This window comes from Saccostrea echinata, unplaced genomic scaffold (assembly GCF_033153115.1).
Source record: "Saccostrea echinata isolate AGI-Se365-2 ecotype Australia unplaced genomic scaffold, CSIRO_AGI_Sech_v1 ptg000025l, whole genome shotgun sequence".
Lineage (NCBI taxonomy): Eukaryota > Metazoa > Mollusca > Bivalvia > Ostreida > Ostreidae > Saccostrea > Saccostrea echinata.
This window is the reverse complement of record NW_026889774.1, coordinates 9,403,398-9,465,000: the sequence shown is the minus strand read 5'-3', so window position 1 is coordinate 9,465,000 and position 61,603 is coordinate 9,403,398. Positions and strand designations below refer to the sequence as shown.

General features: G+C 34.7%; 1 protein-coding gene across 8 annotated transcripts; it reads right to left on the bottom strand.

Annotated features, from left to right (window-relative positions):
- Positions 1-2,478: 2,478 nt before the first annotated feature.
- Positions 2,479-56,719, bottom strand: LOC133191957 (roundabout homolog 1-like). Of its 8 annotated transcripts, none has more exons than XM_061327736.1 (26): positions 56,488-56,718; positions 53,584-53,787; positions 41,458-41,569; positions 22,522-22,845; positions 20,683-20,961; positions 20,215-20,481; positions 18,948-19,087; positions 16,679-16,838; positions 16,320-16,538; positions 16,079-16,168; positions 15,800-15,987; positions 15,529-15,700; positions 15,254-15,378; positions 14,904-15,055; positions 12,793-13,012; positions 12,302-12,467; positions 9,660-9,818; positions 9,208-9,306; positions 8,787-9,092; positions 7,152-7,980; positions 6,637-6,815; positions 5,393-5,587; positions 4,951-5,079; positions 4,627-4,701; positions 4,329-4,496; positions 2,479-4,170 (listed from the first exon to the last, which is right to left on the bottom strand). In XM_061327736.1, the coding sequence occupies exons 3-26, from the start codon at positions 41,513-41,515 to the stop codon at positions 4,151-4,153; spliced, it is 4,719 nt and encodes a 1,572-aa protein (XP_061183720.1). In that variant the 5' UTR covers positions 41,516-41,569; positions 53,584-53,787; positions 56,488-56,718; the 3' UTR covers positions 2,479-4,150. The 8 variants fall into 8 exon arrangements, with proteins under 8 accessions (XP_061183720.1, XP_061183722.1, XP_061183723.1 ...); XM_061327738.1 differs by having other exon boundaries at positions 2,479-4,167; XM_061327739.1 differs by having other exon boundaries at positions 16,320-16,514; positions 56,488-56,717.
- Between the last annotated feature and the right edge of the window lie 4,884 nt (positions 56,720-61,603).

Sequence of the window (61,603 nt, the reverse complement as noted above, 5' to 3'; positions counted from 1 at the left end):
TGAAAAGATGATAAATATATCATCCAGAGTGTGTAATGGCCTTGACTTAAATTCGAGGCCACTTAGAATATGATGTTTTGGATGAATAGTCTGAAAGAATACGTGACTGTGATTTTTTTTTATGTCGGTGACATAAAGATGGTGTTTGCTCTTAACCAGCTGCAGAATGTGTCATGGCTTGACGCAAAGTTATTTGGACAAGTTCAAGTTCACTGACAGGGGAATTTTACATTCCTTTACTGTCTTTCTACTGTTGAAACATTGAAAGTTGATGCCCCTTACAGGATTGTTTATAACCTTAAAATGTTGCATGACCTTGACTCAAGGTCGCTCTGTCCTGTCCGGAGCTCCGACGGAAGACCTATTCGTTGCATTGCAACGAGCTCGGCTCTAGTTTAGAATACTTATCAGGCCCGTAGGAAGCAATTTCAGTTGGGACAGTTGGCACAGCCACATACATTTTCCAGGTTTGGGCGGCCTCCGTTTTTGTTTTCAGTTGGAGGGGCACTATCAACTACCAAAAATTCCTTGACAAGCAAAAAAAAAAAGAAGGTCATCAGACGTTTTTATTAAGGGGGCACAAGCATATAGTAGCTATGTTTTCTACTATAGCATTCTATATATTGGCAAAATTATTGGGGGGGGCACGTCCCCCGTGCCCCCTCCCGGTTCCTACGGCCATGATTATTGCAGTTCGTCATGTTTTATAAACTTTATAAATTGTATCTTGATGAGAAACCTAAATTTTAAAAAAGGAAAAGAATTAAAAGTAATTACTGGGTTTGATTTCGGCGAATCGTCAGTGCAGAAATAACATATGTCTCTAGTCAATATAAATGGACATATACATAAAAAAAAAATTATAATAACCCTTTCGCATTCATAACAATTAAATAAGCCTGCAAATTAAAATAGCAATTATAATTGTGATTAACTGGAGGACAGTCGGATAGCAATTGCCTCCACCGACCACTACGTAGACGATCAAACTATACATTCTCGATTATCTTTCTTTGGGTGTATTGGTTCTGGGCCCAATTTAATAATTCAATTCACTTTATTGACAATTACCATGTCGGCATACAGTCATGGACAACAATAACATAAAACAAATTAACAAGATTAATACATGCATAATATATGTATATTATACACATGCATTTTTCGCAAAACATCAAACTTTGTGTAAGATCTCTGATGCCGAACTGAAGAACATGTATACATTGTATTGAGGGGGTTCAACCACGATGTCAGCAAATAGAATATATTGGTAGAAGACCCTGGTTCCTCGTAAGGGCCTATAATATAAGTTTTGGACATGTACATGTAAGTCGATCCTCCAATCTGTTGGGCCTTCCACTTTGGAATAAACTGATATTCTCAGCAAATTAATGTCAATGATTCCTGTTTAATTGACCATTAATGTGTGTGTGTGTGTGTGTTTTTTTTATTTCCCTTTTTATTTTGCATATTATTACATTCAAGGAATATGTATTGTAATCTAAAGGTGGTAAAGTTAGTCAATTGTTATACTTTATTATGGCAAACTGTTTATGAAACTGTATTACGTGTTGCAATTAAAACGAAAAATTTAGAACTTTTGAGATATGTGAACAAGAAAAAAACTCTTGCCATATGCATTCTGACAAAAAAAAAAAAAAACATTAAAAAACAAACAAACAAACAAACAAACAAAAGTATCACCCCCGGACTGTCACTTCCTTATGTCTCCGTCCTTGTGACCTTGACCTAACATACAGATAAAGACGGGGGAAGTAGACCCCTCCCTCTTTTCAGCGATTGTATTAAAAATGATGAAGTCTGGCTTCCTTTAGAATGCCTTACTGTAACTGCCCCCTCCTTCTAAATTGCATAAAGAATGTTATTTCTTTGCTTCGTTTGAATGTCAGAGCTTTTAAGGAGGAATTTTCTTCACACAAATTCCTGAATTCAGTTACTTCTGACCTCTCTGACCTTCGACTCTTCATTTAGCATATCTTTCATAATAATGTGCATTTGGACTTCATAACCTCACCTTACACATTGACAAAAAATCGAGAGGTGTACATTAGAGAGGAGAAAGGGGGTTGGGTGGGAATGTCTTGTTCATATATAATTTTGACAAAGAATTTTGTCAGTAAAATTCTTAAATTCTACTAAAATACATATACAGTGAAAACTGTCTACTCTGACACCTATGCAATCCGTTTCACTGTGAATTCCAACCTTTAAAATTTCATTCCTATTTTCCATGTACATCACACTGTTTAATCTGACTGTCTAATCTGACACAAATTTCATCTCCCAGTGCATGTCAGATTAGGCAGGTTTAACTGTATGAGGATTTATTTTTCAAGTTAAACTCTCCAAGACTCAATAGAAAACTTTCTCGTTTGGGGCAGAGGATGGGTGGGGTGGGGGATGGGGGGGTCAATCATACAACTGCATTTATTTATCAATAAAATAACAGGTACATCATTTCAAGTTTTATGATTTATTGCATGAAAAACATTCATGATTTAAGGTATTTACATACTTCATAGGATTTCACAAAATATCACATTACTTTCACCTTCCTGTGCTTTGATTTTTTATATGCATCAAATGTGATATATAAACACTGTGATGTATAATGGGTGTGATTATGTTGATTAAGTACATTCATTAGATTACTGCTTCAAAATTTCAACAAAAGTCTTAAAGAAAAAAATAGATTTTTTTTGTTCTTAAAATCTTGTTTTTTCCCTTACAAGAACAGTTTTTTTATTGCACAGGAAAAAAAGAAAGACAACTTTTACATCTGCCAATCGTGTCACAGAAAAAAGTAAACATGATACTATGTCATGACACAGACAACATATAAACATTATGCTGATCCATACAAGACTAGAATATTAATTAAGATTAGGAAGCAGCTATTGGGATTTCTTATCCATTCCTGATCTTCAGGATTTAACTATTAAACCATCTACTTTTTGAACTTCTACCTAAAACCACCAGTTAACAATAACAAATTAACAGAATGTTTCTCAGTATATAAAACGAAATCATCAGAACCAAAATATAATTTAAAAAAAAAAATTACATTGCAGCATACTTTTCATAGAAGCATCTTAAAAGTAACAAAGGCTAATGAACAAAATATCACAAAAAATAATTATGCTAAAATAAGATGTTTTAAAACTCACATTCTTGCAACCCACTAATCACAGCTTAATGAACAATTCTTGTGCACACATCATTCATACATTTTAACACAATAAATACACTTTTTTGACATACAATTTCTATACATCAGCTGATTTCACATCTATCAGCATTTATCTGAATGCTGAAATGAGAGTGACATGCAACAAGTGGTAAAACTTATAAGTCAAAGCAAAATTACAATGCAGGTTTATTGCAAAACAGAGTTTTAGCCCTGCATGTTTATACTTTTATTTTTGTAACAGAGTAATTTTTTGCATTAAACTACTGTAGTTCCAATTCTTAACATTCTGAAAAAGTACATTAGTTTCATTTTGAAGCAGACGACATCCTAGCTGAGTCCACAATACAGAACATTGTTATGCCTTCCGTCACGAACGGTGAACATGGACAAACATGTAATACAGCCATTTGAACACATCGTCAACAGTGGAAGATAACAAATATACATGTATATTGCCAGTTTATAGGTCAATAATGGATTTCCTAATGAACACCATCACAATATTTGGATATGGATCTGCTTCAGCAGAAGTCTTGAATTTGACAGAGTATATTGCTTTTGAAACAAGCACCGAGTTGATTAAAATCTGTGCAGTCATCCTTCTAAAACATCCATACATCTGTAGTCCAAAAATCCAAACAGCACAGGACATTTGATTGTCATCAGATTTCTACATTGGACATCTTCTACAAATCTGAGTCAATTGGAATCTGTTAAGTAGTCAGACAAATAGGCCACTCCATTTTTTTTTTTGAATTTCTTGTGGACCAAGTGGTTCATAGGTTGGCATACAATGCATAATGAAGCTACAGTTTAGCATATGGCACTAAAAGCACTCTTTTACATAACAACAGCCAACAGGACTACAATGGATGAGCAGGCTTTCTTTGGAATAGGGAAATTGATGGCACAAAGAGATGAAAGGACCTTTTCTCTGTCTCAAACCTTCAGTGTTCCTGCTGAAATGAAATAAAATTCAATTTCAAAAAAATTCTTCAGCAGTTTTCAGACAAAATCATGAATACTTCAATAGGGCCAGATTAATATATGTATAAGCAACTGATACAGAAAATGCAAGCAGTGCTCTATGTTGTCGATTGTGAGGAAGAGAACTTACGTAGTCCCTCTTTAGAAGTGGGCTCTACGTTTATTCCACTATCTTGCCCCTCATCTTTAGAATCTTCAGATTTATTTATAGAGAGCTGAGGTTGGAATTTAGGTCGGCATGCTTTTTGTGGGACAGCGTTTGGGAAGTTAGGTTTGTTGTATGAAGGTATATTACCATCTATAAGTGAAGAGGATTTGTATTATAAAGTGCTGGGTATGTCTACATTGATTAATGATGTTTTCTAATAGTGTTTCTTTTTTCTGTAAGATAAGTTTCCTCTAGTTGGTACAGAGTAGATTGAACTCACCATGTTGAGAATATTTGGACTGACTCTGGGAGGCAGTAGATCCAGAAGGAGAGTCTCTCTTGTTGGGCCACTTTCCTGGAAAATCAAATCAGGTTTACATCCATAATTGTCCTAATTCTATATCAAGTTTCAAATAATTCAGATTCAACAACAGAACAAATACAATAAAACACGCCTATAGCGAAGTGCCAGGGAAGGGCGATTTTGCTTCATTATAAACATAATTTGTTATTTCTGTCTGGTTTACAATCTATATATTATAAACGTCTTCGCTACAAGCATGTTTTACTGTACTCCGTTTCTGAACATCCAATGATGGCATACCTTGGTCCATGAGTTGTTTCTTTCGTTGTGACTTCGGATATGGTTTGCGTACAACTTCGCTGAAGTTACTATCAGTGCTGTATGGGCTGGTGGGGCGGGGTCGATAGTGTCGCCTCTGCTTCTTCACAACTACAGAGATTATAAATAATGATTAGTTGTCTAGTACACACATCTTTTATTGTATAGCTTGGTTACAGTACTCTTTATTGCAGCCATTCATATAATAGCACAGTTTTCACTGTTGAACACTATCTCTCAATACAGCAGCACTAACTCACTAATTGATATGTACATTGTACTTAAAATCTATCATTCGACCATACTCAAATCCAAGATTAACATCTACAATTTTGTATGTAACATGCCAGCTATCTGACCTAATGAAATGAGTGCTAACTTAATGATGGCAACAGTATAGGAAGTTGCAACGAATATTTCACACCTTGCTTGTCTGCATTTGGATCGGACACAGTGGAACCCACCACTGTTAAACCAGACATCTCTGCCGCTTTGGCAAGAGTGCTGGCAAAGTCAGCCTCATTTAGGAATGCTTCATCACTGTCGCTATGACAACTGGAATGATCACTACTGTCCTCTGTGTTGCACTGATCTGTGTAACTGGGCCAAGTCTCTATGCCTAAGGGGAAAAATATAGTGCAAATTGTAACCTCAAATTTCTGACAAAGCTCTCAGTTCAGGAAAATCTGGCAGAAAAAATCTGTTCAAAATGCACTAATCACTGCAAAGATTGCTAGTATTTTCAGAGATTCTGTGTTAGAAAGCAAGGCTTTGAAAGCAACTCCTAGATGTTTTTTTTTTCAGAAAAGAACTAGTTAAGATGCTCAAGAGGAAGCAGAAGTATTAGATAATAGAATATTGTATGTACTTAAGAATGAGACTAGCTAGCAATAAAGAGTACCTATATCCAGTCTGAATACTATATATTCTATGCATTATAGTCATAAGCAACTTTTCCACCAGGTGATCATATTTTCTAAGTTATACATCTAAATAATAAATCCGTATAATACTACTGTGGACTAATTATTCATATCATGCACCACTATCCTTTGTGCAGCTGCAGCAAGCATTATATCATGACACTAATATTTTCAAATTCAAAATGAGGCTCTCTTGGTGGCAGCAGTAACATGTCCAGTTCTGTGTTGGGCAGAAAAATAAGCTTACACAACAAGCCTTCATAGCTACATAGCTATAGCTAAGTCAGTAAAAAGTAGCTATAGCTATATCAATCATGTGTGACAGTTTGGTATATGCTAAGCTAAGCATGCATTATGTGCTCAATACAAGACAGGAACAATATTTTGTAATTTTAATTCTGAACTGATGACTTCTTTCACACCTGTTTCCTTTAAGAAAAATTTTAAATCGATGTTTTAAATTCTGAAAAAAACATTCCTGTCATCATTGAAGCTACGCATATTCCAGCATACATGATGTTTTCTGCTCTGGCAAGCAAAAATCACCGACACACACACATGGGCCTTGCTGTTTGCACCATCCTGACAATGCTAATGCATGAGCTTTGAATTTACAGTTTTCTTACATATTTATGATGAAACAATAAAATCAATTTTTGTACCAAAAGAGATAGCTCCATAAAGCATTATCTTTTAGCAGATGATGCAAACCACGTACTTTATCACACCAAAATCTGCCCAATACCTGACATGTTACCGCCCTCGTCCTGACCCTCATTTTCTCCCTCCTTTCTGGGAGAGTTCTCATCCTCAGTCTCCAATTCAGTGGACTCACCAGCATAATCTGGACCATTGTCTGAGACAGGCGAGTCAGCGTTTCTATGGTAACCATCCACTCCTATGTTCATGTGGTGGCCATCCATTCTGGTAATTAGAAAAGAATTCAATTATCTGTAAATATTGGTTAAAATATTAAAAACTAAAAAGGAAAACTGAAAATAATTACTTCCTTCCTCATGTTAAATCAGACCTGAGCATACTGTGAAATCACTAATTTTCGAGGGGGATTTTTGTTGTATTCAAGGTATGAAGAGACTGATGAATTCAGAAATGTAAAACTTCATATACGCAACTACTCAATAATTCTTCATCCACGAAATCAAATCCTCATGAACCCACAGTTTTTCTCTAACCACAAAAATCTGACCCCACGAAATGTGATTTTACAGTATTTAAACTTTGTTCTTTTTGGACACTTACTTATTATTATGGTACACAGGAGAGCAGGGCTCTGCCATATTTGACTGACAAGGATGTTCCACACATTGCCCTCCATCTCCATGAACATTATAAAGTCCTGTGTAGCTGGGAGGCATGTTGTATGAACTAGATGGCCCTTGCTCCGATTCATGTAAGAACTGATAATCATTTTCACAGTGTGGCACAATCTTATAGTTCTGAAGTTGTGGCATGGGGCCCCCTTGCTCCTGATCACTGTGACAAGTTCGACACTTGAAGTCTGTGGGAGTGCCCCTTGAAGCATTCATACAAGCTATTGTCCGCTGACCCCAAGTGTCATGCCCCCTTGGGCAGTTATTCCACTCTTGCCCTCTGGGGGACTGAGTTCTTTGAACCATATTATACTGATTTGGTGGGTAATGCACATTTTCAAAGTACTTAGGGGAACAACACCTCACACACCCTGTATCAGAATAAGGGGGCATGTTCCATCCTGACACAGGGGTACCATTGTGGGGGACAGGACAGGAGCAGGAGGAAATTTTAGACATAGGCGACATGGGGCTCCGTGCTCCCATTTCACGATTCAGACAATTGATCTCTGCATACTGCTGGGATGTAGAGGAATTTCCAGATGAATGCTGAGACATGTTCATTTCACTTGGGGGTGGTGGATGTTCAGGAGGAGGTGGGAGAAATTCTGCCCAGTTAACCATGGCCTGCTTTGGTTGGGTGATTTGTTTAAGTGGCTTTTTTCCTTTCTTCAGCAGAAATCCATTTTCATCTGTTGTGTGACTCCCACTGTCACTAGTTGGACTCTGCATAGCATCTGCATGATCCACGGGAACTCCTAAAGGAAAATGAACACAAAAAATTTGAAAAGCTGGTTCCGTTTTTGGAAGTTGTCCAAATAAGTGTGACATCTTTCATTACATTGTTTTACTTTTCTCAACAGCATATCTGCGCTGATAACAAAAGAATTTTATTGCTACTGTTATTTACAAGATCCAGATGTAAAGTTAATTTTTCAGACCAATCAGAGCAACTGTTACATAATTGATCTAATTCTTTCATCAAATAAAAACAGTATGGATAGGGTGATAACACTTTACACCAATTCTGACAGTGAGAAACACATTTTCTTAAAACAAAATACCACGACCTGTAATTAATGGATCCAGACAACAAATCTACTTAGCTGCTATAACTTATTACAAGCACTCATCATCGCTTCTGTTACAATAATGCAAGAAATTCTATTTTTTGCAGTGTAGCAAATGGAAAACCTTTTGTGTTAGACAATTCAGCTTTCAGAGTTTGGAAACAAATAGGCCAAAAACATTTCCTGAAGACTGCACACTGATGTGCTAAAAATCAAGTTGAGCACAGAATCCATTGTCTGCTTTTTTTTCCTTCAAGGTTTCAAAATAAATAGCCCAAAAAAGATTTCTAGATTCATTGCCAAAGTATATTGTTTCAGCTATCATGCAACCAAGAATGCAAAAACTGATGAGAATTGAGCATATTGTACCAAAAAACAAAAAAAAAAAAAAGATGAAATGCATGAAGGTTCTTTGTAATGTAACAACTTAGGAAGAATAATTGGCCAAAAATGCAATACATATAATTATGTAGTCAGACCAAGTAGATTCTCACCTGTGTTAGAATGACTAGTGTTGGAGTCACCGCTACACTCATGCTTACAACACCCCGAGTCTCCAGACCCACTCTGTTGACTGTGTTGAGTGATGGGGCGGAACATGTGATCTTGCATGGAATGTCCGCCCACTGCATTTCCGGCATTGATCAGGGTGGTGGTGGCATAAGGAGCCACGGGGTCCTTCTTCTGATAAAATGTCTTCATCTGGGGCACATTGTACACACTAGGTCCCTGGCCCTGCTGCATTTCCATGTCCTTTTGTTCCAACAGCTGAGCAAACTCAGGTGCCATTTGAGTCATACCTAGCAAAATAAAAAGGAAAATGCATGTTATTGTTTATTATTAAACCATATTCTCTCCAAGAGAAGCTGTTTTGCGTGGCAGAATTACAGGAATATAAACAATTTGTTTGTTTACCTCCTGCTCGATTCTGCGCATCTTTTTGGCTGTATCCATATTTAGCATAATAATTAAAGCTGTTTCTATTGCTGTCATCAGATTTTGCATAGTTGGGAACTATAATACAAAAGAAAGCAATTTTATAAAACATGCAAAGTTCCAAAAGGTGGGGCTGGGAAGGGAGATAACTTTGTCACATAACAAATTATTTAGTAATACATGTATTAAGGTACAAAATACTAACAAAAAGCAATCAAACTTTAAAGTTTATATCATAAAATGTAAATGCAGGTATACACAATTTTGAAAAAGCTCAGTGCAATAATAACTATCAAGATATATGGAATTTCTTCAGTTACTAGATATACATATTCTTTCTAGAGATACAGATATACGACTCTTTATAACATATTCAGATACAAAGTTAATTATAGAAATTGATCTTTATAAAATAATATAAACAGCCTTACCACTATACATTTCCTGCATTTTCTGTTTCTTCATGGCTTTCCTTTTTCTACACAGCCACACCACAAAGATGCACAGAGCAAACCACAGTGTGACCCCAATAATACTGATCAGAAGTCCAATGAACCAGGGCTGCTTCATCAGACTCTCCTTCTCTGGCCCTACAATCAAAAATCCTTTTTTAAAAACTAAATCTTATTTTTTCTCTCCCTCTTTTATTCTTTGTTGAACTCCCCCTAACATGGTTTTCTTTTTTAAATATAGAATATTTTTTTCGAACAGAGTAAAAAGGTGTCAGAATAGACAGATTCTGGATGGTTCATGTTGTACTTTATACACAAGCGGTGTGTGTCGTATTACTCATCACCTTATTTGACATTAGTCACAAGCTTACATCTTGATATAATCAAGCACAGAGGCAAGGAAAAAAAAATACATGGATTAATCTGTCAATACAAAGACAGACTATTATCAGTCTAAAAAATCAACTTTTTATTATAGCAGCAAGGAAAGTTGGCTCCCTCTAGCTTGATTAATGTCACACTTGCTTTCTAATTAGACAGATCAAATCACAAATTGAGAATTACCATAACATATTTATCATTCTGTAATCGAAATATTGAGTTATTAGGAGAGGTTCTACCAATAAGCTCAAAGAGTCCCCCAGTGCCAAAGTTTGTCACCGTCAGAAACTGGCTTCAACATGAGCAGCATGAGATACAATCAGGTCGCTAAATTCAACTACCCCCATGTGTCTCATGCAACTGCTATTGTCTTGCAGATGACTGCCTCTCAACAAAGGACAAGTTAAATTTTCATTTTGAAAGCTCTCCAAAGCATCTAAAATCTCCCACATTTCTAAATAGATTGTCCTTAATTGTGGTTATGATACAAGAAGATTCAATTTTGCCTGACTGCCATCTTCTATTGCTTCATTGCAATGATAACTGTTTATCAATAAATGGCCAGAGAATGAGAAAACAATAAGAAAGAATTTATCTATGTTGCACTTGACAGATCACAGTGTCACTCTTCAGTTAGTGGAGGTGAAAACATCGTTTCATATCTTTCTCAATATTATTTGCTACATTGAACTTCTCCTTACAATGCCTTTTGAAAATTGCTGAGACTGTTAAGTCTTTCCAGCATTTAACGGCAGACCAATGAAATTTCGCAATAAATAAATTTTCATTAAGCTCTGATAGAGTTATAAAAGTAATCAATCTATTGTATGGAAAACTCATTAATTTGAGCGATGCATCAGGGGAAATAAAATGCTTCATTTCAACTTGAATAGAGGCAAAAAACTTCAAAAGCCAATTCATGTGACAATGTTTTAGTTAAATGTTTAGACTGTTAAGCTTTGATTGGATTCCTTTTTTTAACATAAGGATTCAAGAAACAAAACTGTTGTGTGAAGAACATTTTTTCACATTGTTAGGAACCTTTCTACCATATGGGAATTTCTCTTTACGATGCAGTTACTTAATGGACAAAATGCATTTTATTTCTACATATAACACTGATGAAAGGGATAGGAAATAAATGTTTCTCTAAAAATGTTGGCTTAATCACTAATGAAATTACTGCCACGAAAAGCTAATTTCCGCCATTAAAAAGACTGTGTTTAATTCTGTCCGATTGCTTGAACTAGCAAGATTATGAGGTCCTAAAATGCAATTTTATCAGTCCCAATGAGTCACTTGAGCCAAGAGCAAGAACGTCTTTCTCTCACAATATGGAGGACAAGTGCTCAAAGTGACAGGCAACCTTGCCCAATCACCTACTAAGATCCAATGCTTCAAATTTTTTTGTCACTTGGAAATGAACAATTTTTCTTGGTGTGCCCCTCAGCTGGGCTCATAAAAACTCATTTTTATTATTTGAAAGGAACCAGTCTACCTCTCAACTGAGAGGGTTCATGGATCAGGTGACAGTCCCCCTTAAGACTAGCAGATTAAGACTCAATTTGCAATAGTTATCTAATTCCAGCCATCAATCACACACCATAACCATTTAGGTCTTCATATTTCAAAAGAACAATGGCATTGCTCTTCTCAGTCTCAATTTATGCCTCAGATGCCTTCAAATTTTTCCACGATTGGAGGAAATATATAGCATGACATTAATAAAGCAATGCATTTAATTTTCTTTTGCAATTGGAAATATTCTGGGAATGCAGTGCATTTTAATGAGTGATTGCATCACATCAGTTGTAGAAATTGTCATTTGAGACATTAGTTGAAGTGTTTTATAGTATCCATTACATAAAAAGAGGACATTTCATGTGTATTGCAGGCAACATTTTGCACGAAATTATTCCTTTGTGCAATACTGGCCTTTCAAACTTAATTTCCACTCAGGTTGGATCAGCACTATTTGCACCAGTTTAAGTAAATAGAAAAATTTAGACCTAACATCAATGAACAGTGTTTTAAAGTCAACTTCAAATGAAAATTCATAAGCAATCTTGATGCCAATGACTTATCAAACCAAATAATTCTACCCTATATCCTTCGCTTCACTGATTGAATCAAAAGTTTTAGTCTGAAGAATCTAATTTTACACTCTATATAGTGAAATTTTAAGTCAACAAAATAAAAATATCCTTTTCAAGCTCAGAAATGATGTTGGCAATATTTACCGATGACATATTCCTTGCTCCAGGAGCCCACTCCACTGATGGTCCTAGCAGCTATCTTGACCGTGTACGTCTGGTCAGCTTTCAGGTTCTCTAAGACATAGCTGGTGTGATTGGCTGGTATACTTCTGCTGCAGTTGTGCTTGTTCTCTTTACTCAGGCAGGATATCTACATCAAATTTGAATTCATTTTGTACTGGATATGCCTTCTTTTTTTTCTTTTCTTTTAATTTTTTAATTTACATAAAAAAAGCAAGTTAATGTTTTGGTTGGTGGAAGAAATTGAAGAAAATACTGTAAATCACCTTCACTTGTGTGCCAGAAATATCACCCAGTTTTGCAACATTATTTTTAATACTTGTGAATATTTCTTGTCGTAAACCAATATGCAGAATATTTCCTGGGTCAATCATGGATGGATTTCATTCTGACATATCACAAATATGAGTTGTCGCAAATAGTTGATAGTTAGTTTACAGTATTATTGCATTTACCTCATATGACTTGATGTTGGAATGTGTGACATCATTTGGAGGAAGCCACTGTAGTGAGATGCTAGTGTCAGTGGTTTTATGGATGACCACGTGGGAGGGAGCGGTGATATGTTGAGGAGGGAATTTGATGCCTCTCCTGGGTTCTGTGGGCTGGACTTTCATGGGCTGGCTACACTGAGTGGCTATGTCCTGGCTGTAGGCCTTGATACAAATACTATACCTAGACAATAATAAAGTTCAACATTGTATTCCTATATATAGTGGCGCCTCGTTTATCTGGATGCCTCTGTCCCCAATGAAAACGTCCGGATAAATGAATTGTCCGGATAAGAGAATCGCTTCTAAAAAAAAAAAAAACACCTCCAAACATGTGTATATGCACATACTGGTAACAAATGTAAAGGCAAAGGAAAAAACTTTGATATTTTGGTTTAATGATTTTATTTTTTAGCTTTAAAAGAAGTACTTAAGTAAAGAAAAAATATATTAAAATGTAATTTATACAATAAAAAAAATGATAGGCAATTTTACGCTGCGACCTCCTTTTTAATGCAGGGAATTTTATTCACCTTCTCTTTGGCATGTGAATTCATGTGCTGAGCAAATTTTGATCTATTATGTTGTTTTATTTCGCCATATTTTATAATTATTGAAGCTCATATGATATGAAGAACTGTTCGGCATCATCACTGAAAATGTTCAAATATAAACTAACCCCGTATATACCCGTATATTCTTTACACAGGTCTACTATAGTAACTGTACACTGCAAGCTAACTCAAACACGCGCAATCAGTGAAAGTATTGTAAATATTCAACGTAAATACGAGCAATCTTAATGATTATCAAATCTTTTTCCTAAAGACTCTAAGTTTGAATTTCGATCACAAAAAATACCTTGAAAAACGTAATCAACTTCTAAATGTATAACGCCAGTTTTATATTTCTTTTCTAAAGTGATGTACGTTTATAAACGGTAGTGCATTAAATAGAAAGATATTTCTTCAACTATGTACCTTTTCTAGCTGTCTAATGGGGAGAAAAGCATTTCAAATATATTTACGTTTTTAGAAATGGAAAATGATATTTTAAGCTAACGCAATCAACTTGATCAAGACCATTACGAAATTGCTCATAACTTTTTTGTTCATTTTATTTACAACATTACTCTCCAAAATTCTCACGAATTTACCGATGTATATACAATTAGCAACATGAATTTGAATGGATTATTATTTGATTAATGCACAGAGTAAGTGAAATTCCTCGAGCTTCATGATAGACGTGTGATTAAATTGGGGTAAACACACACTAATTATAGACGCTATTGTTTATAGGTCACAGGTAACCGCCTTCAAACTGACTGCATGACCAATGTTTTTACAACAATTAACACTACTGCAAGATGAGTGTGAAAAAGCTTTTCTTGAAAAATTACCGTCCGGATAAACGAGTCACTTTTTAACGAACTATTACGTTTTGTAGTAGAAATCGACCGTCCGGATGCGGGACGCGAATCTCTGGATTAATGAGACAGAATAACGTGGAAAAAATCGGTTCCCCAAAAATATCGTCCGGAAGGTGAAGTGTCCGGATAAACGGCATCCGGATAAACGCGGCACCACTGTATTTCAGTGGTCTTAACACTACAAACTGTATCTAATGGTGATATAACATTTTTTATTAATAATTAAGCCTACAATTGACATTGTATGGTTCATAAGTAAAGTAGGTTTTCAATCATCATTAAAAGCTTTTACCAGATCACTTTGGAGAAATTTGAGAACCCAGCTCATGGAATTGTATGCATATACAGTCAATAATTACAAGTACCAATGGTGGATTTCTAAATTTTCTGTAACCCATGAGAATTTCTCCTGCCAACAGGCATAGCACTACAGCATTTTTATTATGATGACTACCATATAAAGAATGCAAAAAACAAAAACACATCAAAACTTGATTACCGGTACTTATTATGTCCAATTTTCTTGATCAATTCAGCGTATGAAAATTCATGACACAAAGAAAGAGTGACATGATCTTAACAAATAATTTTGATTGCTCTTCATTATACAAATTAATTGTCTACAGATGCACATTTGTCTTACCACTGGTGACTTTGTAGGTTCTGTATGGTGTAGGATAGTGATGTACGACTGACCGTCACCGAGTTCATCCTGCCCATTTTACCCGTTTTGAGGTCCCGTATTTCTCTGTACTCAATCACAAATTTGTCAATGATAGCCATCATCTTGTGAACCTACAATGTTACAATCATGTCATGAAAAATCAGTTTTACAGAAGAGTTTCAAATTCTCTTAAAAAATAGAAAATTTTCAATTTATACATACAATATAAGCCTATCATTCACCTTTAATAAAAAAAAAAAATTATAGTTTGACCTCCTTCATTGCCATTCATCCACATTTCCACCACTATAATTTGAAAGTGGACTTACCTTCCACCTGACTTCAACAGCAGCTGGCAGTGGTTCCACTGCAGTGAGTTCCACCACAATGCCCTGCAATCTATTCTGAATCTGTTTCCTGGTCAACTGGGTATTTCGAGAATTGTCCGTTACAGCTGAAAAATAGTAACAATTTCATTAACAAGCATTAACTATAACACATTGTGCTTAATTACAGAATACTCCTATCAAATGACAGAAGACCCTGGGTATTTACTTGTGTACATAAAAAAGTTAAAGTCTCCTACACGTTGCTCTCTACTTACTCCGTGTGCTAATGGGATCCGACAGTTCACTTGGTACCCCGACACCATGAGAATTTCTTGCTCGCACCAGGAATACATAGGTTGTATCTGGTTTCAGATTGGTCACAGTGTAAGTTGTTGGTTGGACAGATGTTGTTGTAGGTGGAACGGAATCGGATGCCACAACCCAGCCCTGGAAAAATAAAACAAGTATTCACATGATCACACCATTATAATCCCTGTACAGATTACAAACCACAAACTGATTCAATCTGAAGACTCTAAATCTTACCTCTGATGTTTCATGACTGAAGTATTCTACAATGTATGCATAAACAGGTGAGTCTCCATGGTTATTGTTGGGTTGCCATGACAGTTTAATGGAATTGGTCAGGACCTCTACAACAGTTGGTTTGGATGGTGGACCAGGAAAAGTTTTCACATCCTGGGTACGATGGAATGTCACATTCTTGTTAGACTCTGTAAAAGAGCATGAATATCTATATCTCTCTGTTTTATTACCAGTGTATAGAATTTTACTACGATGAATGTGATCTGTATTTTTTCTTACTTTTGACCAGTAATGTAGCTGACTGTGATGTTTCTCCGGTCTCACTAGATGCCTTACAAGTGTAATTCCCGGAGTCTGACTCTTGAAGATCTGTTAAAAAAACATTTTCCTTTCCACCATCAAATCAATAAAGTTTAAATGTCATATACATTTTATACAGTTTTGTAAAATAACAAGAATATGCTTTTCAATTCTACCTGGCTTTTTTCTTTAAATTAAACCCGTTTTTATTTTAGATTACCTGATATCTGAAGAGTCCCAGAGCTAAGAGAAATGATTCTGGAATTAGCAGTGATTGGTCTGCCATCCTTTAGCCACCATATTTTGGGCTTTGGATCCCCATATGCCTCACAATGGAGGAAACCCACCTCCCCTGTGGGCAAATTCTGGCTCTGGGGGCCAATCCTAATGATAGGGGGTGGCCTTGTGTCATTTACTGAAAACAGAAGTGGGTCAGATTCTGAAAACAGAAGTTCACAAGTACAGAGAAAACCATTTATTACAACATATTCAAATTAGAATCTTATTTTCCTTGGTTTTATTAGCCACATATCCTACAATTCTAGTTATTTCCATTTTTTGCTTGTATTTATCCATTACCTTTGACTTCAAGCCTTGCTGAGGCTTTGGCTGAGCCCAGGCCATTGATGGCCTCACACTCATATTGACCAGTGTCCCCGAGTTGTACTCGCTCGATTCTCAAAGTCCCGTCTGAAGCCACTGAAAATCTTCCTGATGCAGTGTTTTGAAATAACAGAGTCTAGAAATTGAAAAAAAAAACACTCTTCAATTTTTCTGCATATAAATAATTCATTCTATATTCCCTATTCTCATATAAAAGTTTTTCTTAATTCCCTATCCTCGCATAGGGATTACATACAGTCACTACATTCTAAGTAGTGCCTTTATTTCAATTACTGGATCACGGTTTTCCGATAATGAAAAGCCTATTAAACCTTTTACTAAATGCTAAAACATGCAATAAATATCAAGTAAATTACATCAAAAATTAATTGCGAAAGATTTTAGGTGTAAGATTTCTCAATTCTGACTCCGTAGACCCTTTTTTCACGACTTCAAATGAATAACAACAACCCAGGATGAGTGAGTCACTAATATGGCCATCTATAAAATAGAAAATCAATTTCACGAACAGTTTTTATCATGATATTGCGAGTGATCCCTTCTGCCACTACAGAAAACAAAACTGTTGTTTGTGGTCCCTAATCAGACATGACTATAGCTCTTACTGCCAAGAAGAGGCTGACCTCCGTACAAGAGGTCAACTAATCACAACCTGCGGAACAAGTGTGGACCCATTTTTCATAGACACAAAATAAGATGCCATTAATCAAATTTTTCATGATCCAATTTTATTCCAGTGCAATCATAGAAATCCATAAGTCTCAGAATACAAACATGATTTTAGAGAATAAATAACTTAAAATTTGCATAAAACCTTAAATTCTTAATGCACTGCTGTTCTCCTCAGTGCAAAAGTTGTGGATTGAAAATCATTTGTAAAAATCACATTATCTACCACAATTGAATTCCAATTCTTTATTCAATACAGAATAGCATTCATGAATGATTAAGTGTGCCAGAAATACACTTATGCAATGCCTCTATTAACAACCCTGTAAAAGGATCAGTTCAGTGTTCAAATAACAAACCTGAAAAAGTTAATGACAAAATTATGAACTATGGGGAGGTATACTATTCTTTTCATATGAAATATTTAATCTCCTTTTTAACTCAGCTCCAATTGCCTGTGCTTATAGGATTGCTGTCTAATGGATTGATGGCCTTCCACTGCGGAGGGCCAGAATTCCTAAGCACAGAACAATATCATAATCTCTTGTCTTCAGAAAGAGCTGGACTAGGAAGAAAAGCATAAATCTAATGCAATTTATCAATCATGTCAATGCACTTAATGGTTCCTGGCTGGAATATGAATTTTTTATTGCCTGGGTCAAAAAGACAGTGATGAAATGGCAGGGAAGTGAATTTTGTATGACTTCGATAAGAAACTTAAGAATTAGTAGGCAATTTTTTTTTTCTACCTGGAATAAATACCCATTTACAAACCTTCACACAATAAGAACAAGTACATCTAACAACCTGTTGTTTAACTTGGGGGGATTTTCAACATCAGTTTGGTAGAATTCAGCTTACATTTGTATTCCGTCCGTAACATTAAGACCTATACATTAATGATTGCAAGAGAATGCCCATCACGTTAGGAGTAAATCCACTTGATGCACGAGCACCGACTGTAGAAAAGCCTTCATGATGTAGCTTTTTCATTGATCAGCAAAATTGATGGAAGGCTTTCTGATTCTCTTGAGCCATTGACTTAAGGTTAAATCCTAAACTGTCAAGGCCATGGAAATTAAACTACTACTGTTCTATAATAGCAAATTGTTCAAAGAGATTCAGAAAAAAAAAACACCATAAAGACTCAAGCCCGAATTACTTTGAATGTGGTGGATGAAGGTTGCAACCTAGCTGAATCATATATCAGTGTCAATGTTGACAACAATGGTACCATTTTCCTTGTAATGATGTTTTTCCATGTTCTCAAAACCACCATAAAATTCATACCCACTTATTGCATTAGCATGATGCTTGACTCCTAAGTTCTCTGTCCTCAATATGACCGCCTATACAATCCAACAAATACCTCATACTTCAGACTACATGGTATAAAACTGAGAAATTAATGCAAATTTGATCTATCCACTCAAAAGCCAGACGATAATGAATAAATATGTGTTTTAAGTGTAAGAGGCACTCCGCAATCATTGCGCATTATATGAAACATAACGGGACTATAGTTTGAAGCGATGCTGGACGGATATATAGTTACCTTCTCTCCAGAGGGCTTGTTTGATGTTTTGCTCCATATAATGGTGGGTTGTGGGATACCAGTGACGGAACAGTGCATAGTGACAGTGCGCCGCACGCCCACCACCTGGTCATGGGGTCTCACGTCAAATGATGGCATATCTATAAAAAAAAGAGAAATATTCATTACAATTTAAAATCTTACCTCCTTAAGTACATGGTAGTAAATCATTTCAAAACAGGCACACATATTACATAAACATTTTGAAATGATTACTAGATCACATCAAAATTTTTATATGGATCAAACATGTTACCTGATAGATCATGTCTTTAGCTATCAAGGCTTCATGTTATCATGTATGAATGGGGTCAGGGCCAATGAACTGAATTTAAGTTCCAAAATAACATTTTTAAATTCTTGGATATGACAATCATATATAAAACAATATCAAGTCTAAATCAACAGTCTGATTTATTGCATAAAAAATACTAAATAAATATCCCATTTCATACCCATGGTTTAGGTAATATAATTCATATGATTTGGGTCAAAAACTGTGAAAATATATGTTTACTGTCTTTAAATACTGATTAAAATTGATTAAAAGTGCTCCAAATGTCTAGAACATGAAATACAATGCTCAGTCAAACTTCTTATCAATTCCTTCATTCATCTTTAGCAAAGTATTAACTTCTGCAAGTCTCTCTTCTAAACACAATCGCAATAGATAATCTTGCATTTTGAGGAAAATGCTGACATCATAAACTTTTACATAACCATTGACCAGATAAAAACAGATATTGCCTAGACAAATCACAAAAGTGTAACACTCGGTTTCACAAATCCACCACAGGAGCATTCCAAAAATAAAAACAAAGATTTGCTTCTCATGGAAGTCCCCCATTATATCTACACATTATTTTTCATGTACAGCAAAGAAAAATGATTGATGTCACTCAGTGCTGTAACATTTGAACCAGATTCTTCAGGAAGAGTTTGACAAAATCCAGGCATTTTTGATTCCATTACATTTTTCATTTGACAGATGTTGATTCTAGATTTTGTATTTTATCAGGAAGATATATTCGAACTTAAAACCCCCATCTTCAATGAATATTTTTTGAAAAAGGCCAGGAGGTAATTTTCATAAAAATTTATGTCTTTGGAAAGACCCTTGAAATATGTAACAATTCTGTATCTTATGACAAAGTACAATGAAAACATGTTCGTTCTAATAAATCTATCTACTTAAAGTTTTGTTTTGCTTTTCACTCGTATAACTTACACTGGACAGTAAGTCTAGCGACTGCCTCCGCTGTTCCAACTGAATTAGATGCCATACACACATACAGTCCAGCATCTTCTGCCTCAGCTTTTTCTATTCTAAGGGTGTTGTCATTGAGCACCCTGACCCTCCCAAACTTCAGAGCCCCATTTTCCTTCCTCCATTCCACTGATATGGGCTGATCCCCCACCACCTCACAGGGAAAATGCACCGCCTTGCCTTCCATGGTGATCTGGTCCACTGGTGCTTTCCGGAAACTAGGTTTCTCTGTGAATAAAATTGAATATAATACTGTTCCTGTCGAGAAATACATGTATGCTTTCTCATGCGTAGCCATTAATTTTGGTAATAATTCAACCTTTACACAATTTCAAGCCACGTACCATAAAAACTACAATACTATTTATTCAAAACTCTACTTGCAATTCGTACTTCAATTGATTAACTGAATAGCAAACAATATGTTACCCAGAACAGTAAGTCTGGCTGGGGCACTTTCTTTCTCTCCTGCAGTATTTGTGGCGATACATTTGTAATTATCTGCATCATTTAATGTGACTTGGGAAATGATCAGGTCCCCATTTTCCAAAATTTTTATCCTGTTGCTGTCTGTCAGAAACTTTCTTCCCTTCATCCACAGGACTTTGGGTTCTGGCTCTCCTCGCGGGGGACGGCAGCTAAATATAGCCTTGTCACCGATGGACACACTCTTATTGGATGGTGATTGGAGAAAATCGTCTCTCAGAACTACAACAGAATATTATCGTAAGAGATTCCAGCATAACTTTAGCAGGATAATGTTTTGTTGTTTTTTTTTTAACCAGTAACCTCACTATTTTATATTTACAGTGTTTAAAAGAAGCACTTTGCAAAATTACTGAAGGCACTTTTGGGACATTGCTATGTAAAGTGGGGTTCATTTGAGAGCAGATGATCGATTCTTTCCCATGTCTACCTTTCAGATCATACAACAGACATTAAGCTGCTAAATGTTGGAATTTCACGAGACAAGAAAATCACAAGCATCTCAAATTTTTAACACAAAAAGTATTCTAAAGCAGCATCTTGATACCCCTCTGTTGTCTAAGATATCAATATGAAACAATTATTGAAAATGATCTTTATAGATGTGCACCTGTTGTGTCAACGATAAGATATTCAAATTATTTTACATGCAGCTGGGAAAATAAATCTGCAGCACATCGAGAAAAATGATAAACAACTTAAGTCAGAGATTTGCATATCATCGTTCTCTTGCAAAGCCCTTTGGATGCAGTGGTTTGAATTTATTGAGAATTTTTATTACCTCAATCTTTTGTACAAAGGGGAACTACAAAACATTTTGACACTCCATAAAATTACAAACTTTTCCCATCAAAAACTTATAAAACTTCATGCCCTAGTCTCAATTTCCATAACAAGCAGCCAAACTTTAGAATTCTTCTCACCCCCGTAAAGGTATAATTTCCAATAAATTGGACAATGAAACGATATCATTATGCAACTCCTGGCTACAAGAGACAACATCAATGTTATCTATCATTCTATCTACATAACTGACTGCATGTTCCCTTGTCCTCTTTCATCCCGCACTGCACACTCTAACAAATCCCATCTATTTTTCGCCTATTTATGGAAATACCATTAAATTGCTCTCAAACCATTTAAATTCATTTAAATAGAAAAAAAAAGTGAAAAGGGGTGTCTTTAAAGAGATACAGAATATTTATTTGACAAAGCTTGTGGATATGAATTTTCAAATTTAATATACCAAAATGTGTACATTCGGCCCTTTTTTACTCTGGGTGAAAAAAATTATCAATCCTCAAATACCTTCAATGCATGTACAAATAAAACAATGATAAAGTAATTTCTTTTTATTTCTTTTTGCAGCTTAGCCTGGGAGATTTCGGCCTTTACCATCTGCATGCGTATCAGCATAAAAGAAAACAAGGTGCTTTGAAGCCATTACAAAAACAAGTTTTATCACTAAAAGCCAGTAGCCATTTATTTTTAACTGGATAAGTGGGTCATGAATCTCCATCATGCATTTACAAATGTCACTTTTTACTGCTAATCCGCTAATTTTGCTCACATCAATTTGAAACTTTTCTAAATATATAGGCAACTCCCAAACATGTTGCAGATAGATAGCAATTAACAACATAATATTTGCCAAGGCTTTTTTTTTCCCCCAAAAATTTCAAAACTGGAGTATCATTATTTTTCAAAATACTCATCACGTTTTCTCTGTCAAAGTGAAAAAAGTGCATTTTATTGCGCCTCATATTTTTCAACTTTCCTTACCCGCAATTTTCAGGGTGGCATTTCTGGAGATGGCACTTCCCAGCCTGTTGGTAGCATTGCAGTAGTACACGCCCGCATCTGACTTGTCTTTCTGGTGAATGACTCTCAAAAAGAAAAGCTTGCCTCCCTCAATCAGCATCTTTTGTGAGTAGGGGTCTTCATCAATAGTTGCCACCTTTTCCCCATTGTGGTACCAAGTTATAGTGGGTGGGGGGTTGCCGTCCGCTTGACAATTCAAGGTGGCGGGGTTGTCTTTAGCTAAGTAACCATTTTGAGGGTGTTCCGATATTCGTGGGTAGGAGTTCTGGTCATTTGGCGAGGCACCTAGAAGAGACAATATAATCAGAGTCTAAATTGTTAAATATGCATTGCATACAGTATCATTTCCCTTGATTTAAAGTTCTATCCTATTACGTTTTAAAGAACACACTTTTTAAAGCCAGATTCAGATCATAAATACAAATAATCTCTAGTATTTGGTACATTTTTTGAGGTAAATCGATATGAAAGCATGGTTATTTAGCCATACTTAGGCGCTGAGATTTATACAATTTTTCCTTGGCACCTAGAGCAACTCTCACCCAGTGCACATCAAGCTTTTGCATTAAGACACATAATGAAGAACTCAACACAATCAGGATCAATTCTGTGCATTAGCAATCTTGCAGAAATTACTGGGATTAGAACCTTGTCAATGCGGCACCTACGAGTCTCACCATAGTAGTGATAAAATGCCTGGGAGGAGAGCAAAAATTTACATGCACTCCAGCTTCAAATGAATGGCTATTATTTTTTTTATCCCAAGCACTAAATTGATTTGTCCATGAGCAAAACCTAATCTTCCTCTGAAAACGAAATCTATGGAATCCATTTGTAGGTTTTCTCTGAACTTGTGGCATGGCATCACCATATTTCAGCCATTTAAATGAGATAGGAGGAACACTAATATGGATCTATGGTATAATTACAAGCCCTGTGGTCATGTTGCTGGACTTTAAAACAATTTTCTTCCTCCAACCGACCACAATACAACCCCTCCCTGACCCATTAATACACAAACCCCATCTATCTTGATGGACTTGTTGTCAAAGTGACAAATTTGGTTTGGAAAGCTTTAGACTAGGATCAAAAGCTGTAATTCTGGGCAGTAGAACAATATTTACTATCTGTAACATCTGGTATGATTGGTGCCAGCAGAACTAAATAAAACTTTATGATCAATTAAAATCATGAACTCACTGCTGTAAAGATTGTGTGTCATATCAAGGGTGCTTATTACAGTGTTAATAAATTAACCATAGGAAGAAAATGGCTGGGTCTGGTTCATGTCTGCCCAATCTTTCTGACACATATCACACTGAAGTCCCCCCAAATACAGTACCCTCTGTATCTGCTTGTGAAACCAGTCTTAACATGTTACTACTCTTTTCACGAAGATTACCTTATTACAAGAAAACCCCATAAATCATAAACTAGGCAGAAGTGCAAGATTTTCTGTTTTTCTCTTTGATGCTAGATCTGCTCCATCTTTAGGTAAATACCCAATAGCAAAATTCAATATTGTCAAATGCAATTCACCTTTTTCGACCTCTTTTAACTCTATCCTGATTAATTATTGATTGAATACAGAGTAATCTGCATTAGAAAGCCATGACCAGTTGTTCTGAATGTGAATCACCTGTCAGTGTGAAGGGCCAATCTAAAAGGAAACTGCATGACATAATGGACAATACCCATTAGGCTCTTATCATGGGACAAATCCTTTGAAAATGGACTCGCTGGGGCCACTTGGGAGCACAACAACATCTGATGACCTCTTGTTCCATCATTTGGTCACTTTGACTGTTTTAACAAGGGACACTCGAGAACCAGAGCAAATTCTCTAGTTTTCTTCATACTTCTTCCACAAACAATCAATACCTATTGAAATATTCCTATAATTTCCTCATTACTAGGGGATGTCCAACAAGACAAAGATCAATAAAAGCGAACTATTGATACAATATTCTGTTTTTCCCTGGCAAGCTAGTCCAACCCAAACAGGTTTATGCTCTTAAAGATGAGACAAGATGGCCATCACAATGGTTCCAGAAAATGTTTATTTATGGCATTGCTGAGTGGCAAAGATAAGAGAAAGTTTGTTTTATAGATTCTGCTTGTGTGCACACATCAGATGGACTCTTAGATTGGTCCTGGACTTGTGAATGCTGTCTCTGCTTGGTAGGAAGACAGATGGATTAATTGCTGAGGCCAAATAAGATTCTCTTTACAATTTGCATATTCTTTAGAAATTATCTCCATTTCATTACTAGGTAATTAAGACCCCTCCTTTGAAGTGGGATTACAACATGTCAACCAAAATTTTAATTTTATTTCTTTTGTCATTTGTCATATCAAATCATCAATTCATTACACACATACAAATGTACAGATATTTAGAAAACCAAGTAATGTATTGCTAAAGAAGACTCATGGCAGTAAAATGGATGCAAACCTGCTATTACAGATGACTAGGACAGAGTAAATATGTTTTTCTAACAGACACTTGGCTGCATGGAGAAATTTATGCATTTACATTCATTGACACAGCAGTTTTTATCTGATTCAGCTTGACCAATGTTTATAATTATGTATATGTACATAGACTGATTGTTTATGTAGAAGGTCTGCAGGTTATTTGGGCAGAGCAAGCCCTGTCCTATATCAATATTTATTTTCATAGACCATAGCTCAGGAGTTATAGCTCTACCCTTGTTGTATATAATTGATGGCTATCTGTTCTACTAAATCTGGGGCAATTTTACAAAGGAAATGCTTTTATATTCATCAAAGGATATTACAGATTTCCTCAATTTGCAGCTCAGTTAAGCAGCAGACCAGGTACAATAGGGTATCAATGTCCACACAATGGGAAGATGGCTATCAGCTAAAGGTTATCACCTTGGCTAAAGCTTATCTCTCATTATACTACCATTAGCTGGACACTATAGATACCCTTTTCAACCTCTTATTTTTATGACTTCTAAACAAGAATATTAAAAGAACATAAACAACCAAATTACACTAGAGGAAAACACTTGTGTGCAAAGCAGAAGGCAACTAGATCATTGCCAACTCTGGTATACATCAACCAAAGGTCACCTGGGTCCTGACACCAAGATTCCTTGCTTGTTGCCAGTCACCTCAGGTGATGATGAACAGGCATAAACAAACAATTAGAGCCCATCCAATTTTTATATGAAATGCAAAGGTGCCAAACATCACTTTTGAGGACCATCTCTTTCTGGCCAATTTCTTGCCCTCCTGGTGTGGCGGACAGTCTGTCTGCCCCTACAGCTATCCAGGGGGGAAGTGACAAAGACTTCCTAGCTGATTATCATGTCTCCAAAGTGTGTATATAGGTTTACATCTAAATATTTATGAGATGGTTATCATTCCTGAAGTGGCTGGATGTAAAAGATAGGAATTGTTTGCAAATGCTATTTAGTCAACACTGCAGGAATACTACCACAAAGTTAAAACATGATGGAACTGCTGTGAACTAGAACAAAGATCTAGATGGAAAAAAATAAACCTCTTTATCACTAATACCCAAGTTGTTATGCTCTTTGCTTTTATCAGTCACATCTTTATCTCATAATGAACAAGATCTTTTGCCAGTAATACCCAAGTTTGTGTCTTTGTATGCTATCAAATCACACCATGTAATAAATCATAATTTTTCTCTTGGTCAAATTCCCCCAGGAAGCCAATATGCCAGTGGTCAGGTTATAGGAGGTTTGCTGACAAACTTGTCTGGGGTTATCATTGGGCACAGACTGTAGTTACAGACCTAATGAATCATATATCTGTCAGCCAAGTCAGGAAGTCCCCCCATTCCTTAGAGGTGTATTGTCCATATCAAATTTTGACAAATTTGAGTGTGAAGAAAATTATCTCTGGACATTCAGTCCAATTAGTCCTGACAAGTTCTGTGCAGAGCCAGCCTCATATATCAATAACTGATGGGTCATTAGGCCCTGTTGGTTTCAATTAACCATGCAGAGTCCAATTTTTCATACATGTAAATTATCATTCATGTCATCATCTTGAAATTAAGGATCCAAGGTTCTATGCATTATCTATAAAAAGTTTTATTCAAACAGTTTTCAAAAAAAGGTTACCAACTGCAATCTTCGGTACCTTCTTGTTTCATTCAGGAAGATATCCCCTCTTCCTCATTGCATCTGACAGTAATCAAATTAAAAATCCTTTTAGCAACAAAATTTTCACACATTAAATTGCTGGAAACTGATTAGCTTCTGTTAACTTTTTTGTGTTTTCTTTCTAAGAAAAAAAAATTGCAATGTTGAAGAAAATTGAATTCAGGAGTCGCCAGTGTTTGGCAACAAGCTAGGTGTTATCTGACTAGAAATGTGGTAATTGCTCCCCAGAATGATGTATTGAGTATTGATGGCTCTCAATACTGGTGATGGAGGAGAGAGATTACAGTCCCAATATTGAGATGTAACAATCGGCTGGGTTTCCAACCAAGATGTCTGCTGCAGGAAGACAAATATTAATGAGCCATCCCAGTGTGCACTGCATCCAAAGTCTCAACATCTTCATGGGTAGAAATTGTTCTTTCAAAATTAAATGGAAACTCTGCATAATGAGGAGAATGGACTTCTTAAAAGCCAATAAAATGTGGTTTGTTTTGTTTCATTTTGGTTTTTTATTTTCTAAATGGCATGTTTGTAATCATGTCGTTTATGGCACTTAAGTTCTCAATCAATGCTGAAACCAGAAATGAGACTCCAAGAGAAAAATACTTATTTTTTGTCAGGCTTCATTTGTATGCTATGAAGCAATGCAGGACAAAATCCAAAATCGCTACAGCACTGATGAAACCCTATAAGCTTTCACAATTACTTCTAATATGGCTGAAAGATTGGCAAGAAGATTACTTGGAAATTCCAATCGGAGAATGCCAATACCCAGAAAACATTGCTGACCACATAAGTATGGAGTTTTGCCTCACAAGATAATTATCCTGTCATTTCATCACACATCTGTATTTGTTGAAGTCTTGTATTAGTCTTCTTAATCAGGCTGTTTTGCCTTAATAAAGGCAATTACAGTCTCGTATTTTACCCACACCGAGAAGGCATTTAGGACTCATGACAAATATGAGGAATGTAAAAGCTAATGTAGTGTAATGATAAAAAAATTTCATTCATTTCTCTCTCCTTTGACAACAACCAACTGCTGGTTTGCGAGTCAATCTGGCAACAGAAATATGGCTAAACTATTGTATGCCTTATGGTGCATTGGAAAGAATTTAGAACATATATCTACTATTTTTATCTGACCTGATGTGCAAAGTCTTCTGATACTGTTTACACAGAAAGAAATCTGTGGGCCATTATCATCAGTACTATATGCTAGAAGCATAGCACATCTTCTTATGTCAGCTAATATTTCTGTTGTATAGTTGCTCCACTTCCAACAAAGCAAACCTCTTATTATTTTCCCAGTTCAAAGGAAAACATTTTAGGAGAGAGAAAACATTGTTAACAGAAAGCAAAAGTATTCATGGCATTCTTAAACTAGTTCATATGCAATTTGCTTGAGGGGATTTGAAATTAAGCCTAATTCCTAGATGCTGCAATGAACTGATAATGTTAGAAATCCATTAAACTGTAAATTAAATGGCTTTTTTTCACGAGTTTTGTTTTTGTGAGTTATAAGTAGAAACCAAGAGAAAAAAAAGACTACAAATAATGAAAATAATCCAACTGTCAAGGACCTAATCACATCAATGCAATTTGTTTCCGACACCTCAACCTGATAGACATTCTGTAATTTAACAGCAAAAAGCTGAGAAAACTTGATGTTTTTACATAATGGCTATTAAAAAGCAATTCAAAAGCTTTTTAAAATTGTTTCATGTATTTTTCATGCTACAAAAATTGAAGAATTGCACCTTTGCGTCTAAAAATCTTCCTTTGATTAATCAGCCACATATTTTTACACTTTCAGGATAGCAAACAACAAATTAGCAGCACATTCAAACAGGGAAGATTTCCAAGCCGATTATTTATTCAATACAAATTTTACAAGTGGCTTTTGGCTCTTTCTCTTGTTTTAAGCAACATTCTACAGAGAGGAATTACCCTGTTTCAAATTAAAATCAATCGGCTTGGAAACATCAAGCGTTTCGCACGGATTAAAAGCAGACATATACTGAAACAAAGTTGAAACTTAATGTTTTGCCATGTATCACAAAACAACACATTGACTTCAGGGGCATGCAACTTGGGGGAAGGAACATATCCCAGAAAACAACCAAAAAGCAGTAATCTTCAATTAATTCTCAGAATTCAAATAAATTTGAAAGATCAGTATATAAAGGGAACCATATGTATGAACAATTGTTTCCTTCTGGTGAGCAAGGGAAAATTCTGCCTATCAATGTGAGAAATTATTGGACCAATGTGTTAAAAATGGGCACTTTATTCTGCCTTAATGGTGAAGGTGGAGACCCACCATCTGTATGGGATATAGGATTGCATAGAATTAACTAAAAATTCCCAACATGATCAATAGGTCTCGTAGGATAGCTCACCACTGCATATAAAATCATTCTCAAATGCTCAGTGCACCTTTGACGTTCAAGCAAAAAAAAAAAAAAAAATACCTATGGTACCTCTTAACTTTTACAACATTTTAATCAACTTCAAAATAAAAAATTGCCATAATATGCAAACTGTTGACACATTAGAATGTGCATTTAAATGCATGCACCTGTTTTTTTTTAATCTGCACTGCATTAAACAGCCATTGGTTTCTGCCAAATTTCAGAAATATATAAGAAATACTTTGAAAGCACTGAAAAACAGAAAGTAACAGATGTTTCTGCAATGCAACCTTTATTTTACTGTTCTCAGACATTTAGCACCCATTCTGGAATACCATCTGAAACTATTTTAGATTTATGGCTTATGCAACTCGATTTCTCCAGTATAAAAATCATGGGGATATCTATACAAAATCCTCCAATGATGCTATAAAAACATTGGAGAAAATGATTTTATCAATGGCTGGTGTCAATGGCTTTTGCAAATAATCTATCTAAATCAGTCTGTCAGATGCGCAAGAGGCAGTCAGCACGTAGTTCCATGGTGAAAAGGAGGGGGATACATTAATAAGTAATGGTGGGGATTGAATGATATGTGATATTCTCACCTCCCTCTACAATTTGTACTGGGGAAAGATTTGGAATTTCTACTGAAAAAATGCACCCTTTCTATTGTTTCATTAGAAAAGATTACCAATATAAAAGCTTAAAGCAGAACCATTCTTCAAATACGTTGACAACCAGAAGATAGAAACAGTCAACAAATTGAGCACTGCAGTTTTTTTACGATGGCACTGGATGACTTTTCATTTCCACACTCCATACTGTCCAAGCAATAAAGTCCCTGGTTTTAATTCCCAGTTAATCAATGGAACATTTAGCCTGTCATAGATAGAGTGATCTATGCTCCAGATACTGGTGGAAAAAATTGGCAATTTTCAAACTAAGCAAATCCTTAATTTTGTTCACTTTATGGCCCTTTTTATGATATAACCCATATCACTTATAATTAAGAGAATTTCTTGATATGACAAAGGGACCATTAGCATTAACAATATTTCTCTTGATAGAGCTAATTAATCAAAACTGTATTTTATCTGTGGATCATTTGAATAATGCAGAGGGATGAACATAAAAGCTCTACAGAAAATCTTCATTTAGAATCTGAGATGTAACATGAACTCCAGTTGATGAAACAGAACACTGTCTACTACTTTCAAATCTTATTCTCCCATAAAACATTTTTTTTCTATGCCTTTATGAATATTTCATGACTTCCTAACTTTCTGCCTCACCGATACTTCTCCATCTCATGTTACTGACAGCTTAAAGGCAGGCCAAAGGTTTACGACAAGATCTCTTTTAATTTTCATTAAACTTTCCATTATTATGTTTAAAACAGCACTGCTATTTTATTAAGGGTTGGTTATGTCATTTATGTGAAAATGTTACACCCTATACAGTAATTTATTGTCCAACCCATTTTGTGGATATAACAATAATACTACAAGTCATAATATGGTCAAATCTTTCTGAACATTGAAACTGAGTGTTTAAAATTTGTAATCTCTGCTATTTTAAGAAAATATTTACAAAAGCTTTTTAGATTATTTCTTTCCCACATCAAACAAATACCTTTAAAGACCTGTTCAGCATCGTGAAACCACCCAATCTTAAATACTGTACACACAATTCCCTTCTGATCTATGGCTATAGGAATGTCAAAAAGGTTGGCTAGTTCACCTGGACAATAGCAAATGAGCCATTCAAAATGATCTTCTTAACATTATACCTCTAAGAGCACACAACAGGCCAATTTGCTTTCCTGAAACCCAGACACATTCTAAACATGAAAATGTGTTCATTGTGTAACATATTTGCTACAAAGTGTTCCCCTGGCTGCCTGTAGAGTTTTCTAATGGCTTGATCCTAAGCACCAGTTATGTACCAATTGATTTTTAATTCGACCAAATTGTTGCAGAATTTCTCAAAATTTGCTTGAGCAGCTTTGTAGCTCACATATTGATCCAGGATTAGATCCTTAACTTCGTCATGTTTGTAGAAGCTTCTGAGGAGAAATTGTGTGTGCTATGCATTTCTCATTTCTTCTGCAAAAAATGAAGAGTGTGAAGAAATTTAATATATTGACCTTTACAGCTGTTAATATTCATGGTAAGAAATATCCCTTCCTCATGCAGAGCCCCCTTTGTTCCTGTGAGCAGTAAATTAGCTGCTGTTTGATCAGCCATACTTGTACTGAAGATGCCACTCAAAGCCTTGGATCTCCATGCAGGAGGAAAACTAAAGCACAAACACTTTGGTGCACAAGATGACTTTGATTCTCAGCAAACCTAATTATGATATTTTTCTAGTTGGGGAGTGAAGAGTCATTAAAACTACAATGTTTCAGTTTTTCTTCCAGCAAGGCACCCATCTTTTCACATTTTCAAAAGCTTTGGCAATACTCAACATGCACTCTCATTCTAACACACTGGCAGGGACAGCTGCAATGAGTACAATCAGAATGAGGATGGGGAGTTTTCCACATTTGTCACTTTTCTGGCAGTTTTCTGAAGAATTTTTCAGAAGGTGATACTATTCTTTTTCACAATGCTGATATTCTTTTGGCATGGAAATATAACAATAACAACTTCAGAATAGAGGGAAGCCATTTTTGCATAACTCTTAGAATTCAAGAATCCATCAATTCTAAGAAAATTACTTACACAATAAATATTTGCTGATTTTTTGTTTGCATGCTACAGCAAAAGATAAAGACTTCAGAAGATATTGAGAAATAATTTATTTATCTTTCTCAAATAAATCGGTTACTTACTGCATTAGGAACTGGAGCACACATTGCCCTAATGTTGAGCAATAATGATGATATATTTGCCTTCTTATTGAATTAAAACCCAATTGCAAAAATATCATATTGCAATCTTGAAATGGAGCATTAAACATAATCCATCATTATGACCTTTGATGTAAGGCATGGTTTGCACATAGGTGGAATTACCCAGGAGAAATATGAAAAGTTGCACACATCATAAAGAAAATATACCTACCACATGCCTTAACTTCGTTATGAAATCAAACGAAATTTGCATGTTCAAACATCATTATGGCTATAGCAATATCCTAATGATGGCTCATAACCAAATCTTGCCATCAATGCTTGAGCAACTTTAATTTCTTTCCACAATAAACCAGGTTCCTGTTTTCTTTGTTGAACTAATCCTGCCTTTAAAAATCTCTGAGGTACAAAATCATATATCATCTAAGCAAATCACAACACAATGTTAATTATAACATATGGATATTTGTGTTACATTCCAGCAATTTTTCACCCAATAACTGACCCTGTTTTTCTTTCTCTTTTATCACTGGTTCATCTTGTACAATATCTGAACATTATTTTCCATGTATCTTTTTTCTCCCCCTCCCCTATATTGGAATTTTTGACAGATTTATAACAACGATATCTTCGGTTTCACGAGATTTATGAAACTACACAATAATCTCGTAAAACAACACGCAGGACAAAATATTGTCGTTATATGTTTCAAATTTCTCCCTTGTTTGCATTAAAACTGATTTTAATCTCTTTTTTCAAGCAGAAAGTCAACTCATGAATTTTTCATTGCTTTAAATCAGAAGAGGAGCCGGGATACAATGCCACATGGGAGTAAACAGAGTTCATGGTGGCGTACTTGGGGTGTCGTAAGTCCTGCTCCCCATACATGTGCTTTGATCACACACTTTATGGATACCTAATAACATGGAATTTAAGCACCATACTAGAAGTATTAAACACATAGGGAAAGATTATGTCTTATTAAAGCATAGCTTAAATCAACCAGTGCAAACAAAACCCCATAAGAGTTTTACCTCTGGGTGGCCAAATGACCCGACACCCACAGCGCCATGATACCTAGCAGACAATTACTTCAGTTCTTTGTGATTATTTCACTTAGTTTAACAGTCATTAGGTAAACTGTCTATGCATGTAGAAGTTACATTATAATCCTAGTCTTATTACAGTTTTGTTTGCATACTTTCAAGCTGGTACCATATAGTCTCTGCTCGAGATATCAAAATATTGTTTGAACCTAAATAATTGTGATCTGTATCAAAAACAAATACATTGTACAAGGTAGACCTTCACCTAAAATGTATGCACATCCCATTAACCAAATACACAGGTTTCTGTAGCTGGAAAAGAAAGATTTAGATGCTGACCTTTATTATGTATTAAGTGTCATGCAAGATGAAAAGACCCTCCAATAACTAATGCCCCTTCTAACTTCAAAAGCTCTGCATGACCAAAGCTGATAGAAAGATGTTGCCCCTTCTATCATGAATCACGCTTCCTGCACGACATAAAAGCGCAAAACAGACAATAGAAAATGAAACTGCATATTATTGTAAGGATGACAACATTTTTATGACAATAAAAATATTTCTTAATGTCAAAAAATCTAATGGATCTGGATAACAAGATATGAATGTACTACATGCATCATTTTAATGTCTTCTTTCATCCTTTAATGTCTGATGGAAACTTGAGATGAATCTGAGTAAAAAGTCCACCTTTGCATCCTTACAAATGAAAGGGATGACTTTGGTGTCGATGTATTTTGTAAACAGTGGAAAAAACCATTTTGGAGACGGACTTTCAGTGGGATTTAGGTAGTTATTATCACTTTTTTTCAGCAGGTTAAATTTGAATTTTTATAGATTAAAAGCAAATCACAGTTGGAAAGGAGACATGATCTAATGAAGATGTCGGAGCTGAATGGCCCAGTTACATCATGATTACACGCCTGGTAACATAATATCCTCCGATATTTCCTCTGGTCAGTGGAAGAGGGTCTGCCTGGCTACCCATAACAATAAAGATAGCCATCATTTGTCACCTCTGTGGTCATCGAATGGTGGGTAAATGATGGGTAAATTGTCAGGTGTGTGATTTAAGATTTTGTGGCTGGAGAGGGTTGAAAGATAATTTCACAGTAAAATGTTTTTAAACTTTTAAAGCAAATAATCCTTTTATTGTCTACTTATCACAGAGGAGAGATAAAGACGCTCGTAGACATTTTGCCTAAATAACCTATATCTTCCAACAAAGACTTTTTTTTAAACTTCTAATTATTCTTTAACCTTTTTTGTAAACACATTTCTCATTACATTTTATATGAACTACAATTAAAAATGAAAAAAAAAATCCTTAAATTAGAGACTTAACATTACAAAATTTGAGTTTTCACATAATTAACCTCACATTAGAAACACACCTGTGCTTATGATATCCGTTATACATATATTTTACAAAACAAAACAAAACAAACCACGCATTTAAAGAATAATATTTCCGTTTTAAATTTATCAGGCTAATGCCGACGGAAAGGGTGTAACTACCATCATTAAAACAATTTACATATTTTATTTAAAAAACCCCCAGAAATTTCTTCACTCTTTTATTGAATCGTCTGAGGGTCAAACAAGTCTTGTTCACTATCAATGATTAACTCGTAACTCCTCACCAATTTTTTTTCTACCTGAATGTGATACAAATCATTTTGCGCTCCGTTTTTTCACTTCACTATCTACCCTCCAGGCCTGAATTGCTAATTTTTTTACCTGCACAATGTTGCGTCACAATTACATTTTTATTGCCCTGCTGGTGCCAGCTACATCACTTTTGCTGCTGGCCAAACAAGGGAATTAATGGACTGAGCTAATAACGATTTTTATCAACTAAAGTATTTTTTTCCCCCTCTTCATAACTGAGGAATCTTTAGGAACTATATTGGGCATAACTTTATGTTTCATTTCCTCTTTTGTCCAACAAACAAGGCAGCAAACATCAGACATCAATTGACATTAAAAATAATTATTTGATAAAATACCTCCGGAGCTGGAATCAAAAGAGTTCCGCCACATTATACCATCACTGAAGTCTACAGATCTGTCAAGGAATTGCACTTTTAAACAAGCGAACAAAACATTAAGCAATACAAAAATATGTTTATGTGTCTTTCCTGCAATTTTACTGAGAAGTATACAATCCTATCTGACCATCTTTTGTTATGAAAGAAAAAAAAAATTCAACCCAACAAGGTTTGACAAATACATATTCATGCTGGAAATCCTCTCTTTGGGTATATTGAGAAGGAATTTCGGCACCAGAAATCAATCAAATTGTTTGCTCACATAATCTACTGAGTACTTAGAGTAGAGAAAGTCGGAAATTTTCTAGTGACAAATTACTTCCACCCTGTGACATTGGAGGTAGACCTTTGTGTCTGCAAGTTTAAAGAAACCATGCTGAGATAACTACAGTTTGAAAAGAAATCCGTCTTCTCGTGATGGAAAGGGATTATATCACACCATTGTAAATATTTCAGATTATGTTCAAAATTCTCTGCATGACAGTATCTACGACTGCATATGTTCTCAAAACAACCCCAACAATCGAAGCATAGCCCACGAGTTTATTAGATATTCTATTGACCGAAACAATTTCCCCCGTTTTATCTTTACATAAATTACCCCCTTCTTCGTCAGTTACCCATAAACCTTATTGACTTTTCAATTACCAAATCAAGAGGAGAAATACTGACATAAAACTTCATACTGCAACATCAAAGGGCAGGAAAAATGCTAAGCTATACCCTTTATTTAACTATTCCTCATCAAGTAACACTAATATTTACAATAATCAGAATGTGTATACTGGATTTGTCTAAAAGAAAACCATCTGTTACGCACTGGGAGTTTGCAGACCACTGTCTTTTCCGAGAAGGTTCACAAAAAGGGGGATGAAGAAAGACTTAGTTGACATGTAACAGTTGTGAGTTTGGGATGAAAATGAGCCTGTATTATACCTAAGTCACAAGTCTTATATTTTTTATATACCTCTGCTGTTTTATTCAAATATAAAGGTTCGAAAGAATAAACATGCTGCATCTTGGTGCCCCCTTGGTGCAGTGGTCATTCCAGACACATTTGTGGGTGTTAATAATTAGTCAATATCACTGGTTATCACACATATGCTAGAAAATCTTTCATCCCTGATCACTATGGGGTTATTGCATCTCACTGTTGGACCATTATCTGGAACTAAGTTGTATTAATTACACAGAACCTGATCGTTTTTTTTAGTCCCCTGCTTGTACTCTTTAGAAACTGGAAACTTAGCACTCTTCACTACAGATGAAGAATTTCTACAGCCATTGATAGACATGAGGAAGCTAGTTTACAGCGACTGCAATTCAGACAGATTCTCTTGAAATCTGATGTTTCATTCTATCACTGATCAAATCTTGGGGGTGCACTCTTAACTGCACTAAAGCCAAGCAGTTAATGACAATTCAAAATCAGAACATTTCTTTTTACGATCCAGCTGAACAAAAATCATTTTTGTTATTTGAGAACCAAAAATGTTTTGTTTGGGACTTAATTGGGAAATTTTGTTTTTTTGCTGACAAGGAGATTATGTAATGCATGATTCATAACTAATCAGAAATTAAAGAAGCTTTAGATGGAATCGAGAATAGCAGGGGCTCAGTGGAACACATTAAAAAGTCGTAATAACTACCAAGTATATTTAATGCACTGACAAGACTTGTGCACAGCACACTTCATATCACACCTGCAAGGTGTCATTTCAAAAATCACAGTTTCAAAATAATGCGATCTTTTTCCTCATCAATAATCAAGATTGCAAACAAGTATAGGCCGTAGTATACCATGACATGATAACTAGGGGAAAATAGTGATCATGCCAGCAAATCGTCACAGTTTAAACAGACGTCAAAGACACCTTGCTTCAACAGATATCAATAACACACAGGTTCTTTAAGCTGAATGACACAAATCGAAACCCATCCACCATCAAAACCATCCTTGATATGAAAACCCTGTGTACATTTTAATAAGTACACTTGAATGATCTCAAGATCTAAAAATCTTGTTCAATTTTTTTAAATTTGCCAACTTTTAGTTGAAAGGCAGTGGTGTTTGTCCAGTAATCTCGGTATGCAGGACTTTGTTGATTTGAAGCGACTATAAATCTTGATTTTTTGGTTTGTTAGTTGTGTGAAAAACTTGTTCAAATACCTGACCCTTGGAACAATAAATAAACCCTAATTCTTTTTCTGCTGGGATAATTCCTATTTCATAGCAATATTTCCATATCTCCATCTCTGAGAAACATAACAATTTGAAGATAATCTTAACAGCTAATTGCTTGTAATCAAGGCCATTCAAAGGTCAACACGACACCCCTAGCTGAATTAAAATGTGAAACACAATAATCCATAAATCTTTCAGGGGTCCCATACAAGATTCAGGGGGTCTCCTTTACTGACTATTGAAATTTGTCACTGAGAAATTATTATTCTCTAGTTCAGGCAAAGCAAAGAATTATGTAATCTAAACAAAGTAGCATTTCATACTAAGATTTGGTTGATAGAATATCTGTCTTATAATCTAAACCTTTCATCAAGATAATGAGTTGTTGTAATGCAAAATCTGACTTATCACTCGCAAAATCTCCAACGGATATGAGGACATGTGCCTTGTCAACATTACAAAAGACTCAACCTTCCATTTAAATTTTTTTTCAAATTAGCTTTTTGTACCCTTGAAAGCTAGAAGATTGTATTTTCTTATGCACTATAATTCATTATTCTCTTTAAGAGATTAGTGGACAGGCATAGTCTATATCTGTTCACTTCTCCAAAGAGAATACATAATTCATATACTACTTAATACATATGCTACAGCAAAATTAATTCTCCACTTTCAGTAGATCTCATACAGTATTACGGGTTATTATATGGCATCTAACTTAGGTCATCCTAAGTGTGAGATTATCGCTTTTGCTGAACAAAAAAACAAATCTAATGCTATCACTTTACTCTTTGTATTCCGTAATGTTGACAGAAAGATTAAGTTTATGGGGAAATATATATAAAAAAATAACCCCAGATTAATCTACCCAAATATTTTCCTGTAATTGATAGCTGCAACTAACACCCCATACAGCTAAAATGCTCTCTGCAAAAAAAAATGCATGAAGAAAGAAATCACACAAGAAAAGACGATTAAAAAAATTGGTTTGACGAGTTTCTTTCAGATGCACAGGTAAAAGCTTGGGTTTCTCATGACCTTTTCTTCCTATCTCCTGATTACAGCATATCCATAAAGAATGCCTCTCTAGATAATTGAAAATTATTTATTGTGCAAGCACAAAAAAAAATTATCAATCACTTTTCAAATGGCTAGAATAGCTATTATAGTTTTCAGTGTCACCGTGTGCTCTATAGAACTGCACCTACTAAATTATTAAACATGAATAGTTGAAAATGTCATTTTGAGAAAATTATGGTTTTTAATTGGCATATCCCATTGCAATAGATCCGAGACCACACCAGAAACAGTTGGCTATGCATATATATATTTTTTTTAATGTAAAGACATGGGAAATATTATAGAGTACAAGCTTTTCTGTCAAGGGAACAATAAAATTTCACATCAAAGTTGTTATAAATTCCAAGGAAAGTAACTTTTAATTTTATAAATCATTCTCTTGCACCTGTTCACAACTGCATGGACATTAAACAAGTCACCCATAATAAACTATGAAATGTGATCCTACCCAAAATGATTCAATTCACTTGTCTTTATTTATGTATCCTAAAAAAAGGTTTTAAAAATTTCAACAATTGTGCGACACAAATTAAATTTTAGGCCATTTGGAACACAAGTCCATAAACAATACATCTATATGGGGGTCCCTGACTTGGGTCTTTTGTAATGTGACAGAAAATTTTATGGGTGTTCATTCTATGTATACTTATTGTCAATTAACTTCCAAAACCTAGCTTCTGATTTGAGACATCTAATTGCTGGGTATGATAACCCCTGCAAAGGAATCGATTTTCAACTTGAAAGAAATTCTTGGGGCTGTGAAAAAGCTTACAACGTTATGTGTCAATGCAAACATTGGTTGGGTCATGCTCTTAACTCCAAGATATAAAGTTCCTAAATACCTTCCAAATGTCTTTTGATGGTTTGGGAAATGATCTGCCATTGTTTAATGGGGGTTATATTATCAAGAAAGGGCACATGTGCTTGACATATATATTTTGCTGACTTTAAAATAAAAAAAAAAATCACTTACGTTTTTATGACAAGCATACAGTTTCTTCTTGAAAGTTTTTAGGTCTGCCATGATATCAGAATTAAATTGGAACAAAGCAATATGGGTCAAAAAGAAAAAGGTTAATGTGTATCAACAAATTAATACAGCATGGTTTTTCCCTGCAAAAATATTCTTTTACTTCCCCTGTTAGAAAAAAAACTTATCACATACTGTCAGCTCAAAAAATGAAAAGTTTGAGATTCAACATGTACAAGTCAAAGAATTTAAGGAAATACGGCCTCTGAAAGAATCGAAGGAAACCAGAGACCTTTCTAGACAACATATGATAAAAGGAGAACATTTTTGGAGAAATCGATGAATTTTTTTTGCGAAAGTTTTCGCACTTCCTGATCCTAATGCACTATCAGCAGAAATTAAATCTATGTCGTGCATTTCTTACACTTTGTAAGTTATTCACTGCTGATCCCCAATTTCAAAATGAAGTACAATCATCAATATTTGAAGCAAGCAAGACCATTTCTACTAGAGTATTGAAAAGGTTCTAAACCTACAATTTTTTTGTGTTTAGCTATTAATTAATACAGATCTCATCTATTTGTAATTTTAGAGAGCATATCATCTTCTAAGATAGACAGGAAGTAGCATTGAATTATTCAAGAAAGAACTGAATTGAAACAGAAGTCATCTAAGGTAATCAAAATTTATTTTTGATTAATTTTTAAGATGAGTGGGTGTTAATTCTGTGAACACTTGAGTTTTTGAATTATCAATGGCAGAATATATCTGCAGTGGTCTATCAGTAATTCAGAGCAGCAATTAATAACCTTAAGTGCCTATCTGTAATTTCTAACCAGTCAGATTTTTCCCATGGTCCCTTCTTTCAACAGATTTTCCGTGCACAATTGAGCTATATCTCTTTTCTTCTACAATTGCTTATCAGACCCTTTAGACCCCTTAATTTCCTCAGATCAAGATGAACATGTAATGATAAACCTGCTATCTTACATGTAAATTGCTGAACACTTTAGTCCCATTTAAAATCTTTATTATCCCATGTAATGTATAACCTAACTTTTGACAGTCATTTATATAAGCTAAGAATTTATACCAATCCCTTAGTTCTTTCGTCAAATAAAAGGTTATTAAAATCACTATCAGCATTTTATTCTATGATTAAGTTTTCATTTTTAATAGCTCCAATCCTCTCTTTAAAAACATACAATTTTCCCCCCACAAATATCAATGAAGATCCCTAAACGTGACTTAACCACTGTGGAAGGTAGAAGAAGAAAAAAAACAAACTCCACCAACAAACGTTTAATTCAAACGTTATCAGATATCCATCCCAACTTCCGTGAAGGATACTTGAAATCGCTTTGAACTTTAAAATAACACAGTTTTTTCATTTAACTATCTAACAATAATTAAGTGACATGAATCTATCAAGAAATCTGTTCTTATAACCTGAATTGTTTGAAACTAGTGAACTCATGGCTCAAAAATATACAGTGTAATACACCCATTTCACTGATTTGCACCTAATTTTTTTTTAAAAATCCTGATCAAAAAAGCTGAAAATGTAAACAAAACACCAATATGTTGTCATTTTAACCTGCCACACCACTAAAAATTTCTCAAACAATGGATTTAGGGCTTATGTTTCTGATAATAGCACAATATCAGTTACAATTTGTAATGAGTCGTCTTTGTCATCATTGTATTAAAGGAAATGAGAGAGGTCTGAAATCTTGTCCCTCATCAATATAAACTGTCAGCTCAAGTCGATGGTACCCACTGCAATTCTAGTCCTTTTACAATGAACATATTCATCATTTTTATAAAAAACATAATCATGATCAATGAATACTTCATATCCCTTCAACATGGAAATGCGGGATTAGAAAAAATTTCATCACAGTTACAAAGGAAATTGACATTCAAAGCCATTTTTTGAAGAGCTCTTTGAAATCCTCGATGAACAGATGAACAAAGCTGATTGGCATTTCAGTCCAGCCAATTTTCAAACTCGTAACAGCTAAAACGCACTTAATATTTCTTCAGACAAGAGTGTGAAGTTGCTATTAATTGCATAACTCAGTGCAGATCAAAAGAGTACACTCAGTGATAAAGGGGAATAACTCACCTTGACAAATGGTCTGGACGGTGATGAAGACGATCAGTAAAGTCGTGCAGCTCGCCATCGTCAAGTTAGTCAGCTTCTGTCATGCCGTCCTCACTTCAACTTTCTACATGATCTAGGGAATAAAACACGAAAAAATGACAGTTATTTACAAATTACCTTTAAACGACAGATATGCAAATTAGGATGAAGAAAGCATTATCGCACAGGAGAGGATATTGCTTTATGTCAATAGATCTATTGTTAAAGGAATTTAGCATCCACAATTAATATTCAAAATTGAGTGCATTTTTCCTATCATTCCAACCTGAAACAGAATCATAATACCTAGAGATATACAATATTTATACCCCTGAATTATTAATCAATACAGCAATGATATGGATGGTCTTGAATATGAATGTAATCTTAATTGTTCCCATACCCCTAATAGATTTTTAATGTTCTGTAAAATCTCAACTTACAGCATAAAATCACAAAATTTCTATGATCTATTCATCCAGAATTCATTTAGTCAGACCATAAACTGAAAGCGACAACATTATACACCTCATGTAAATTTTTTAAAAGTATTTATGCAATCGAGAAAAGTGGTCTTTTTATCAGATGGAGGCACCATACCTTTCAGTTAAATGAACCAAATGAACTGGAAAACTTCAAGCAAAAAAAATGCTAGAGTTTATTATATACCAAAGTATATAGCAAAAGGCTTTATCATAAAGGACCATCTATGATTTTTGTCTGCAAGTTCAAAAGTGTGATGAAATTCAATTAAAATATGTTTATACCTGTCATAAAGGTATGAATATTTGTGAAAAACATTCTAACTACATGATCTGTTTAAGAGTCATTTACCACCGAGTTGGCAAAAGGTAATATACACACCGAGATGACGCCGCAATATATATACCACTTCCCGAATATAAATAGAAAATTTTCAGAAATATCTACGACATGCACTCTATGACACTTTTGCTAATCATCCTGGTAAAAATGAATTACAGTATGTACATTACTGAAAAATCTCAATGTAGATGATGTAAACGAACATCATGTTTATCTTGCAAGACACCATCTTTTATTACAATATAGGTGCCATGGAAACTGAAATTTCACATTTACTTCAAAGACAAGTTGATGCTGGATCTATTCCTGCAAAGGATGTGAAACCCTGTGTTTTGGGTGGTCGTAGAGTTGTTTTCAAGATGAACATCTCAGAAAAGTGCTTCTGCTATCAACTGGAAAAATATTTTCCAAGCAGAAAGATTTATTGTTCCTCATTTTACTGCTGTTGCAATATCATTCTTCCACCCAAAAACAGTTCCAGTCAAATTCTGATAGGCATCAATGTCTGCTCATTATGGGTGCCCACAATTCCCAGAAATTTCTCTGTCATATTAAACAGGTGCAGGATAAATATTCAATGAAACTTAATGCATTCTGCACAGGTGCCTTGAACAATCTTTCAAATCCTGTTCCACAGTTCCTCAAGTTTTAGTATGAGATCCACCCCAAGTTTTTCCCAGGCATTTATGTGCGCACAACTAAAAACTGAACTAGAATTTCTTCACATTATAAGTGACCTAATGCAGTCTGTAAATTCCATGTATTTAAAAAAAAAAACAAACAACTTGTGAATCTAACCAAATGATAGATCAGCATTTGCATAACATGAATCTTATTTTATAAATATAACATCATTCCATTCCCCAAAGAAATAAAAAACACACTTCCACAAAAGTCACGCTCTACATTAATCTGGGTGGAGCAGCACACTACGTCTTCAGCAGAATCATTAGAGATTTTTCTGGTGATGAAGACAAAGAAGTAAGTGTAGAGTAGAAAAACGTATTGTGCAACTACAATGATTAAGTGCCTTGGGAAATTACTATTCAGCACATTACATGCAACACTGGGATCTGACATCTACTTCAACACCTTTTTTGGAGCCTTCATGTATTTTCACAATGTAAATGACCACATTAATCTTGTCAGGCATAATAATTACCAATGGAGAGTAAAAAAAATCCTTATCTGGGGGTCAAAATTTGACGGAAGGCAGAATACAACATTATCGTAGAGACCTATTATGTGGGGTCTTGTGAGAAATAATTTAACTTGACTGGTAGCGCCTCTACCTGCCAAAGTCTATGCTCTGAAGATACAGAATTCAATATTTTTTTTGCTCCCGGTTGATAACTCTTAGATTAAAGATACTCTGCAACAATGATTTACCCAATATTTATTCTGCTTGACAAATTCTTTCTGCAAGTGTCAAAATTCATTGGTTTCTCAGAAGATCCACTGCTAATATTTAGATTTACATTACTGAGCCATATGCCAATCAATAGAACTGCAGAAAAATGGCAATGTTGCCCAAACATCAGAATAAACAAGTGATCCTGTACAGATCTTTACAAAAGATGCCAATACACATTTTTGGTTCTAAATACAAGACTAAATACCTTTGTATACACATAGTACCAGCTAGTACTTCTATAATTAAGAGCTTATTCTCTTGGCTTAATTAGCCTTCATCCATCACTGCACAAAATAAATCAATGAGCCTTCATTGCATCTATCCACACTATGACAGCAATGTCCATCCAGATCGACAACCATTCCAATCACCCTTACTTATACTAAAACCTCTTCTTTTTAAAATACATTTTCATGCACTGCATTTACAAATTGTGAATTGTTTGAATTGCAGCCCCGTGAACTTATTTACTAGAATAAATTCAAATCACTTACATTTCCATTTTGCCTTCCATGACATATTACCTTCATGCCCGGGATGTCCCTTGACAAATATACTTCAAACTTCCTACATATATGTATATAAAACTTACTGGCCCCTGTTGTACAACAAATTAAGGGATTATTCCAGCAAGAAAATGGTTTTCTTCCAATTAAATGACATTTTCATTTCAGAGGAAGTGATTTTATTTATCATGTGCGTGTCTGACAGAGAGACTTCAGTGATTAGCGGTCTTAATGCTTCTAAGATAATTGCAGCCTATCTTAGCCAGGGGTATTTGGAGTGAAAAATGACTTCATTTAATCCTATTGCTGTTTCAGGCAAAATTACATCTTGTACACCAGAATAATATTTTTTTTTTCACTGCTTGCAGGTATACATGAAGAAAAGACAGAAACATTTAAGATTTCCTTTTTTTCTCCATGTTAGATACCAGTAGACTCAACATGCTCAAAAATAAAATTTACACAACACTTTTTCTCCTTCTCAATTATGAATTATACAACAATGGGGTGTGGAAGTTTAACCTAAAAGACCTTGGCAAATTACTCACAAATTAGGACTAATACTTCATTTTAGATATAAGTGTCACAGTTTAAGGGTGTATAAAACTATCTAAATCTGAAATTATAGAGAGATACTAGCCTCACGTCAGTATATTCTGAACATGAAAACTTCATTGTAAGTGTGTTAACTGCTTGAAAAAAATGGAGTAACACAATTTCAGGGGGGTTAACAAATCACAGATGATTTCAAAAAATGAACTCAGACCTCAAATTATATACTAAACAGCCCAAATTTCTATTGTGTTATAGATATGAGAGGACAAAGAGTTCACTGGACTGTGGAATATTGTCATAAACAGTTTTTCTCCTCCAGACAAAGCCAGTTAGCTGGAGTGTCAAACATGATATGCTGGGAACAAAGCTGAAATGGAACCATCTTTTGTATCTGGCAGCTGTCTCAAGACTTCTGTTGTTATCCCATTTTGAAGACTGAATTGCTGTATAAATCATAACTAATCAGCCTGACAGGCAAGGACAGAACATTACAGATCCAGGAAACAACAGAAAAATAATGTACCAGAAAGCTTCTACAACTTTATCAGGAAAAACATGCAGATCTAGGCATATTTGCAGTATTCAAACACTGCACAAAACATGCAAATTGATTTGTCAATTACAGATTTGTGTGTGTAGACACCTATTTGTGTCATAGTTTTGTTGGATCTTATCAGATTTGAGATCTACAGAATGATTACAGAACACAATTCTAACTAAAACCTTAACAAAAAAACAGCAGTTCAAATGGTATGTATGATCTCTATGGTTGGGTACCCCAATGTAAATGTTGTGTCCATAACTAAATGGGTGCCAATCAGGAAAAGAAAATCTTTTTTATCTTAAGTTCTATCAATTCCCACTGAAATCACTCCTCAGTGACAAAAGCCTATAGTACCCGTATTTCATTTTTCATAATTTAAGTGGGAGCGTTGTGCATAAATGCCCGATTATATCCCTCTTTAGAGACATGGACTCTCAAATTTCAAAGACAACCACATTAAAATGTTTGGGCAATGACTCTTAATCTTCAATTCAGTTCAATCACCCTTTGCAAACACCATACCCTTAAAAAAAACAAAAAAATGTCAACAAGGCAACACATAAATTTTTATACCCTGCAATACCTACATTACATGAGGCCATGATGTCCCTTTTACTGTAACATAAAATTTATCTTGACACTGGTTTTATGTGTTGCAACTCCACTAGAGATGTTTACGATGGGGAGTCAAATTATTCCAAGACTGACATTTGTATACACAAATCCATAAAAGATCGCAGTGAATGACCACATATCCCCTGCCTCGCAGTTCAAATCTCTCGAAAATGCACTTACCTAATAGACAATTAGCCTGTCAGTAATGGCTATATCAAAGATTATTCTGTAAGTCATGAAGATACTACTAACTTTACACCATCATTTCTCCTCTTGACCCAGATACTGTAAATTCTTCTGTGGTGCCTCCACATCAAAATGTGATTGTGATTAACCCTTCTACAAGTCCAATACTTCTGGCTCCCGTGGGATCCCCCTTCTTAACAATAGCTAGCACACAACAATGTATAGAATATGTCATCAGTTGAGATAACCATGCTTTTGCTGGCATACAGTGAGATCCTGCTATCAGATGCATTAGGGAGCTTCTGTCAACTAAAATCTTGGCTGAGCTCACATTTCGACAAAAAACATCACCTCTTTGGAAACTGGAAAGGTGAGCCCCTTCTTAAGATAAATTATACATGCTGAAAGTAGCACATTTCTCAACTTCAAAGGTTTAGATTACAACTCGCCCACTCTCAAAACTTTCTTCCTGCACACCAGCATAAAAAATAAAAAAAACAAATGCATGTGCTAAAAACTTGGTACAAACACTAATTTAGAGTGTAAAAAACACCTTTCTGGATACTCTGTAATTAGACGGCAGTTACATGCACGTTCTTTGGTACAACAGACAATCATAACTCCTGGTAATGGAGGCTGGGAGGGAATTCTGTTTACACACATGGCTGCCATGTTTCCTGAGCCAACTGTTGCTTTTCTAGCACTGAGCCCCCAAAAATCTCCACTCCTCACAACAAAAAACACAAACCTTCTGTTACAAGAAGAGAGACAAGATTTATATATTCTCACTTACAACCTCAAAAATAAAAAAAACCTGACTTGTTGCAAGAAAATGAATCAATGAACGGCTGATTGAAAGCCAAAAGAAATCTTTGATTAATTAGCACTATAAAGAAGAATCAATAGTACTTGTATATCACAAGGTTCGAACATCAGCATTAGCATAGTTTATCATACAAGCATGTAATTTGGATTGTGCACAGTCTCGGGGTATGTTTAATCTCAGTGGGGCACCTGAGATAAGAATGGCAGTATATTACCTATAGACAAGGTCAACCATACTTATCTAATTTGGGTATCTACTTAGCAAATTCACTGACCAGTATATGGCAGCTTCTGTGATGCTTTGATGCTCCTTTCACCTAAAACCCTCCACAGGAAGGGAGGGGGTTGCAGAATAGGATTATGATTTAGGGATGCCAATTTTTACACCTACAACCTGCCTTTCACCTGCCATCCTTTATCATTTATCAGTTGAATCATTATTGTAAACTTTTATATGTAAGTAATTAACATGTATTATCAAAAAAAATTCAATGAAAGCAGGCAGTTACAACCTTTGTGTGAAGGTATATATTTACATCCACTTGAGAGAATACCAGGCGGATCCGAGTTTCAAGTATAAAGAATCCATCAATAAGAATGCTTTTTTTTTTAATCCAAGAAGGGACAGCGAAAGAAAATATATCTCACCCTTTACAAAGCTAATCAACAGGGAATAGGGCCCCTGAATAGGACATTAACTTTTGAACCACCTTCTCTGGCAAATTTTTTATTACATCTTGAATAAATTCAATTAAAACCGCCTTCTTTCACACTTTCCTTAATGGGGGAACATGAAATAGACAGCTGTGATGTCAGTCAAAAGATACCAAAAGCTGAATAAGGCTCCTACTTTTCTCTTAGGCACTTTATTGTTATCAACTGGAATATTTATAACAGGCATGTGCTTTATTTAAAAAAAAGAATTCTTTTATGGAAAATTAAATGATCACAACACCCAGGGGAGCTTTTAGGGAGAAAAGCACATGTATATTTGCTTAAAAAATTAAAAAGATTAAGACTTCTTGTGTTGGTGATAGATCATGGTCGTGGTTTTGCCACAACCTTTGAAACATGGAGACTTAAACCTGAAATTTAGCCTGCAATTCTCTGTTCTTTTAACAGAATAAATTCCAATCAGTGCTAGCTGTCTTAAAATCCATACAGCCTAACACTTCAAGTGTCATACACTCTAAATTAAAAATGCCAGCAGGAGTTCTAAATATTGGAATTGACATGTATTTAACCCAATGAAATGGAAAATCTTTATCTTTCAAATATTTTCTGTGTGTCTGAATTAATCTATTTAATATGATATGAAAAGATTTATGATACTAAAAGGCACTTGTGTAATGGAAATATAGGGACCAATAGAAAGATCTTCACTGGATGTCTAATGGCCACTCATGGTAAATCTACCAGAGAAAAAGAAGTAGGGAATCTATATATATAGGGATTATGTAAATTAAAAGATTTAAAAGCTAGATGTGCACTGCCAATTCATATATCCATAATGTCCATTCTATCTTCCCAGAATTCTGTCCTCAAACCAAATTATTTGTCTGCAAAGAACTCTAGGACAGGCATCCAGTATATGTTACCTCCACGACTATCATGACTATTAAGAATTTGTTCCATTAAATTGTTGTGGCATTTAAAAAAAAAAAAAACAAAAACACATTCACCAACTGCCCAGTGCAATTTCCTAAAAATGTTTATCACTTACTTTTTTCTCCATTACAACTCATTCAGAACAATAAAAACCTTGAAAAACTTTTTTTTGCATTTTCCACACCTTATGAAAATAGAATATGCCACAGATTTTTAAATCTTCTACCGTTTGAATAAACCAAGGACTTTTGAGGGTGGTAATTTAACTCAGACTGTTACTTTTCTTGATGACTTAACAACTGGATGCCATGAACAAAGTAAACAAGTTCATTGTTATTTCAAAGAAACACAGCACAATACAAAATAAACTTCAAATTCTTTGTTCAATCATAGAATGTTGTCACTCCACAAGATTGTTAATGTAAGTAATTCTAAACTGTTTGATGTTTGTGTAGAGGTCCTTTAACCACTACCTGATTAAAAAAAGTTAGGATAGGCTTGGTCTGTGCTCCAAGAAATGTAAAACATACCAAAATTCCATCACAAAATAGCACTTAGCATAAATATTTTATTTGAAAAAAAAATTTACCATGATGCATGAAAGTTGATAAAAGCAGTGAAAACTTTCTGCAATGTACTACAAAATGGATCAGAGATGAACTTTATACTTCAGCTTAAAAAAAAAGGAGGAAAAAAAAACTGATCTCCTCTCTTATCACACCATTCCCCGCACTTTCTCAACTTTTCCCTAAAACCCAGTGTGTGAAATGGTCTAATTGCAACTCAACAATGCTGCCTCCATCAGACTCTCTTGTACATCTCATCACCCCTCACTGATCTCGCTCCGAGATCAGGTCTGCCAAACAACTTGATTCCATGTTCACTGCTCTAGCTTCAATGCACAGAGTGTTACGGTAGCCATATCACATGTCCTCAATGTGCAATCAATAGGTTATACACTGGTCTACCACAAAGTCATGGATGGGAAAAACCATGCATCAAGCAAATAAATAGAAAACCTGCTCTTCTCTTTGAAAAATTCATACAAATTCTTGACACCTTGTAAAAGTGCTTATTTTTGGGGATTAACACAAGTGAAAAAATGAATACAATAGGGGTCATAACTTTTGCAAGCAGATATGTTTATACCTTTTCCATGTTTCACTATTATGCATCACCTTTTTTTTTTTTTTTTTTGAAAATTAAGGGGCAGTATTTTCCCATTGGCCACTGTTTCGCATGTTAAACGTTGTCCAGACAAAGAACAGTTGAACTCTCATGGAATTAATGAACAAACCAATATTAATGCCTTCAAAGATTCAATAAAATGTAATATCTCTGAGTAAAATTAAATAAACTGGAGGCATTTTCAATTGTCTTTCTCTGCCATTACTTTAACTAGGCAAATTTGGTGTGAATCACATTCAATCAAGCATTAATAATTCATGCAAATGTCCCCAAAAATACACTATTTAGGAAGACGAGACCCTAGTGAATTTGTTTTTTTGTTCCTCCGCCTGCCTGCTTTATGAAAATTTACTGTCATTTTGTAATTACTGGTCTGTATTCAATTAACAAAATCATTTCTTTGAGAAGAGGGTTGAAACAACTTCTTCTCTACATTCTTAACTTAATCTCATAATTTTTGCATTTATATTTGATTTTCTCTTGTGTTGAACAATTAAGATAATACAACATTTCTAAAGTCTATTATAATTTACATTTATATGTCCTTTGTGTGGGCTGTAGTCCCATATTATCTATTTTCATATGGTATAGTGAAGAATTCATTAACATACTTAAAATCATATTATATCAGTTGTTTTGTGCTTATGTTTTTCCCTCTTTCTACATTAATAATATTTTTTTTATCCTTACTTTCCCTATTCATCAGAAATATTATCTTTAAAATACATATAGTACGTGTCTGCATGTTCCAAGGCTTCACAAGGTCAACCATGTTAACCTGCCAAAAAGCAAGAAATGACTGTCATATCAAAATCATCCCTTTCTTTAAATAAAAAAAAAAAAAACATGTCATGCTTCCTCACGTAACAAAAAATTAAGTAGTCTGGGAGGCAATATTTATGTCCATGACCATTTGTTTTTTGGCCTGCTTTACCTGTATTGAACAGGAGCTTCTGGGTTTGGCATTACACATATATCACAGCCTCTGGAGTGTCAGAAGCAAATGTGTCTGGTCAGATGGCTGCAATGAGCCATTGTAACGATAAAAGAATAAATCCTTGGCAGCATGGACAATCAATTCAGACCTCATAACATTTTCAGTGATAAAACCCTTGATTTACAATCCACTGACCTCTATATAAACTGAAGAAAAAGTTTTAATATTTGTTACCTTCAAGGGCTAGTAATTCCAATAGATTAGCTTTTCCCAAATAATAATATTCTTGAAAAATATTAGTAGAAGTTCTGTCCATATCCCAAAGCAAATGGAATCTTGCACTGGTGAATGCACTCGACATTTTGGTCATAAATACAGAGCCATTCAAACAAGCCGAGCTTTGTCCTCCATAATCCTGGCCTCTGAAGGCCATCTGACCAAACATTTCTCCATTCTTATATTTCCTATGTCAATTTGTCCATCGGCTTATGGATATCGGTTATTGAGAAAATTAAGACGGTAAAAATAGAAAGTGTGCCAGCGTTATCAATGGAAAAAAGAATCGCCAGTTATACTCACAGAAGGATACTTGATGTTGGTATTGATTTTTGTGGGCTTTTTTACAGTAGCAAGTTCAAAGACTGGGGGTCTATTCTCATGCAGATTTTACTTTGTGAATAAATCGGTTATGTCCTACATGTATTTTATTTGCTACAACAAGGATTCTTATATATCTTTCATGCAGAAACAACATTGTGGATTATTTCAGTATCTTTATGATTCTTCTTGTTTAATCTTTGATTTTTTTTTTTTTAATAAAAAATCCAGTCTTTCCAATTTTATCACTTGATTAAACAGATTTTTTTTAAATTATAGTTTATGTACGGAAGCATATCTGAATAATTTTCATTAACATGACTTTCATTGATGAATTCTTATCAGGGCATTATGCTATATTTTATCAACTAAATATATCGAAATCTATTGATTCTGTTGTACTGGTATGCAATGATAATATGAAAATTCCTTGAACAACTTGTTTTATCACTTAAAATCACTTGAAGGGTGTTTTTGCATTCAAAATTGATTTTCTCCACAAGAGAGGCAGTCAGTGTATTTCCAAAGTCAAGAAAATCTGTGATTTACTGCAATGGGAGCATTAGAGCTTCTCTGTATAAATAATTAAAACATTAGCCTTTCATGTTTATGTAATCTATGGTATACGAGCTCTTTATTATCATTGCCTTGACAAAAGGATGCTTTGCGAGGATTAAAAATTAAAAATATAGACATGCTACTTACGCACTTTCCTATTTAAAGAACTTTTCATCCTTGGCGGAAAAAAGAGAAAGACACAAGTTAAAAGACTCCTGGGCCAATTTATTTTAATTAGGCAACTATCATGAAAACTTTTTCAGTCTCTTTTAAACAGCACAAAATACTTTGTCCATGTGTGTAAGACATAATGGAAAAAGGGCTACCTTAAGAGAAACATGTCAGGAAAAAAATCTTGTGGTTAATATATAAAGGAGGTACATTTGAATATGAGATTATTAAGTGATACACATTTCAACAGCAGGTCTTTACTGAAATGAAAATTGGCTTGAGATAATGATCTACAACAAAGTTTGACTGGTACAATTCAGATAGGTATGAATATGAAAAAGTGGTGCAAATTTTATCGCAATTTGTATCAAGTGCGTGGCTTGACAACATGTAGTTAATCTTTGCAATTCTTTCCAATGGGGCCTAGATTTGTCAGGAAACCCCAATGCACTGCATGGAGGCACAGATAAATTCAAATACATCCCCACATTGGCTGATAACCTCAATCTACTGCTGACAATTCATTCACATAAACTTTATTCAAATAACTGACCACATTGCCAAGCAAAACTTAAGCAACCAAGAACATGTCAATCTTGATGGAATGCTAAAATTCCAAAACATTTACATCAAAGTTCTACTTTCAGAGTAAAGTTTCTGCAGGTTTTTTCCAGAATGTGCATTGGCAGTAAGAACAAGGTGTAAAGTTGCATAATATGAATTTGTATGTTAATTGAAGTTTTCATACTTCATAATAAAGAGCTTTTTAATGAAATATAATGTAGTCCCTGGTTTTAAGAGCTAATTGAACTATCCACAACAGATGGCAAACATACAAACACAACCATAATCCTAACCAACATGAAAAATCTCCCCAACAAAAATGTATGCAAATAATTCTTCACATCTGAATCACATACTAACATAAAGCACAGTAGAAATATCTTATCTTTCACAGTTCAAAACATGAATAATACATACACTGACCAGGAAAGAGACTGTAAACTGAGAAAAGAAAACATTTGTTCCACAGATCTGTAATGGCGCCCAGGAGGGGGTAACAAAGTTGCAAGACTCCATTGCATGGAAGCAAAAATACTCCACACTCTCAGCATATGTGGTCAACTGGCCGTGTAAACATGAGAGCAAAGATTAATGCTTTTACACCCAGAAGCCCCTAATTAGTCTTTTAAAAATCTTCTTTTTCCCTCTACCATACTTTAATAGCTGATACCCTAATTTTTTTTCCCGATTGTTTTGTAAGATTTTAAGAGTACAAAATTTGCTTACACGGTGGTCCACATTTATGTGAATATAGGTATAGTTTAAGGTTAAGTTAAAGATCTTTCCTTAGTTTTGTTCCAGAAGAATACATTCATTGACTAAGTCTGTCAAATTATGCTATTTTTCCCCTCTCGTGTCAACACCTCATCTCATGTTTTAATCACAGTATTGCATGTAAATGTATTTTGTTCCAAACTAGGACAAAACAAGAATATCTTTCATCCATGCTAGAAATATGTCCTGGTTCAAATTACCTATACACCTACCAGATTATAATAACCTTATGCCAACTTACCTGCACACAAAATCAAAGGTGTAGTATATCCAAATTATTCAATAATATCCCATGTGAAAATTTACACTATCTTTTTACTGGAACTCTTATGCATGCACACAAAATCTGTTAAGCTTTTCAAATTTTTCTTTTTTTTTTATCCCTAGAAGCAGAAAGTGTCAGGGATTGGCTAAGTGTGTCAGGTCCAAAATCTCTGGTCGGGATCTGGAATAAAAAAGAAATAAATTTTCAGCAAAACTGGCAGATAAGGTAAGATACATGGAAGGATAAAGGTTGCCATTAGTAAGTAAACTTGCCTATCAGAAATCAAAATCTTGCAGTTTTCTATAAAAATTGGTGCAAAAATTGAGGTAAAAAATCAAAAGCCACAAGAAAAAAAAAATCTGACAGCTTTACAATTGTACACTTTTCAACCTGATTGCACATACGAAGTAAATTCTTTAGTAACATCTGAATCCCCTATAAATACACATGCTTGGAAAATCATGCTGTTAAAATCACTCACATTTTGATTTTTTTTTTTACCACTAGTTTAAACTCTGTCTGAACCTCCTGATGTTGTCTCTAATCAACTGCTCTTTGTAATATTTCCAATCAAAATATGTCATAAAAGAATTTTTTTTCCACCTGGTCAATTCCATAGAAATAATCCCTTGCAGCACATGTTCATATCATATAGTGGTCAGAGAATCAATGTCTACCAAAAAGTTTTTTGCTATGTTTTTCACTCTCGTCTACACGCCAGCATTGGCAATCCCTATGTATTTCCTAAATTACAATATACAGTGTACAATCGGGCACATGCTAACACATTACCAAGCAGATCTATGAATGACAAAAGGCAATGTGATAGTAAAGGGGTGGGCTTTGTATGAGAGAGACACACGCTCAACGCTGTTAACTGACAGTTCATCAGCCAATCAGACTTCAGCATTACAACATAGGAACACATATTGAGAATAATATTATGTATATTTAATAATTAAGTTTCCTTCAAGTGTTTTATTATTAAGCAATTCTGAAGTTTGTATAAGTGTTGTTCAGTGTTTAATTTCTGAATTTATAATTTTAATAAAATATTAAAAAGTAATAAAGTAAAAAAAAAAAAAATAAATCAATAAATATGTAAGATTTAATGTATTTTTGCATTAATTATTTGAATTAAGATATAGAAAGTATTTGCAATTTTATCATAGAAAATAGCTCTTGATGGAGAAAATGAATTGAGGTACAGTTGAAAAAAAATATTTCCCCTTGCTGATCTTGTTAGCAAGAGATTGTACCCCAAGGCAGATGGACACATATTTAGCTTACCAAACACAATAAAATTCGTCCTGAGAAGTCTAAATATTGACAATGATGTAACAATACAGTAAACTGATATCTGCACTAACGACAATGATATTTATGACTACAATCAAAATAAATAACCTTACGTGAGACAAGGTCAGCAACTCATCACACAGTATCAGATATGGGGTGTGTAACTCTAACAGGTTTATCACTAAAAATAAACAAATATGGACAGGCCAAGAATAACACAAAAACCACTGCTCGTGGTCTTAACTGCAATTCTGAGACTTCCATGTTTGTTGATAAATCAAGCTTGTAAAGAGATTTGGGGTTTCTGATCCCGGCTACCCAATCACTGAAAGATTACCACACCAAGTTTGGTTAAATTCACACCAACCCTTATGTCAATGTGTTTAATCTGCTGAAACAATACAACAATTGGATTAATTATTACACTCACGCTCATCATGGCTTTGACATGTTTGTACCTGCATCAAAACTAATGAATTAAAAGAAAACCCTTATTTGATCATACATGTCATGAAAATTCCTTGTGGTCACAGCATATATTTCAAAAGGAAATGGATCTACTACCAACGAACACCACCACTGCCATTGTGGACGGGGTGATAATGGCAGCTGCAACATTCAATATTTGAAAACTGTATTTGAAAACAAAATAGGCCACACAGTAATTTATTCACCAAAAAACTTAGTAAAAAATGAAAGATCAGGATTATGAGGAGATTTTTTTGGTTACATTTATCAATACACCCATAAATTTTCATTTACCAGTTGTTAACAGAGTTTACAAAATCAGGGATGCATTAAACATATGTCATGATGATAAAATGTGATACTGTCCTAACACGAAGACCCAAAAGTCTGCTGGCTACTGAGAGAGAAGAGTAATCTCCCCTTTCCAAATGAAACCTACATTCCAGCACACCTGTTAATCTATGTTGAGTTTTCTCACTTCTCCGTTTGCCTTACAACATAATGGTGTTATAAATCTGACTAGTATTAATGGGAGGGAGGAAGATTTAAGCAAGGATTAATTCTTATGTAATTTTCTAATAAGAATAATCTTATCATTAACTGCTTCTCTGAGTGAGAAATTATTCAGAATGGCTTTATCCTGGGTATATAACTATTTTTTATTAGGCTCTCAAATATCCTAATTAGGCATGAGCTTTCTATGAGAAGGAAGATATTGTCTGGCTCATTTCCTACTGAATTAGACAGGGAACCGACAAGGAAGAAAATTACAAAAAGAATTGTCATAAAATCTTAATATCATATTTATTGAGAAACAGATGAAAATAATCCCAAACACTTCCTGCATTGAAGCAAAAATAGACTTACCATTGCTTGCATCAAATAAAATTTCAAAAAATTCTCTCTCTGAATCATGCTAGCCCAAGTATCAAATTTTGACAAAAAAATTAAGACATTTTAATCCCTCCAATCATTTTTCATCAGTAGATATTTTATCTTAAAGGGGACATAACTTCAGATCAATCCAACTGATAGCCTTCCAAAACTAATACTAATTTCATTTCCATCATCAAATAAAAAATGCTGTTTGTCTCACTTTGAAGTGGCGCTTACCTGTGATTATTACATGATAAGTGTAATTATGATGAATTAATGTGAGGCTATCTCTCTCTGTGGTCTGTCATTGGCCAGTAGCCTATGGCTAGAAAGATGGACCATGTCGGCAAATCTTCCAATCTTATTGTCAGCATGTGTCAGACAATAAAACTCCAATAGAGAATGCTCTTCTTTTTTATCTCTCTACCAGGTGGAAGATGCATGAATGGCATTCAAAGAGTCAATTTTGGACAAGAGCTTTCCAATGAATGAAACATTAATTTTTTTTGGAAAAATTTATCATTTGAACTTTAAAGCTTTGTTTATGGACTTCACTGTGAAAGAAGCACAATAGGTTACAGGTGATCAAGGTCTACACAAATTATTAGTTTTCACAAAAAAGCTTCCACAAAATTATTTATTAACATATGGAAAATTAGCATTGTTGTATATAGTGTTAACATGGAAGGTGGTTTCTATGCCACTACACATAATTTTTAATGCTTGTTTCACTAGTCTTTATTTTTCTAATTATCTTAATTCTTATAGGACACACCCTTACAAGCATTTAATTACAGTATAATATAGTGCACGCACCAACCATATTGCCAAAAAGGAATATTTTAAGATATCAATGTCAGTATATTAACTACCAAATGGAAATTTCAGGAAACATAAATGCCACCCACTAATCAAGACAAATTCATATTGATGCAAAATTAAATTGATAGAACATCTAAACCTGTCCCAAGATAAACATGAAAAGAACTAGGAACATGCACTCAGACACATTTGAAAAATGACTACATGTGGCATTCAAATTTATTAAAGAAGTAAAAACAGATAATGTTTTTAAAGTTTAACTTCAGGGTCTAAATCTGGCAAAGAAAAATGAACGTGTACAAGCCTAAAGCCATATTCAAGGAATGAAAAATTATACTATTAATGGCTGTTTTAATCAGGTACCCATTCAAGTGTCAAATTTCTTAATGTTTCTACTTATTTAATATAAGTACAAAATTATGTGTATGGTTTATACGAGATCTAGGTAATGTTTTTAGGGGTGTGAACAGTCAAATTTATATTTGTTATGAAAATCTTAGACAAGAAAACAGCATGTAAACATTTGACAGATTTCTTGTTAAAGTGAAAGATTTATGTATAACCAAGACAAGCCAATGAATATTAAAATCTAATCAGCTTCGTTTGGCACTCACTTACATAACATAAAGCACTCCATGCCTTTAATCTTTGGTTAAAAATAATCATTTTATTGCTTCTGAGGAATTCTTAAATAAATTTCAATTTTCTTGTCAGGAAATATTTTCAACAAACATTTTACTAGTATCTGCAAAATCTTTTCTCTGAACCATGTTGCATGTTGGTATCCAACAACTGTTTATCACAAAAATTCTTAAAATCATACAAGTACCAGAGCTAGACGATTCCTTTGAAGTCTATATGAGTCTTTTCATAATGAACTTAATAATGACTTGTAAGGACAAATTTGCTGCCATTTTTTTCAGCAACACAAAAGATTCACCTCTTGGATTCTTGGCACCGTGCTAAGCAACAGCGGGTGGCAGCAACAGTTTAGAGGATGTGATGTAGAGATGACTGTTAAACATTCACACTTACATAATGGCCTGGCATGTCATCAAAACAAAATCTGTAACACCCTCAGTATAAATATGTCTGTTGCCATTATCTCAGTAGCCTTCTCTCTCTCTCCACATGTAGCTGTTTTGGAGAGAGAGATAAGCATGGTGTAACAAGACTCCCCATCAGACAAGACTTCAAAGACAGCTAATTGGGAGTTATCATTGAGGAATTAATCAACAGGAATGTTTATTCCCCCCCCCCCCAATAAATCTGCAAAATAAATGGTCAGAAATATGTGAAAGACAGCAAAAGTAAAAAAAATGCCGAGCTGGAATGCAGTATGAACTTTTGTAACCCAGTCAAATTAATACTTTAGACTTACGTTTGAAACATAATTTTCACTTTATCAAAAAGCAAACCCAATAGCATAAATATGTTTGAAACTCCAAAAGAAAGCAGAAAATGGGCCACTGATAATTTTTTATGTTGTACATCCTTTAGATATACAATTGACAATTTATTGATCCAATGTCTCGCCAACATGTACAAATAATATTAACAATCGACCAAAGGTCCTTATGATATTAGTTGATATAAATCATGTTGATGATTTCCTTCATGTAATTACTTTTACTTTGAGGGCCTGGTATAATTTTCAGTTTTTTTTGCCAAAAAATTCTGATTTTGACTCTCTTTGCAGACATATACTTACTTTCTATGTCCAGGAATGATAGATTGATCTTTTATAGAGTAAGATTATTCATATTTGTGAAATAAAGTCTTTATGGAAAAAGAATATATTGTCTGTAATAAACAGTCCTCTTAAAATGGTCTTCTACTAATTTCCTTTGCCAGCTAGTTCACACTTTCTTCATTTACTATTAAAGCATACATAATCATTGTGGGAAAAAAAGATTACCAAGGATATTGTAGTACACTTTGTCACCATGTGTCAACAACTGCCCAAAGATGTTTTTGAAAAGGATAAAACTGTTTTAGCAGTGACCGTTTCTTATTGAACGACCTAATTATATACAGCTAATACACCTTTCTAAATTCACACACCTATTCACCGAAATTCGAAAAAAAAAATTTTAAGGAAAGTTTGAAATTTCTTGATGAAAGAAAAAGAATTAAAGCATCTATGACAGACGACAAGATTTATTTTTTTTTTATTTCGATTAAAAGCATATTTAAAGGAATATATCTTAGCAAAGTTTGCACATATGGAACAATTATAGGTGCTGGAGAATACTTCCACATTTTCTTCTTCTAGCACTAAAACAAGATGGCAGTAAAAGCAACAAAGTTGCAAATATTTGGAAACAAAGAGTATACACCAACTAATTAACAGTTAATAATGAAAAGCAGGAACTAAAATATTTGCTTGAACACAGAGCATCAGCTTGCCTCAACTACTTCCAATCTTTTTTTTTTTTTTTTTTTTAAAAAAACTTCTGCCGTCTTCAACTTGTAAAACAAAGTTTACATAATGTAAGTACCAGGACCTCTTAGCTGATCTCGCTCAGCAGAATTCTCTTGAGACAAAAAAATCGTGTCTTCTCCCTCCTAATTTGACGGGGAGGAGATGACATAAGTCGACCAGATGTCTGGCAAGGAAGCAAGTATGTCGCAAATGTCAGTACAGTCTGTAATCACCCCCACCTCTCAGAGGGTCAGGAAAAGCTCAACTAAAATCTGTTACCAAGTCCCTGTGTGTGTATCCCTTAGAAGTGAACAATTAATCTACATACAAATGTGAATATTTATGTACTATGTATATAGATCAAGGAACAATTCCGTTTTCAATACAAATGAATTATGTTGAGAACAGCTGGCACAGGACTATAGAGAATGCTTATCCAGATTGTAATATTGTAATTGTGGGGAGTATATAGTGTCAATACTTTTTTGTACTTTGCTTGAAGATGAAAGTTTGATACTAAAGGAAATTCTGTCCTAATATCTTTTAACAGAATACTGGTAGCAGAACAGTTTGAGAAACATATTTGCCCCTCTGTGGCAATTTTAAAAAATGGATTGAACAACTTTTCAATTTAGAATGTCTGTAATGATATTGAAAACAATTTGTCATCTTCTTACAAATATAATACCAAGTTTATCTCTATCACAACTTATTATCATTAGCGGTAATATACTTCTTATAGGGTACCAGTAAACCAAAATTGATGTCTGTAATAAAAGTGGTTCTCAAGAAACTGATCTGACAATTATTATACTGTAATCTTCCTATGTCTAGTGTCCATGTTGTTTGACACTTGACCTTTGAGCTCATGACCTCAAAATCACCAACAGTCATTTTCTCTCAAGCGGGAACCAGCATACCAAATTTGATGTCTGTCAAGCAAAAGGTTATTAAGATACAAAGTGGTCAATATCTTCTGATGTCTAGTTTGCCCTTTGCCCTTAAATCATGTGACCTAAAAATCAAATAGGGGTCATCTTCTACTTTTTAAGGGGAACCAATGTACATGTTTGATGTCTGCCATCTTACGTCTAGAGTCATTTGACCTTGACTTTGACCTCATGACCTCAAATCTACATTGGTCAACTACTCATTAGGGGAAATCAATGTACCAAGTTTGAAGTCTGTCAAGAAAAGGGTTCTCAAGATAGTGAGCAGTCAATGTATTTGTATATCCAGTTTGACCCTTTTTGTCATATGTCCTTGTGTCTACTAAATTTGATGTCTGTCAAGGAAATAGTTCTCAAGATATTGAGTGGTCAACAAATTACTATGTTCAGTTTAACCCTTGACCTTTGTTCTTGTGATGTCAAAATATCATGGTGCCATCTAGTCATCTATCCCTTAAGGAGGCTGGGGGGTCAACAAATTAGCCATCAGATATAACTTAATTTTTTAGATATGATATCTTAAGCTGTCAACTATCATTTGGCAAACAAAAATTTCATACATTTTAGTTTTAAAATTTGATCATTTTTGTATATCTTTATTTGGAGCTCTTCTTCTAAAGGAGATCAATATAGTCTGAAAATGGCCACAACCACCCAGCCTTCTTAATTAAAGAAAACAAGTGTATCAAGTTTGATGTCTGTCAAGCAAAGGGTTCTCCCAAAACTGAGCTGACAATTTATTTTTATGTCTAGTTTGACTCTTGACCTTTTACCTAGTGCCCTAAAAATGTACAGTAGTCATCTACCTCTCTATGGGAACCCCATGTACAAGTTGATGTTTGTCTAGCAAAGGGGTCTCTAGATATTGTGTGGTCAATATATTGATCCCTGTGTTTAGTGTGACCTTCAACCTTGTGACCTTAAAACCTCTTCCTATGACTAGAGTAGTTTGACCCTTGACTATGACCTTGTGACCTCAAAATCAAAAGGGGTCATCTATTTTTTAGGGGGTACCAGTGTACAAAGCTTGATAGATATCTGTCAAGCAATGGGTTCTTAAGATATTGAGCAGACAACACTTGATCTACCAACCAACAGGTGCAAAGGAGTATGCCCCTTTAAGAATAGTCATCTGGAATTTTTGCTTTAATTGTAA

What these genes read in the sequence shown, in the direction of transcription:
- LOC133191957 (XM_061327736.1), bottom strand. Translation starts at nt 41,515, where the DNA reads ATGGCGAGCTGCACGACTTTACTGATCGTCTTCATCACCGTCCAGACC. An exon ending in CGCTAGACTTACTGTCCAGT is followed by an intron (nt 19,088 to 20,214) that starts GTAAGTTATACG and finishes TTTTTTTTATAG; the next exon opens with ATATGCCATCATTTGACGTG. An exon ending in CACTTCTAAAGAGGGACTAC is followed by an intron (nt 4,171 to 4,328) that starts GTAAGTTCTCTT and finishes ATTTCATTTCAG; the next exon opens with CAGGAACACTGAAGGTTTGA.